The sequence below is a fragment of the Hippopotamus amphibius genome, chromosome 3, assembly GCF_030028045.1.
Source record: "Hippopotamus amphibius kiboko isolate mHipAmp2 chromosome 3, mHipAmp2.hap2, whole genome shotgun sequence".
Lineage (NCBI taxonomy): Eukaryota > Metazoa > Chordata > Mammalia > Artiodactyla > Hippopotamidae > Hippopotamus > Hippopotamus amphibius.
In genome coordinates, this window is record NC_080188.1 from 18,352,530 (window position 1) to 18,424,618 (window position 72,089).

A 72,089-nucleotide genomic window follows, 5' to 3' on the forward strand; every position below is an offset into this window, starting at 1 on the left:
CATTTTTTAATTCATTTCTGCATTTATATCAGAGGTACAACAGACACATTAGTAGGCCCAGAAACGATGTGCCTCTTTCAAAAGTTTAGGAAGTGATTACCATAATTTCCAGATGCTATACTGAATTAAACAGATAGAACTAACTGTCTCCAGGAGTTTATAATTAAAAAGAAAGAAATGATCCAAAATATAGATAGATGATAGATGTAGATAAATATATAGATAGATGAAAAAAGAGGTTTGTTTTATGTTAGCAGCATTTCTCTATTAAGGGATGAAATTCTAATTAGTTGGCCACACATACACACCAAAAAATCTCATTAATTTTCTTGTACTTGATTAGAAAAATTTCAGAAAAATGTGGAGAAACAATATATTTGTTGAAAATAAGATGTGAAGTGATAGTTTAGCCAAAGGGGATAGGAGTAACAGAAAGGACTAGGAAGGGCATAACATTAAAGATATAGGTCAAAAATAGGAGATCCAAGAATCAAATGAAGGAGCAGAAGGTTAAAACAGTCAAAGGAGAGAGAAGGAGAGGAGAGAGAATATGTAAAAGTAAAGGATTTGGGGCACAATAGTGCCAGGGACATGGTAGATATTCAATGAAGGTTGGGTGGATGGATGAATGAATGGATGATGGATGGGTGAATGGTGGATGGATGGATGGATGGACAGTCAGAAGAATATAATAGAAAAAGATAAATGTGATGGCTGAGGATGAGAATTCAATCTTACTAGAGACAAAGAAGGAATACTAAAGATAGAGGGAATTATAGTGTTGGGCTTTGTAGGATGGCAATTTGTAACTACTTCAAGTGCAGATAAGTTTTCCTCTAGCTAACTCATGTGTAAGATCTCAGATTAAAGGTCACTTTCTCGAAGAGGTCTTTTCTGACTATTAATCTAAATTCATTCACCCATTTTTTCCTCTCTTGGCACTATTTTTTTCCTTTATAACACTTATCACAGTTTGTAAACAATATTTTTGGCAATTAATTGTTTAATATCTGTTCCCCGCTAGACTGTAGGCTCCCTGAGGGAAAGAACTATGCCTTTTTCTTTCTTTTTTTTTTTTTTCTTTTTTTTTTTGCTAACTACCATGTCTTTAGGCCCAGCAGAAAGCCTAGCACATGTTAAGCTCCCAATAAATACTTGTTGAGTAAATGCACAAGTAAGTGCATGAATCCATGAATGCATGAGGTTGGAACATGGGGAAATGCAGAGCTGTGAGGTCTATCCATCCTTATGAGGACTGAGGCCTGTTCATTCAGGGAATGACTGTAGTGCAATGTAAAATGCTCTGGAAATAACCAAGACACAAAAGCAACCTAAATGTCCATTGACAGATGAATGGATAAAGAAGATGTGGTACATATATACAATGGAATATTACTCAGACATAAAAAAGGAAATAATGCCATTTGCAGCATCATGAATACACCTAGAGATTACCATACTAAGTGACGTCAGAGGAAGATAAATATCATATGATATCACTTATATGTGGAATCTAAAAAAAAAAAAATGACACAAGTGAACTTATTTACAAAACAGAAACAAACTCACAGACATAGAAGACCAACTTATGGTTACCAAAGGCGAAAGGGGGGGGTGATAAATTAGGAATTTGGGAAACAGATACATACTACTATATATGAAACAGATAATTAATAAGGACCTACTATAGAGCACAGGCAACTATATTCAATATCTTGTAATAACCTATAATGGAAGAGAATCTGAAAAAATATATGTATATGTATATATACATATATATATATATCTTAATCACTTTCCTGTACATCTGAAACTAACACAGCATTGTAAATCAACTATACTTTAATAAAAAAATAAAAATAAAAATTGTTTAAATGCCCTGGAGTTGGAGTCATAAAGTCTGAATTTAACACCTGCCTTTGCTGTTTACTTGTTGTCTTAATTAGGCAAGATAATTTATCCAAGCTTCTGTTTTCTGATCTCTTAAATGACGATAATACACCTCACATGGTTGTTATGAAGCTTAAATGAGGAAAGTGTTCAGAACTTCTCGAAGGTTTTCTTCCAAGAACCCCTCAGAAAAGGGGGCGGTGTGGTTCACGTCTCTGTTGAACTGAAGGCATACTCAAAACAAAAGCAACTTTTTTGAAATAGGTTTCATCTTGAAAGTTTATGAAAAGTTTGTATTTTATACCATAATATACCCCTATATTGTTTCAGTATTTAAATTATGTTTTAAATTGTTCACTAATTTACTTAAATTTTTTCCCATAAAATAATTGAACAAAATGGTTGCTCATAAAAAATGAACTATATTATCCTTTAGTTTTCCATATTTATGAGAAGCATAGGTTTATGTGAAGTGGCCTGCCACATGATGGTTGGTCCTCCATAATTTTGCTGAACCTAAATCTGTCCACCAGAGGAGCAGCAAGGTTAGATCAACAGGCAAAACAGGTAATATGAGGAGGATGCCCTCCATAGAGGCAGTGCCAAGGCAGGTTTGCTAGTCTAAACATAAATCAAGGGTACAGGTTAGAAAGGACCTATAACTGTATTTGAATCTAGATAATCAAAAGGAAAATGATCATTGCTATATAAAATGTTGCATTTATATACTAGATAATTATATATTTTTATAAATAATTACATTTATTTATAATAATATAGTATATATAATGTTATTACCTAATACAGCATATTGAACTACCTACAGAGAGAAAAATATATTTAATTATTAAAGATGACTCCTCTCTTTGGTTTTATTCTTAGAACCTAATGTAAAAAAAAACAAAAAAACCCTTCCACCCTCTATACTACCATCTAGAAATTGTAAGTTCTGAATCTGAATTAGCCACAAATATATGCTCTACACATTTAGCCATGGCTCACTTTCCATTTCCAAGGTTCCAACCCAGCGAAAACATTAAACACAGTATCACTAAAGCAAACCCCCATACGAACTAAATGTGGTCTGCCCTCAGCTTCCTCATTATAAAGTGGGGCTAGCAACACTTACTCCGCAGGCTAGTTATAGCCCTAAATGCAACGATGCCTGTGGTGTGCCAGGTACAGTGCCTGGCACGCTGTAACCAAGACCACCTGAATTCTAGGCTTCATTCACTGCTTTGTCATCAATGCCCACCTGTTATGAGCTGAACTGTGTCCCATGCCCAGCCCCGCTGGCCAAATCCACGATGCAATCCTGACCTCCAATACCTCATAATACGACCATATTTGGAGATAGGGTCTTTACTGAAGTAATTAAGTTAAGATGAGGATTAGGGTAGGCCCTAATCCAGTACGTCTGGTGTCCTTATAAGAAGAGGAAATTTGGACCCAGACAAGTACAGAGGGAAGACAATGTGAAGACACAGGGAGGCACCATCTTACAAGCCAAGGATCCAGGTCTGGAACAGATCCTGCCCTCACAGCCCTAACAAGGAACCAGTTCTACTGACCACTTGATCTCAGACTTCTAGCTTCCAGATATGTGAGAAAGTACATTTCCGTTGTTTAAGACACTTAGTCTGTGGCAGTCCTAGCAAACTAAAATACCACTGGAATAAAAGCTCCATGAGAGCAGAGATTTTTCTTTTCTTTTTGTTCAGTGACATACCCTGAGTGGTTAGAACAGAACCTGACATGTAGCAAGCACCTAATAAATAATCATTGAATTATTACATAAATGTCCAGTCCTGTAACTTGGCACAAGACATTTAGCAAATATTTGAAGACTGAATAAATTACTCTATTTCCCAAATACCAACTCAGGACATAGGCTGAAAAAAAAGTTATGTGAGTATATTTATATAAGCAGTGTAAAACTTTCAATATTAAATCACACGTAACAATCACCTCAATTGAAGAGGGCAAATGTCATGAAACTCAAGCTGGGCTAGGAAAATCCAGCTTTGGTAGAATAAGTTGCCAACTGTTTGATGTCTCTACCCCTTGAAATTGAAGCACTGTACATACAGCTCTCGTTTGCTTTTCCAACTTCTTTTCTCCAAGTCTTCCACACTTTGCTGGAACCACTGTGGTCTCTGCATCCCTTCCAGATATACCAGGCTCAGCTCAAATCCCTCCTCCTCCCGCATGAAGCCTTTTCTGACCCTCTGAAGCCAAGGTGATACCACTCTTTATTTGGACTACTTTTTAAAAAGCGTATCATCTACTTCCTCATACCATCAGTTATCTTTGCATGAAGATATCTTTCTGGTTTCCATTTTAGATTGAAAGGTCTCTGAGGACAGAGATGTTGTAAATTACTTAATTCTACCCCTACCTAAGTAGGGGTCTAGCAAATATTGTAGATTTTAAAACTAAATCATTGGAAAACAGCATAGTCGGCACTCGCCGAACTCCAACCCTGAGTTCAAAGAGCCAGGGAAAGCACTGGCAAATCCAAATCTCTTCAACAACTTGGGCACAAGTTCTACTAAAAGTGGGAAATGGAGAATTGCAATTACAGAGCGGTGCTGCTTTTAATGTCGCCATTAACATCACTCTAGCAAACATATGTCAGGCTCTACTTTTTAATAGTGTCTATTAATTAATGCTGGGAGCTTCCTTTCCAAGGATTCTTACTATTCTTTCCTCTGCCTGCTTTTTTTCTTTTTTTTTTTTTGATTGACTAGACACTTAGATAACCAAATCAGCAGCAGGATGCGGAAATACATTTGATCTCTGCCTCTATGGGCTTGGCAAACAGCTAAAGTGTGTTTTTGCAATCACAGGCAAAAGAAATACTGCATAGAATTAATTACTCTTTTTTTTTTTAACTATCAATCCTTTTTCTGATTTTCCTTGATAGTGTAAGGAAAAGTCTTTTCTCTTGCTTTAATGAAAAATCTTTAGGAAAAATGAGTGTGATATTGCTCAATTTTTTTTCTGACCACTTGATCTCATCTTCATATGACCTTTAAAAAATCCTGCTGTTATTGTTCTTTTCATTTAATTGGATACAAGCAATAATGATAAAGATAATTGAAGAAAGGAGGGTCCTAACCTCACAGGTAAGTGTGGATGTCACCATCTTTGACTATTTTATTTCTCTAGCTGTGGTGAGCAGGGGGGCTACTCTTCATTGCGGCACACGGGCTTCTCAGTGCAGTGGCTTGTCTTGTTGCAGAGCACGGGTTCTAGGTGCATGGGTTTCAGTAGTTGCAGCACATGGGCTCAGTAGTTGTGGCTCATGGGCTCTAGAGTGCAGGCTCAGTAGTTATGGCGCACGGGCTTAGTTGCTCCACAGCATGTGGGATCTTCCCTGCAAGGATCGAACCCGTGTCCCCTGCATTGGCAGGTGGATTCTTAACCACTGCACCACCAGGGAAGTCCCAGACTATTTTAATGTGTTCCTTATTTAATCCCCAGTCTAACTCTCTCTCAGTTTGGATGTGATGTAAGAAGACATGTTGAATGGAATTTTTACTGATAATAGTTTAAATACAATATTTAATTATATTTCTCTTGGGAATTGGGACTCTAATAACACTATTTTGAGTAAAGCTTATATTTTCAGGAGTATAACTCAGAGATACTAAAGCAAGCAATATGCAATAAGGTATAAAATATCAAAATACAAATCAATACTATATAAATCAGAGTATAGACATCCTTTTATAGATAAATAAATTCAAACAGAAAACAGTCATTTACATGGTCAAGGAAATTAGTTGTTGGAATAATACAGAATTGTCTATTAAGTATAAAGAGTTGAAACAGGAACTATAAAAAGATAAAGCCCTTACTCTAATCAGCTTACAAACAACTACTGGAGTTCCAGCTAATCAGAAATATAAACTGCATGGGGAGCTGAGAAGGGAGGTAACTCTACTGATAAAAGCAATTTTTTTTTTAATTTTTAGATTCAAAAAGAAAATTTGAATTAAACATTTTATTTTAAAAAATGATACAGGAAAGCTTTTCTTTAAAATAAGCTAAACAAACTTTGCCTTCCTTCCTCAGTTTCTAAAGACTATAGAATAGAAAGATCACTATCTAGAGCCGAAATAACATAATCAACAGTGTTATTGGGGAGGGCCTCAGGCAGAGCAATCACTGTGTCTGAGTTAGACAATGCATCTTTGTCGGGTCATCTGTACCAAACGGTCTAGATTAAATTAACTTTTTTGGTTTTTTTAGAACCTAAATGTACTTTTGCTTGAAGTACAGAAGAAAGTCAAGGGAAATACAATAAGAAATATGACAAATTTTGTCCAAATGGCACTATTCATTTGATAGCACTACCACCTAATCAAAACTGCAAAGTACCAAGGGTTGGACTTTGGAAAGGTACTTTCAAATGCAGCAGAATGAGGAACACCTCAAGATATTTGGTGAGGAAAAGCAAACAGTTTCTACCAACAGTATCTCTCCTGAAACATGGTAACTAAATCCTCATCAAGACCTTTCCTGTCTCCTCCTGAATCTTGGGAACTTCTCTAAGATGCCCTCATCTTCTCAGGACTAAGTGATATACAGCGAATTGTATTTGAAAATTTTGCCAAATAAACAAACATATGGGAAAGGAGAAAAACTTGTGTGAATTGGGAAAATCTTCATTTTTCTGACATCACAAAATATGAAGAGAAATGAGTTTAGGATTCCACCATTAATAATTTCAGCTTTTTTTAAAAAAATAAATTTATTTATTGGCTGCACTGGGTCTTTGTTGCTGCGTGCAGGCTTTCTCTAGTTGAGGGGCTACTCTTCATTGCGGTGCACAGGCTTCTCAGCGCGGTGGCTCTTCTTGCTGTTGAGCACGGGCTTCAGTAGTTGTGGCTCATGGGTTTAGTTTCTCCACGGCATGTGGGATCTTCCTGGCCCAGGGATCGAACCCATGGGCCCTGCATTGGCGGGCAGATTTTTAACCACTGCACCACCGGGGAAGTCCCAATTTCAGCTTCTTTTGAATCTTCATCTTTCTTATCCCCAGCACAGAAAAGGAAATTGATTAGATAAATTACTGTGTAGCAAAACTTGTATTCAATAAGTTGGGCTTTTTTAAAATATTTATTTATTTAGTTGCACTAGGTCTTAGTTGTGGCAGGCAGGCTCCTTAGTTGTGGCATGCAAACTCTCAGTTGCGGTATGCATGTGGGATCTAGTTCCCTGACCAGGGATTGAACCCAGGTCCCCTGCATTGGAAGCACGGAGTCTTAACCACTGCTCTACCAGGGAAGTCCCTCAATGAGTTTTGGAAGTGTTTCCCTCTCTTTTGTAGAAAGTGAATTTCCTCTTCTATGAAGATACCGTGACTACTAAGCAGAATTATATATTCAGTGGTACTTTCTTTATGATGGTACTCCAAAATTTTTAAAAATATTTCTCATAAATCTGCTAACCTTACAAGGTGCTAGAATCCATAGTGTTCAATAAGTAATAGGTCCATTTGCAACAACAATGAACAAAATTAAAATGGAAGTCTAAACAGTTCATGTAAAACTGTTGACTGGCTAAAATATTCTTTAAAATTTAATAAACTAAAGATTATACTGATACGAGCATAAACACAGTATATATTGCAGAGCTTTCTTGTTGCTATCGTAACTGAGTAACTTTAAATAGGCAAAGATCACCCAAAAAGTACTGTTCATAGTTCAAAGTTCCCCCATATTTCCTTTTATCCCCTCCTGGAAATACAGTGTCTTCAAGGAAAGGGGTAGGGGGAGACCGACACTGGAGTATACACCGAGACATAACTTCGAGGTATTCATGATCGAAGAAAGCACAAATGAGTGAATTAAAAATTGAATATATGCCGTGCCTCCTTGGGTATGAGGACACATAAAAATAGAAATTTAGAAGTAACTAACCGAGGGAAGAAAAACATGGCTAAAAAGGCTGGTAGCTGAGTGGGGGTGGGGATGGGGCGGGGGACAGAGTCAGGGAGACAAACAGGATGCCAGGAGGTGAGAAATAAGGGTGGGGAGTAGTGGGCAATCTCAAGAGGAACTGACAAGGTCTGTTGCTTATAGTTACCCAGAAAACCTTAAGAACAATAACAGACAAACAAATGTAGCTTAAAGAAACCTGAGAGCAGCTAGCCCCGGCTGGCTGGGACGACAAGCCCCCCTGTGTTAATGGTGCTCGGGAAGGCGAAGGTAATCCCCGCATATTCACGTTCAGCACAACTGCTGACACTTCTGTTTCCCGTTGAATCAACAGCTCCTGGCGAAAGAGCACGGGGAGAGGGTGAGTGGACCTTTTGCTCCAGGAAGCATATTTCTCTCTCTTGAGAAATAGGAACTTTGGCTTTATTCAGTCCTGTGTGCTGGGTTTTCTGGGTTTTTGGTTTTGTTTTGTTTTTTAACTTTTTCTCTTTGGAGTGGCTTTTAAAGTAAATACACATTATTCTGAGGAAGAATTTCAGTTCCAAGAACTCACACAGGTCCAGCTATTCAAGCAGCCAAAGCGTCAATAAAGGGAGATGGTGACCCTCTCCAGTGGCCTCATCTCCTAGAGCCCCTCCCTTTCCACCCCACCCTGCTCAAAACTCGCAGGTGCAGAAACACACCTCTGGGTCCAGGTGCCTTAAAGGGCCACCTTGTAAAACTGTGCTTCAGGCCCTACATTTAATTACACACAGCGTGCACATTACTTTTTCAGCTATTTAAAAAAGCACACTTCTTATTACAAAAGTAACATATCCCCACTAAGGAATAAAAAGCACATGAGAGCATTGAAAGGCAAACAAACAAACAAACAAAACCTTCACACTTACCACTTTGATATGACATTATTATGATTTTAATATCATCTGCTGTTAGCAAATCTTTTTGTATTACAAGGGCAAAGAAGAAGTCTCTACTGTTCATGTGATCCCACCATATGCTTATTATTCTTCTAGGCATATCAGCAAACTTCTAAAGCATTGGTGAGTGTGGACAGGCTTGCCAGGTTGGGAAGGCAAGGAATGAAAGTTGAAGCCTTCTTCCCCAGTAGGTACCAAGGAAACCAGTGCAACTGGGCTTTTACACAGAGTGAAACACTTCATGTCACAGTTCAGGGTCTGGGTGCAAGCATGCAACACACTTGGAATCAACAGAAAAAGGAAGGCAGCAAGGCCACTCCCCTAGAGTATAATTCGCACAACATCTCTCTGTTGGCTTACTTACTGAAGGAGGAAAGTGTGTGTGTGTGTGTGTGTGTGTGTGTGTGTGTGTGTATTTAGAGTGAGAGAGAAATAGATGGTGTACATATATACATATATATATACATATATATGTATTTCTCCCCACAGTACATGTACCATAGTTGCTGCCTCCTGCACTGCACAGTTGGAACTTTCCATTAGAGTTATCTTTAATGTCATTTTATATGCTGTCATGCAATTCGCTCGTTCAGAAACCTTCCATGGTCTCCCAAAATCTGCTGGAAAAAGTTGCGTCTCCTTGGTGTTGCATTTTCCCCCCTGCACGGCCTCACCTGACCTTTCCTAGCTTGCCTTGCACTACTTCTGAGTGGTTCATCCTCCACCCCACCCCACACTCCCCCCCAACCCCCCCGCCCCAAAATCCTGGGCCCCTCTCCAGACTCTGAAATGCAGTGTGGAGCCCTCTCTCCCTCCAGCAGTGAAGTTCTAGCACTGTTATCACCTCCAAGAGGATTTTTGGTGTTTTCCTGACCAGTGTGATGTCTTTTGCAAACCTATAAGCTCCTTGAAGACAAGGCCCAAACTGCACAAGAACAGTTGTAGTTTTTTAATGAATTAATTCACCTTTTTATCCTTTTAATGCCCGTGTCATGGCTCTTTTCTAAATTTTACTCATATTCTGTTTTGTGTAATAAATTAATTAAGCAAATATGTATATTCTCTCAAATCTCTTGAACACAGGGATCATATATACATATTTCTTGCACTCCTACACTCACCCCAGACCTATAGTAAATGTTCAACCGATACTTACCGAACTAACTTAAATCCGGGATTTAAATGCCAATAAATTTTCCATAATATAGAGGAGAGGGCTGGAAACATAAAGGGTCAGGCTCATTCCAAAACAAGCTGAAAAATGGAAGTAGTTTATCTTACTTTGTGGGTCTCCCATTCTCTACTCCCTGCCTCCCAGGATAGGAGAAATCTAGGTAGTACCCAACTTAGAAATAAGTTATATTGTACATCTTTATATGTGTAGGTCATTGACTTGGGAATTACAATTCGTTTCCCTTTAAAATAATGTTATAAATAATGTTTAAGATCCCTGATCAGTCCCCCAAAGCCAGTTTGAACTCTCAATGAAGCAGAAATAGTATATTTGCAATAAAAAGAAGAAAATAAAACTATTGATACATGTTACTAGTACAATAACCCATAAAAACAACCAAATACAAATGATTATTTTTAACTTGAATAATCATAATTCAAGGAAAGCAGATTTAACTATACAGAAAGGGGGATATGTCTAATCATTCTCTCCTGGCTGCTATCATTCACCAACCTCTTGGGAAATGAAGGTGTGGCCTGAGGACCTAGGTCTTACTCTTGATTCCCAAGTCAGGCCACCATGCTGAGTAATTTCAGGATCCACGTGGAACCATGTTTAATACCCAATTCGTTCTGTTCCTTCGTCTCCTCATTTTCAGGGATGTTCTCTACCCACTTGTCGTCTCCCACTCCCACAGGCACATGCTGAACCATGCTATCCCCAGGGACTGCATCACCTTTAAATGCTAAACTCACATATCCCTACTCTCTGACAACTCCCCTCCTAACCTTCCAGGTCATTCACTACATTATTCCCAACATGCCCACTCTTTGACTTATTTGAAACATCCAGTTCGCTGAAGCTTTGGCCAGATCTCTAGAGTCTCCTTCTGTTTTAGCTCTCCTGCTTAGATTCCAAGATCCAACACTTCAACTCTTTTTGTACTGTTGTCCTTCAATTGCATTGTTCTGTCAAACATAATGACAATTTCAATTATCCACCTGCATTAGAAATGCTGAGAGCTCCTGGGTTGGGGGTGCACGACACACATCCATTTTGATCTTTATTAAAAGTTGTGGTCACCTAACTCAACCTCAGTATTTCTGGCAATCCTAAATTGGATGGTTGGATGGATGGATGGATAATATAGGTGAAAATTTGTAGAGCTGCTAAAGAGAATCTTTACACTCTTTGTAATGCTTTCAAAATGAGTGACCCTTAGTCTAGCATTTCTAATTTTACTTCAAAACATATGACTTTGCAATTCTGAGAAAGAGTAAAGTTGGAGGCATCACAATTCCTGATTTCAAACTATATTACAAAGCTATAATAATCAAAAGTACAGTACTGGCATTAAAAACAGACACATAGAACAATGGAACAGAATTGGAGAGCCCAGAAATAAATCCACATGTATATAGTCAAGTACTATTTGATAAAGAAGTCAAGAATATTCAGTGGGGAAAGGACAGTCTCTTTAATAAAAATGGTATTAGGAAAACTGGATACTCACATGCAAAAGAATAGACTGGACCCCTATCTTACACTACTCACAAAAGTTAACTCTAAGTGGATTAAAGACTTAAAGGTAAGACATGAAAACATAAAACTACTAGAAGAAAACATAAGGAAAAAGCTCCTTGACATTGGTCTTGGCGACGATTTTTTGGCTATGACACCAAAAGCATAAGCAACAAAAGAAAAAATTAACAAGTGGGATTATATCAAACTAAAAAGCTTCCACACAGCAAAGGAAACAGTCAGCAAAATGAAAAAGCAACCTATGAAAAGGGCAGAAATATTTGCAAAGCATGTATTTGATAAGGGGTTAATAGCCAAACTATATAAAGAACTTCTATAACTCAATAGTTAAAAAAAAAGAAAAAAGAAAAAAATTTTTTAAATGGCCAAAGTACTTGAATAAACAGTTTTTTCCAAAGAGAACATACAAATGGCCAACAAGTGAATGAAAAGGTGCTCTATATCACTAATCATCAGGGAACTGCAGATCAAAATCACAATGAGCTATCACCTCACACCTGTTAGAATGGCTATTATCAAAAACAAAAGAAATAACAAGTGTTGGTGAGGAATGGGGAAAAATGAACCCTTGTGTACTGTTCCTGAGAATGTAAATTGATACAGCCAGCATGGAAATCCGTGTGGAGGTTCCTCAAAAAACTAAAGATAGAACTACCATATTATCCAGCAATCTCATTTCTGGGTATATATCCAAAGGAAATGAAATCACTATCTCAAAGAGATACTTGTACTCCCATGTCCATTGGCATTATTTATAATAGGCAAGATATGGAAACAACCCAAGTGTCCATCAACAGATGAATGGGTAAAGAAAATGTGATACACACACACACACACACACACACACACACACACACACACACTGGAATACCACCCAGGCATCAAAAAAGAAGGAAATCCTGCCTTTTGCAACAACATGGATGGACTTCAAGGGCGTTGTGCTAAGTGAAATGTCAGACAGAGAAAGACAAATACTATATGATCTCACTTACATGTGAAATCTGAAAAAGCCAAACTCATAGAAACAGTAGGATGGTGGTTGCCTGGAGCTGGGAGGTGAGGGAAATGGGGAGAAGCAGGTCAAAGGATACAAACTTCAAGCTATGAGATGAATAAGGTCTGGGAATCTAATGTATAGCATCATGTATATAATAAACAAATTGTATTCTATATTTGAAAGAAGTTGTTAAGAGTAGATCTTAAATGTCATCACCACCACCCAAAAAAAAAAAAAAAAGTAACTATGTGAGGGCATGGTGGTGTTAACTAACTTTATTGTGGTTACCATTTTGCAGTATATATGTGTGTCTAATCATCATATTGTACACCTTAAACTTACATATGTTATAGATCAATAACATCTCAATAAAGCTGGAAGAAAAAGAAAGGAGAAAAAAAACATGTTTTCCTTTAGGGTAGATGTGTCTGTGTTGCTCATAATTTCACAAGCACATGGCACTTTTCTGCCTTCATAACTCAGTCCATCATCATACAAGGAGGAGAAACTTTCCTCGGTAAAGAATGAAAAAGCTCTGAAAGAGAGTGGAGGAGGAAGAAAGACTCTCAAGAATATGTGTTTGTGTATCAGAAAGAGATTCCCTGAAATGAAACTAACTGTAATATTATAAGCCATGAAAGAGAAAGTGGAGGTTTATAGTGGCTTGTATCCACCAGGCTCTGAATCAATCTCAACATAGTGTTATTGTTTAGCTGTCAACCATTAATCAACAAATACTTTTGGAACAACTTATATTTGCTAGACACTGTTCCAGGAGCTTGGGAAACAGGAGTGAAAAAGACAGAGGGTGTGGAGAAAAGAGAACCCTCCTACACTATCGGTGAGAGTGTAAACTGGTACAGCCACTATGGAGAACAGTATGGAGGTTACTTTAGAAACTAAAAATAGAACGACCACATGACCCAGCAATTCCACTCCCGGGCATATATCCAGAGAAAATCATAATTCAAAAAGTAGTGAAAAAGACAATGTTCTTGCTCTCATGGAGCCCAGGTTCTAATAGGGAAAAGGGTTTTTGTTTTTTGTTTTTTAAAAAAAGCAAGGACAACTAGACATTGAATGAGAAAGGGAGGTGTGTTTTAGATTGTGTGGTCACTCCTAAAGAGGTAATATTTGAGCTGAAAATTAATGTTGAAAAAAGAGCTATCTGTATGGAAATCTGAAACCCTGCTTTCCCCTCATGACTACAAGATGGCTGCCATAGCTTCAAGCATCACACCCTCACATAACTTCCAAAGCAGGTCTGGGGGGTTATCCTTGCAAGCGTTTCCTTTCATCAGGAAGAAACATATTTCCCATAAGCCCCAGCACAGTTCCCTACAGGTCCCACTGGCCAGAACCAGGTCACATATCTACTCTCCAGTCACCAGCAAAAAAGACTGCAGTGATTGGTTGGGAGCAATGATGCTGGGTCCTGAGCACATGCTGCCCCAAACCTAAACCAGACTGGCTTGCTGTTTTCAAACAGCTGCAATGAAGCAGCTACTGCAAGGACCAAGCTTGAGATATTTCATTTACCCAGGATTTATGGATTTATCCAGTACCTAAGCTTGTGCCAGGCACTGTGCTAGCGTTAGGAATAAAAAGAAGACAGACACTACTTGTACCATCTCACTCTACTCCTTAAAAACAGTGAGGGGAACTCCCTCTTCCCTCCTCCTCACTATTTGGAAGGTACAGTTCATGGCCACTCGCCACCCTGAAGCCTCCTCTCATCTTTTTAGCCTGAATGACTTCTCAATTCATAGCTCACACTTACTCATTTTACAAATATTCACTGAAGATCTGAACCATAGGGATACAATTTTGCTAAAAAGACAAGGTCGTGCCCTCACAGAGTTTCTATTTCAGTGCTATAGAGAGTTAAAGAGCCAATTACAAGAAAGAATAAAAAGTGTTACAAGAGGTGAAGCCTGGGTGCTATCAGAGTACCAAGAAGGAGTACCTTCACTCATCCAAAGGTAGGGTGAGGGATGGTAGTAAGAAAAGATAAATTTTGTTGAAAATGTCATTGAAATAAACATTTAAAGGATGACTAGAATTTAGGGAAATGAGAGTGGAGGCCAGGAGTGGGGGAGAAGCCAAGGAGGCTAGTCCATCTAGAAAAGTGAGCATGTGCAAAGGGCCAGAGGTGGGGAGAGAGAGCTGGAGGAAAGCAAAGGAAAGAAGCTCAGTCTTGCTAGAGAAAAGAGTGGGAGGGGAGAACAGGGAGAGATGAGTTTATAATGATAGCTGGAGGCCAGGTCAACATGGGGACTAAACTGGACCTTATCTGGAGAGAAGCCATTGAAGGGTTTGACATGTTTAGTTCTGCATTTTAGCAAAAGGCATTGTTAATCCTTTGCTCCAATCCCTTACCCATGCTTCAGCCATGCTGCAAACAGGATGACCAACAAGACGCTGTGGCAATAGGCTGGGGCAGGGTGGTGGCCAAGGAGGTCCGGGATTCAGTGAACCACAGGGCTGTGACCAGCGGGGGAGGGGGAGGAGTTAAGGATGACCTCAGGCAATTCTGGTTTGAGTGCCTGGAGGGATGGTGGTGTCCTTCACTGGATGGATTCAGTTTTGGACAAGTTATGTTTAAGCTGCCTCCCACAGGGCACTGAACACAATGTGTTCACTAATTAACCTTTTTTATGACTTTTCTCCTCCCTCCCCCATCTTTCATATCAAAGCCACGCCCTACTTATCTTGAATAACACTTTTTTCAGGTAGACCTACTTCAGTCTTCTCTTCAGGTTTTTATCAGTGTCCCTTAAGTGAAGCCTGTATTTTTGGGGGCCCCTACAATAAGCCAGGCACAGAAATACAAAACAATTTCACCAGTTATCACTTATAGGGCTGTTTTTTTTTTCTCACCTAATAGAAACCTAAAGCATCTAATCAGACACTCAATGATGTCAGTGATCAGCGAGTTGCAGTTAGTAATTGACACGAATCCAACTTTTTCCCTTGCATTTATCTTTATTCACTAAAACAAACAAAAAACAGAAAACCCTCATCTCTTTACATTTTAAAGATTAATCTCATGGGACAGTATGATGGCACAAAAACCGGTGTCCATTCTGGGTGTTTCCCACGTGGTCTTTGATGTATATGCATTTTTTTTTTTTTTTTTACAACAACCAATTTCACTATTTGAGGTTTCCCGGTACTAATTTTATAATACTGTGTAGTTACATGCTGGGGCTCCGAATACACTCTGTCTCTACGTGGTAAGTAGCACCACGCCTGGATGAAGCATCAAAGTGAGAATGGTGAACTGAAAGGGACCTTAAAACATCTTGAAGCAATAACAAGCCACAGACTGCAGCAGGGGCATTTTTAAAGAGTACACAGGACTAAAACAATTGAACCAATTTGTCCTTTGTTCTTTTTATTGCATTCTTTATTACATGAATACTGTTTGAAAAGAAACTCAAACAGCATTAAACTCGGGTACCAAGCTCTCCACAGTCCTCCCAGGGGCCTGGCGGGGACAGAAAGCGAGTTTCCGCCGCCCGGCTCCCGCGAAGGCCCCCGAGGACGCTCGCGCTCGGTCCCAGGGAGGCGACAGGAAAGGGCAGGTCGCCGCTGCGGGCCCTCAGCTCGCCCCGAGTTCTCCCTCCGGGCGGGAGGGCCGGGCCCGAAGTTTGCCAAGTTTTCCGACAGGCCCGGCTGGGCAAATGCCGCTGCGCCCCGTCGCCGTCGCGCTCCAGCGGCAGGCCGGGCCGTGGGAAGTTTGGTCGGGGGTCTCCCGGCCGTCAACGAAAAGCCCCGGGGGGCGGGGGCGCCACCTGGCCGGGCCGCACCCCCGTGGAGCGGGCGACAGGGCGGCCCCGGCGCCCCCGGGCTCCAAGAAAGCGCGCTAGAGGATGGCGAATGACCTTGGAAAGCCGCGACCATTCTAGGGTCGCCGTCGCCCCGACTGCCCTCCCTTTCCTCGGCGCTCTTTCTCTCCCGAGTGCGCCCCGGTCCAGCCGCGGCTCCGCCAGCGGTGCCTTTTTCCGCTTTTTCTTTAAGAGAGGTGTCCGCGCCGGGCCCAGGAGGGGCCGCGCTGGCCGCGGGGCCCAGCCCTTCCCGCCGCGCCCCGGGGCCGCCCTTCCCGCCCGAGCCGGCTGATGGATGGCCCCGGCCGCCCCGGGTCCCCCGCCTCGGCTCGCCCGCGAGCCCGGCTGTGTGTTTTGGAAGCGGCGCGGCGGGCTGCAGCCCCGCGACGCCCCGAGCGGCCAGCGCCGCCCTTCCTTCCCCCCACCCCCGCTCCCCGCCCCGGGCTCGGGCGGCGGCGCGGCGGCTGGCCCGGGCCGGGCGGGGCCGCAGGCTCCGGGGCGGAGGGCGCCGGGAGCGGGCGGCGGGGCGGGGGCTCCGGGGCGGCGGCGCGGGGCCGGGCGCGGGGCGCGGGGCGGGGGACGGAGGGCGGGGGCCGCGCCGCGCACGCCCAGCCCCAAGGCCGCGCCGCGCCGCGCCTCGCGGGACAGGTCGGGCCGGCGGGGCGGCGCCCGGCTCCGGGGAATAATGAGTGTCTGTCGGGCCGTCCCCGGGTGACTGGGCGGGGCGGGGCGGAGGCGGCGCGGGAGGCGGGGGTGGCGGGGGAAGGGCGCAGGGCGGGGTGCGTGTTTGCGCGAGTGACTCGGCCGACCCCTCCGGCGGCTGCCTCCACCCAAGTGGGTGGGGACCCGCCCAGCCCGGGCGGCCGCGGCGGCTCCCTCTCCCCTCCCTGACCCTCCCACCCCGGGTCCCAGCCTCTACTTACCCCGCCAGCCCTGGGAGGCTCGCAGAGCGAGCGGCGCCGGCGTCATGTGACTGCCCGGAGTTGGTGCCAGGAGCCAGAGGGGAGCCAGGAGCGGAGCCGCGCGGAGCCGGAGCGCAGCGCGAGCGCCCGCCGAGCCGCACCGCGCCCGCCGCACGCGCGCCCGTCCCCGTCCCCGTCCCCGTCCCCTGCGGCCGCCGCCGCCAGCGCCGCCCGAACTGGAGCGCTGACACCGCTGCATCCGCGGGGGTTCCAGGCAGCCCGGATCCGGGCCTTTATTTCTCGCCTGCAGCGCTCAGCGCCGTGCCTCGAAAAGTAAGTCCCCTCTCCCTCACCTTTCCTTCTCGCCCCGACTCCCGCTGCCCCCCTTTTCGGCTCGTCCGGTTTCCTTTTTTTTTTTTCCTTTTTTTTTTTTTCGGGGGAGGGGGGCGCGCGGTGAAGGGGTTGGGGGTGCAGCGCGGAGGTGGGGGCGCCCCTGGGCTTGGGAAAGTGCAACCGCTCCTCGCAGCCGGGGGTGGGGGTGGAGGAGGAGGCGGCGAGGGGGAGGGGGCCCCGGGTTCCGCGGTGGAAAGTGTGGGATTGGGGAGAGCCACCGTGCGGCTCCGCGGGGGCAGGGAGCGAGGCCGGCAGCGCCTGCCGCGGCCCCGGATAGGGCGCGGGCGGGGGCTCACCTGTGTGGTCCCCCGACCGCCGCCCGCCCGCCCGCCCGCCCGCGCGCTCGGCTCGCGATTCCCTCCAAAGCCCCAGAAATCTCAGTGCTCTTCGCGTGTGGCAACGTTGTTTGGAGAAAGGTAGCACAGAGGCCGCGCGCTCCTGCTCCTCCCCCTCCCGGTCCCCCACCCCCCGCACCCTCCCCCTCCCCGCCCTCCGCCTGCGCCCCCCGCCGCCCCCCTCCTCGGACGGGGCGCTCTGCCGCTCACCCGCCGCCGGAGCAAACTTGGAGCAGCCTCGCGGGCCCTCAGGGAAGAAACTCGGGGCGATTGGGAGTGGAGGCAGCATCCCAGCCTCTGCCCTGGAGCCCGGGAGCTGCCAGGGTGTCTGGATTCCCGAGGGCAGGAGAAAGAGCTGGCCGGGTTTGGAAAGTCCTCCTCGGGTGCAAGGAGAGAACCTGCCGCAGTGTCTGGAGCAAGGATTGCAGCGTGGCTGGAGGCGAAGAACGCCTTAGGCAACTGCCTGCAGGGTTAGGGACCCGAGCCGGGTGGGGACCGAGGGACCGATCCCTGGACCCGGACCCTTGAGACCTACCTTTCCGAGTGGCTCTCTTGGAGATGGCAGACAATATCTGGAATTGTCATAGCTACTTCTTTGGCAGATAAAAGAACACTTTATGCTGCTTTAAATTTTACAACAATATACGGTAATACCAGATGAAGAACGTGTGAATGGGACTTTTTTTTTCTAAGTCAAGTTAAACGGAAATTGGTAATTGCTCACCTTCTTGTATTTCACTAAAATAAACATTTTACAGTGAATTTTTTTTTTTTTTTTTACTAACTCAGAATGTATTTTTCCATTAATGTCATCCAAGACACTTTAAATATATTGATTATATTCTCACAAGAATCTGGTATATGGAGAAAAGTATGAAGTGGTATTCTGACTTCATTTAGATTTAATATCTGTAATTATTAAGCAAAATCAAGTGAGAACAGGGCAGTTGTTCACTATAGGTTGTTCCACAGAACAATTCTCTGCTGCCCTTTTCTGAGTACTTTATGTATAAATTTGAGGAGCATTTTTAAAAGAGAAATCCATCTGGATGATAATCTGCCTAGCCAAAGAGAAGACTTGCTTCTAGGGAAAAAAACAGTTTGATAACACTAACATCTTCAAAATATTGTATTTTTAAAAGAGTGGATGAGTTTCTTCTGACTTGAAACATGGAGTAGAGGAGTTGACCTTATTCCCTTAACAGAAACCTGAAATGGGATGTTTGATTAATTTCATTCAGCTCCCTACAGAAGCCGATATCTAAATTTCTACATTCAGTGGGGTTTGCTGCAGAACTGTTAGAAGAAACCAGCCTAATGTACTATGGGTGTGAGGTCAATGAAGATAGACTGTAAGAAGCATTCTGCTTGCATGAAGGAGAATCCAAGTATGAAAATCCTAACGTGAGAATAACAAAGAAAAGTAAATGCTTAGACCACAGAACCTTGTCAGATGTAAAACATGGCAACATATCTTTGGAGAGAGCTATTGTTTTTTTTCACTGCAAAGTTTCTAAATTAAAACCCAATCTTCTGGTTGCTATGGACACAGTGATGCCTTTTTTTTTCACCTGTAGTTGTGTCTACAACACAGATTTTTAAATTTCTGCTTATGGATACCTGAGTTAAACAGTACTGGCTAGCGAAATAAATAGAAATAATGGGAAAAGGACTAGTGAGTGGATTTTGCTACCTTAAAAATACCTAAAGGAAAAATAGACATTTTAGGACATCTTATAAAAATTGGTACTCTGTGCTAAAGATTGTATAACAGTTTTGGATTAAATGAAATATCAGGAACAGATTCATATTCTCAAAAGGTGGATTTTTGGAGATGTGTACATGCAGAACAGATGTGCAGCAGTGTGAAAGTATCTTTGTAACTGTGCAGTTGAAAAAGAGTGAAAATTCGGGGTAGCTCTAGATGTCCCACACTCTTCGTCTTGGAATTTGGTTCTGTGGCTCAGGGACACTTACAATTGGTCCCACTTGGGTTATGTGCGATGACCCCAGTGTCAACTGAATTCTCAGCAGCAGTGCTCTCTCCTTTTCCTCCTGACGCTCTGAGGCTGAACAGTAATCATTACCCTAACCCAGAATTTGATCGTGGCTAGAGACCAGTCATTGGGATGGGGGAGAAAGAGACAAAAGAAATTGGTAGGGAGGCTGGTGTTAATTAAGAAGGTTTCTGCTGCTTGAATATGATAAAATCACATGTTCACTTATGATGTTTACTGTATGTGGAAGCTCCTATTTGTAAATAGGGCAGGTCCCCTGTATAAAGCTGGTGTTATTCTTCACACCCATAGAACAAACACCTCCACCCCCCTGTTGTTGTCTTAAAAAACTCCAGCTGCTCATGAATATAGGGTCAGGGAGGGCCGGTTAAATGTTTCTCTGTGCTTTCTCTCCAGCACAGCCAGCAGAGCTGTTTCCTGTTCTTTGTTTCAAGGCTGGGGTTTGCGTCATACATTCCAAGTGGCATATGTGTGCTCTTTCCTGTTTCAGGCTGTTTTCTGGTAGATCAGTAGCCTAGACCAGGCCATGGTCCCTGCCCCTAAACTCCCTATCCCCACCCAGGGAGTTATCATGTCTCTACACACTTATGATTGCTTAAGATGCCTGTGTTATGTCATAATGAGAAGTCAGTTAACCTTTTTACATACACCCCTTGCTCCGATGTGTTTATATGGGTGAATAAATACTTGTACCTTTTTTAGTTCATCGCCAACTTGTGATTTTAAGAAATGTGTGTGTGTGTTGGCTAGAAATCTAAAGGAGGTTGTTTTGTTTGTTTATTTTTCATTCTTGTTTTCGGTATTGGTTTTGAGATAGGCATTTTGCCCTGAAGCTGTCAGTTTTGGATGGGGCTTCCACCTTGCAGTTTAGAAGACACAGCACGATCTGAAGGATGTGGCTCACCCTTGCATTTAACAAGGGACACTGAAGGCATAGGAAGCTTTATGGGATGGAGAACTCAGGCACTCTTGGCAGCTTGGACTGCCTTGAAAGTCTTGCTGATGTTTTAAGGGAGAAATCTTGTATTGAGAGTACTACAGGATTATTTCTTCTTAAAGACAAAGATTTAAACACTAGGATAATTTTTTTTTTTAAGGACAAAGATTTTACTGTGTCCTACATCTGATTTCCAAACCATTTTAAGAATAAAAAGCACAAAGAAAAGGAGAACTGGCATAAGTTCATGTAATGGTAGTTTGGAAATTTTTAACCTTGTATTTTGAAAACAGAAGGAGAATGCTTTTGTTGTTATTGTTTTACAATAACAACTTTCTCATAATCTCCCCCACCCCCCGCTTTTTTTTTTTTTTTGGTATATTCTGTTAGTTATGAGTTGGCAAGTTTCTGTGTTAACCATTTAACCTACTTTAACAAACTATTTTTCTCTTGGTTCTCCAGAAATGAAGTTTTTAAAAAATGATTGAAAAGAAAATTTTTGGCAAGTGTCTCTCTTAAACTTCTTATTTGGGGATTTTCTCTAAAATCTAAAGGAATTGTCTTCAGTGTTCTCTAATGGAATTAATGGAAAGAGTTGCCGAGGAAGCACATTAGGCCCTATTCTTCCCCTAACATCTCGTCCCATCATGTTTTTCCTTGATGCATAAAAGGGAAATATAAAGTATGATACTAAGAAAGCAACTAGGGTCAAATAGTAGGATATTGATAACCTTCCATGAGAAAAGATGGGAGTCTGGAAAATTTCAACAAGATTTTTCCTTTCTTCTTTGGAGGAAGCAAACTTGAAATATTAAGGTGCTTGTAGAGCAAGAGGCCTTTAAACTAAATTCATATGTAACCCAAATTGAGGTAAGCTTTTTGCTTTAGTTCCAAAGTTGTGAACAATTCAATTAGACTTGGTAGACTGAGTCTTTATTTGGCTTACCCCCCAATCGTTCTTTCCTCCCTATTTGTGGGGAGAGGGAGGTGGTTAATAGAGTTGATTTCGGGTCTCATGCATTCCATCAAGAAAAATTCTGCAAGCTTTTAAATGTAAGCTAAACAATTGGGGAAAATTGTACCAGTCGGATAGTTATTATAATTACCGAAAGGGGGGGGGAGATAATAGTTCATCTCTACACCATGTAAATCATTTATCTCCATCCCCCCCCTTAGGTACTTCTTTCTTAATGTGTCCAAATCAACATTTTTGCTATAAAATGAACAGCTTTCTTAAGTCTGTTTTCACACCAAGTTGTGTTTAAGAAAAATAAATACAAGCAGCCTCATCCTTTAAGTATCAGGAATTACATTATTCTGGAAATTGGGTTTCTTTCTGAAGTGCTTCAGTTATTGGTTCTAGCCTTAAAAAAAAAAAAAAATCCGTAGAGACATAATAACAGTGGATATCTGGTTTGCTAATATGTGGTGTTCCAGCCAAAACTCATGATGGAGTGAGTTGGAAGGGAAGGATTATGATGGCTTTTAGCATTCTCATTTTCAGGGCTGATCTGTCCCTTTCTCAGACCCCGTTTCTCATCTGAAGCAGTAATGCCAGAGCTGGAGACAGGAAACCAGACAGCAGTCTGCCCTGATAAGGGAGGGCATTGTCTAAGGGAGGTAGCCCTGCTTTCCCCTCCTCAACTCTCCTTCTTGAAATTTAGTAGTAATAAAAGGGACACAATGCTTATAGACACAGTTTCTGAACCAGAACTAGGACTGTTTTTTCCAAAGCAAAAAAAAAATACGACATATGTATGTCTATGTATATGTGTGCCTTTTAACTAGCTCTGAACTTTTTCTGGAATGTCACCGTAGTTTAATGGCACATTAGAAAAACTGATCAGTATATTTTATATCTATTGGTCAGAGTATTTAATAGTAAGTTTCTCTAGCAAAGCAGGTTCCTAGAGCTATTGGAAACTCATTCCATTGTGTGGGCAGGCCGAATACATTATCATTTCCCCCATCTCATTATTAAGGGGAGCTGGAGACCGAATGTAGTAAGCTAAGTGGCCCTTCAGCCCCATGCATTCCGTGTAACCCTGGGTCTAACTCTTACCCTCTTCTGGGAAGGGGGTGCTGCATGAGATGGCCCCGTTGCAGGAGGACCCTGAAGAGCCCAGCTCAGTCTGGGACATGCCCAAGATGGTTGCCAATCTCTGGAAGGCCTGGGGCTCTCCAGGGATGGCCTGGAGCTAGTCTCAACCCAGATCAGTGGAGTTTGGTCAAATCCAGACAGAAGAGATCCGGCAACACTGAGGTCAGCGCATTCTACCCTGGAGAGCGACCTGTGATCCAGTGTGGGGTTTTTCTCCATTGGCCTATAGGCTCTTCGTTTCTCCTAACTGCTGTTCTCTGAGTCTAATCGGTGAAATCCACTGCTCTGTTTGTTCTTGCACTTTACACCCTGGTACCTTCCAAAGCTTTGTACCCCAAAACCGCTTACATTAGTAAGTTCAAGTTCCTGTTCCACTTAGTTCTCCAAACAAGGGTGTTTTGTCTCCCAAGCCTCCCCAGTAAAGTTTTCACATTTACTTTGTGTTTCAGGTTTTAGAAGATGACTTTCAGGCTAGCTCCACTGGCCCCTGGGCAGATTTTCCTTGTGTGACCCCTGTTGTACAGTCATTCTGAGGCCCCGACCTTCATTTTATCCCAGCATGTAAGAAGGATAGTTTGACATCCATTCATGAATTCATCTCGCAAGTATTTATTGAGCACCTGCTCATTAGAGCTAATCTAAGATTGCGTGCAGTCATTATTCTCAGTTATGCCACGGGATAGGTCCAGAGTGATCTCACCTGAAAAGCCATTTGGAAATCATAATTGTCCGCTGGAACCTCCCCATGGCATTACCTCCCATGGGCCAGTGTGGCAGCACTCTGGTCCCACACCCCCAGCCCTGGGGGGGGTAACTCAAGTATAAGATGATTTTACTTCATAGTGGGTCCCACAGCACAGAGTGGAGCAGAACAGAAAGAGCCCTGGGTCTGCAGCAGACACACTTCTGTCCTTGGCTGCAACTCCAGCCAGCTCTGAATTTGGGCAAGTCGTTTCACCTCTGTTCCTCCATTTCCTTATTTCTAAAATGGGGACTAGGATCTGACCCTTGCACCTTTGTGCAGTTATTATGAGGATTTCCGTATTTCCTTGGGTGTAGCTGCCAGTTTTTTCTGAGCAGTTTTATGGACCAGTTGCAGGTGCGTTGGCCAGGAAGAATAATCGCCTAATTTGGGGCCTTCAGAATGTGTCTTTTGATGTTGCATCCAAGTGTGCACTAAGACAGGGGAGACATCAGGGACCAGTGGGGAGGAGTTGAAGTCACCACTGCTGTAAATACACTGCCCCTGGGTCCAGATCCCCGAATGACAGACCTGTCTGCAGAACTCTCCATCCCACTCTTGCTGTATGTTGTCCCATGCTGGCGGGGGTGGGGGGCGAGGATGACAACAGAGTAGAGTGTCACGTCCACCACCAGAGGTCAGACTACTTTGGGTTCAAATCCCAGCTCTACAATTTTAACGGCTGTGTGATCTCGGACAGAGTAATTTACCTCTCTGTTTTGGTATTCTCATCAGTAAAATGGGAAGGTGGTACCTCCCCGCCTCATAAGAATGAAATGACACAGTGCATGGAAAGAACCGCACCTGGAGAGTGCCAGTAGGAAACCTGTGACATCACTGAGCCCCTGGCTTTCCTTGGTCAATAGAAGTAGCCTTAAAACAAACTTAGTGCTTGTTACACACAGACACACACACACACCCCTTGAAGTTGCCTCTTTTTTTTCTCTCTTGCTTTCTTTTTTTTCCCCCTATTTTAGGTTTTAAAACAGAATAGAGACCTTGACACTAGACTTGTTTAGAAGATCTCTCTGGGTGGGTAAGAAAAAAACTCTGAGGATGACACTAATAAGGTCTCTGGAGGACCCGGAACAGGCAAGGTTAAAGTTAGGAGCATACCTTTTTTTGAGGAAGTTTGGTTTAATAGGTTTCCTTTAGGTGAGCCCCCCTCACCCCTATTACTTATTTAAGGGAGATTACAAGTGCATTCGAAGGGAAAGGGAAGTGACCGTGGGACTCCTGCGGGCTCAGTGCTTTTATATTCACTCCTTTTGCCTGGCAGAAACCCGGCTTCGTGGACCTGCCTGATCTCCTTTGGGGAGCAGGGAGGGAGCCCCTCTAAGGAGGTGTAAAGCATGCCTGTCCTCAGGTGCTCCAGTCTGGGTGGTGGTCCTGGGCAGACCGTTTGTAATGTAGAGAGGCCCAGCCTATCTAGGTAAGGAGAGGCGGCCTCAGCTCGGCCAGGGAGCAATCAGCTGGCTGCCCGGAGTGGGGAGGGCCTTGAGCTGGTCTTTGAAGAATTAGGAGGATTTAGATAAGCCGGAAGGGGATGGGCATTCCACGCCGGTTGCCCAGCATCAGGGCCAAAAATGAACAAAGGCGTGGGGGGTGCAGGGGGAAACAGGGCAGCCAGCGTGGAGGGCGCCTGGCGGAGGAGGGGGCAGCTGGTAGGAAAAGGGGCGCCGAGCATGGCACTTGAACCCACTCTGCAAGCCCTGGGGGTCCCGTTGGAGGAAGGTTTGGGAGCTTGGGAAGAACTAGCTGAGAAGAGGACTTTGAGAAATGGAGGTGGGGGGGTGTCAGGATGGATTGGAGGGCCAAGGGGTAGACATGGGGAGACCAGTGGAGGGGAGACCCCCGTAACACAGTCTTGAGGCACGGAGGGCCTGGCCCCCTGGTGGCAGTAATAGAAACGGAGAGAAAAATTGGGGAGGAAGGCTTAAAAGATGACCTCTAGGTTTCCATGGTGAATGACCAGAGGTAACACAAATTGTGGAGGGCGGGGGAGGGGGGGCAGCCTTTTGGGGACGGGAGCGAGGCGGAGGATTTGGGTTTGGGACATGTTGGATTAATTCTCTTACATAGCAGTGGTGCAGAATGCTTTCTGTTTGTTTACTTTTGCAGGGAGAGGGCAGCATTAGCTCACAGCTCCCCCTCCAGAGGCTCTGTGGCTCTCAGATAAACTTTTAATGGAGCATCCTCAGGAGCCGGGGGAAATACCACCACTCCTTTTTGTTTATTTTCGAGGTCCCAGCCATCGCTGCTCAGGCCGGAATTTCCAGGAACTGGCAGCTGACCGGAGCCAGTGGGTCCCTCCCAGCCTCCCACTCCCTGCAGGGCGGGGCCGCATGGGTGGAGGCCCCTTCGGGTGGAGTGGGGTGGGGTGGGTCTCCAGTGATAGGGCACCCCGCAGAGAGGCAGCAGAGGAAGCGGCCTCACGCAGCCCTTCTGGGTCCGATTCTATAACACTTCACAGAAGGAGACTGAGGGCTGAGACACGTACACAGCCGGAGTACACATTAGGGGTGCTTTTCAATTGAGTTGGGGTGGCTGGCCCCTAAAACTAAAATACAAGATGGTCAGCGTGAAGGAGGAAACCGGGTCTGGCACCTTAGTAGGGAAAATGATTAGTGTTCGCTAAAATTTCTCTCAGAAAGAAGCGGTAGGCCACGGACTAGGTGGCATTGAACTTGAGAGTTTACTAAAGGGTATGGGTTTGGGTCTCCCCGCCCCCATCCCTGCTCTGCTGGGCCCCAGTCTGGAACTGTGTAGGGAGTTTGCTTGGTGGTTACCTTTGCACCTGTCCTTATTTACATGCAAAATCAATTGCTTCACTTGGTCTTTCCGAAGTACAGGGTGTGGGCAGAATCTTATCTGAAGCCATGTCCTGTTTGGACAAGTTGGACTGCCTTGGCCAGTCTCCATAGGGTGGAGCAGATGGGTGGAGGCAGGAAAGTAAAATTGGGTGGCTTGTTAGCTGAGAGAGGAGAGAGGGCGGATTGTTTGCTCACAGATCATTATATTTAATCTGAAACTAAATAATTAACTTCTTTCCCATTTACAAAACATTTCGATGCAAAATAACTACTTTATGAGGGGCAGAGATTTAGACGTGTTCCGTGGAGTTTTTTTCCTTTCAAACCAACAACAGAAGACGGAGGTAGGAGAAGATCACCGAGTGACATGAAAGCGAGCTGCCTTTCCAGGTAGGTGCCCGCATTTGGCTGTGCTGAAAAGAGGCTCCGGCTTAGAAGTGCCTGCTTACGTCTGTGGCCCAGCGCTTTGTATTTCTGGCCAGAGCAGCTGCCATTAAATATTCCACTCCTGGGAGCTCTTGGAAGAGTCTGGGTACAAAAGTAAAGAAAGAAACGTTTCTTTGGAAAGGAAGTTTAGCTACAAGGGATGTTGCCTGGCTGCCCAGGTCCTCCTCCTGACCACGGATTACACGCCCCCACACACACATTTTTTTTTTTTTTTAATTTGTTTTTTGTTTTCTTTTTTCCCCTGCAGTTCCTTTGGGGAGTACGATGTGAGGAAAGGCACCATGCTTCCTCCTTTAACATCCAAATGCTTGGGAGCGTTGAAAGGGATGCTCACAGGTGGTGTGTTGGTTTGATCATCCTGCTTTTCTCCTCACACCTGGCTGAGGTCAGCTAGGAAACAAAGATTAGCTTTGAGGGAGGCAGGTCATCCGGAGCCTTAATGTCAGGCTGGGTTGAGGGAGAAGAATGCAGGGACCCTTTGAGCGTATCAAACAGGAGATGAGAAGGGAGAATGTCAGAAGCAAATCCTGATATATCACCAAGAACTTTTCTTCAGATACACGCAGTCTCTCCACCACCCCACCCCCACCCCCCACCTCTCTCTCTCTCTCTCTCTCTCCCCCTCTCCCTCTCTCTGTCATGCTTCTAAGGAAGAAGTTATTTATAAGGTTGTTTCTGTAATAAAATGTGCTGTAGCTTCAAGACAAGCTACTTTCAAAGGAGGCTGGCAACATAACCTCCTCTTACATTAAGGCCTGTGTGTATTTCTAAGCTCTGCAGCTCATTTGTACCCTCATAAAACAATTGTCGAGTACGCCTCATGGAGTGCTGCAAAGGACCATGTGAGACAGAAGTTGCTCGTGAAACTTCATGTAAATGATTCACCAGAGCTTTTTAAGAGCTAAACATGTGGTCGTGCATTTGACATCTGAAAAGTCAGAAGTTTAAGTAGAGAGAGTGTGAAGGGAAACCTGTTTCTTCCTTTTGGAGGAAAATTTAGTTGTATTGGCCCTTCCATCAAAATAACACAGTTGGGGGAAGATGACATTTGTTCCAGTGATAGAAACTTATTTTGGCAATGGTGATGTTCCTCTATTTTTGCTTTTAGGTATCTTGATAACTTAGAAGTTTTTTTAAACCAGTTTAGCCCTTTTTTTCCTCTTGTAAATGCGGTTGTGTTATCCTGGGATTGCTAGTTTAGAATGTATGTCTCCTAAGCTAGTTAAACAGAACGAAGATGTAAATATGTTAATGTTTGGGAAATAGTTGTAAGAAAAAACACAACCACTTTTAGGGGTCTTCTCGTCTCTGCGGTGAGAATTCCTGAGCTTAGTTAAACCCACTAGGTTTAAAGACCCTGACGTTGACAAACTCAATTTATGCCTGTGTCCTAGTCTTTATACTTGTTTTAGTGCGCCACCTAATGGTTCTACTTGGGACTGCTGTCAGGGTTGTGTAGTAATAGATTTTCTACAGCATTTGTAGTTTACTTAGCATTCTTTTAACATGATGGTAATAGCCCCAGAGCACTGAGTCGCCCATACATAACAAAAGCCACTACGTTTAGGAACCCCAGTTCTTCCAGTGCCTGAGTTACTTTCCAGTTATATGGAAGGCCCTCGGGAGACTTTGTGGTCATTCTTTTCTGATTCTAGATCAGACCCCAAAGACAAGGTCAATGCTCATGACGAAAGTGGTCTATTCAGAGATAGGAATAGTCGGTACAGAGTCCAGACATTTTCTGCAAATAAATAAACAAAAGCCTAATTTGTTTTAATGTGTTTGATTCTCTTCCTAAGTTTGGTTTCTTTCTACCTGAGCTTCTGTCTTATTTTCATTAAAAGTTTTAATTATAGAATTAATAAATCTGAAAATGGGCACACAGGTGTGTATAAAGCTGCCCCACCCCTCCCGAGAAGCTCTTGTTAAAGGTTAGGGTGTGTCTTTTTCTTTTCTTCCACATGTCCTCCTCCTTGTTCCATATCCCAGGACTATCACTAAAAGTACAATCAGTCTTTTTAGAAGCTACCAAATTGAGAGCAAAGTGCTGTTAGCCATGTGAGTGGACAGTGGGTTTGGTTCTGTTCGTAGTGATATTTGAATTTTGCACAAACTTTTTATTGTCCAGTGATGCATTATTTAGGAGTTTCAAAATGAAATATTCTCAATTCTATCATTACGTCTTTGTTCATTAGCTGAAATACTTGTGTATGAGAAATGTCCCTCATCAGTGATTGAGTTACTATTTGAGGTACAGTTATGACCAAATAAACATACCTTTACAATTTTTTTAATAAAAATGAATCAGGTTTTATTAGAAAGGATGCTTTATGTTAGACGATTTTTTTCTTTTAAGATTGTCTTTCAAAGCGCTAATTTCCTTAAATTTAGATAAAACATAAAAATTAAAGAATGAAAGTAATTTAAATAATGTTTTAAAATGAAACAGCTACGGCAGGTTAATGTGTAATTCATTTCTAAGTGGATTCAGTACTTATTGCTATAGGTATTTGAAAAAGTTATGGATGGTTTTATGAGCTAAATGATGGGGTTAGAATTTGAACCAAAATGAGCTACAGTGTCCATCATCTTAATTCCACTGTGCTGCTCCTACTGGTAGTAAAGGATTCCAGGTAAGGCGAGGTGTGAAGATGCTAGGAAGCTATTGTGATGGTGCAGTTGTCAAGTGACAAGGCCCTATATGAGATTTCATGCAGGATGTAGGCAGCTATTACCGTTGAAACTGAGTTTAGTCTGAGTTTTTTAAGGATGGAGGGGAGTGACCTCTAGGGCTAGGTATATTAGCAAACAGGCAAATACCTGAGAGTGTTCCAGAAATCAGAACCAACAAATTTAGTGCTGTGTGTACAGTATGGAGATCCAGAAATTGTGTGCATATTCAGTGATATAAACGACTTAGAGGGCAAAAAGAGGTGCTTTTGTTTGTTTTTTGTTTTTGTTTTTTAAATCTCATTTGATTTTTCCAAAACCCTAAAAGTAAATGTTTTAGGAAGTAGGCAAAGGAGGTGTCCTCTGCATTTTACGTGTGTAAAAGGGTCTCCCCCGTCCTCTCCCCCATGGCAGGGGTCAGGTGCAGGTCTGCTTGAGTCTCAAGATCAGGACTCTTTCCTTACACTCCTGAGAATATGAGTGCTTTTATTTAGAAGGATTTGCAGCAAGATACCGTCTAGCAGAGTGGATGAATCTGTAACAGTAAATTAAATTTAAAAGGCTTGGGGGAGGATGACCAGCCGTGGGTCGAGGCTGCTGAATTATCTGACCTCATTGGTATAAGCAGGCAATCGCACCTCTTTTGTTTACGGTCTGCTGTGGGGCCCTGGGCAGCAATTCTTAGAACCATATCCATCTGTACAGCTGCTAGGCTGGGAACTGGTTAATAATAGATCCCGAGACACAAAAGGGGTTTTCATCCTTCATTATGAAATCATCCATTTTTCACTGGCTGTGGGGTTTGTTCTTGCTGGGATACAGAAGAGGGTGGTAGCACCATTGATTTGAGCAGCCTGATATCAGATTGTGTTCACAGATTATAATATGTCCTGTGATGTAGGAAAATATAATTTTGAAGTCAGGGCCTTATGTTGAGTTAATGATGATATTCACGTGTTGTCATGAGACCCAGGACAGTCTGTCTTCAGCGAAGCAGTGAAGCACAAGTACTACACAGTATTACTTTTATAATTGTGTAAAGAGATCTTAGTTTAACTCATAGAGCAGGGACACCACTGGCTACAGGATTGCTGTCACGGAGCAGGCGATGGGATGTGTAACAGTGAGATACAGGAAGTGATCTAAACCAGGGGTTTCTATACCTTTTTCAGGTAGGACTCAATCTGGAACTTGTTTACTTTCCCACCCAAACCAAAGCGATGTATACAGACCTCACTTCTAGCCAAAGTGCTGCACATTTAAACCACACTTGGATAGGAGGCGCCTGAAGCAAGTTGTTGATGGTCCGGGTGGTACATGGGCAGTGATTCTGTAACCTGTGAAATGCACTTAAATGTTCAGCAGACTGAATGTTTTGCAAGGAAGCAGTTGGTTTGATGTATTTTAGTGCTAGAAGTGGACGCGTTTGGAACACAGGAGAAAAGGGATAACACAAGCATAACAAAAGAAGAAGAGAAAGACCAGACAGGGTCAAGATGGACATTTGTTTGCATTAGGCTAAAGATTGGCTTATTTCCTTATGAGGAGAAATTGGAGTGGATACAAGCTAATAGTCTTCGTATGAAAAAAGTACTTAGAAAACAGTAAGAGGTGGGGCGGGGGGAGCTCAAGACCTGAATATAGGCATTTCTCAAAAGAAGAAACGTAGGGAATTCCCTCGTGTCCAGTGGTTAGGACTCTGCACTTCCATCCCTGGTCCGGTAACTAAGATCCCACAAGCCACAAAAAGCTAATTGGTTCACACAGTGGCACACTGAACTTGATGGTATGGAACCATACTTACTGAAAAAGAGACGTTTTCCCAATAAACTGTCAAATGAAATTATGGGTACTATATACTATGCATATTACAATCCATTTAAAAAGAGAGTGGGGCTTCCTAGGTGGCGCAGTGGTTAAGAATCCGCCTGACAATGCAGAGGTCACGGGTTCGATCCCAGCTCCAGGAAGATCCCACATGCCACGGAGCAACTAAGCCCGTGTGCCAAAAAGAAAAAAAAAAATAATAATAATAAAAAGAGAGTTCACAGGGATGCAAACAAAGATACTCACGGTGGTTGGTTCTGGGTTGTCTTTTTGCCTGCCTTGTTTTTTTCCTGATTTTTCTGTGATGGACGTAAGGGGGAAAGGAAAGGTATTTAACATTCATGTATAATGTGACCTTCTATTGTGCTGCACAGTAATCTTAAACAAGCTGGGCTGCTCAAAGGGGGCTGTACCTGTTGTTCCAGAAACATCAGGGTTTATGTATTTGAGTTAGAAATGCCAGTTGGCTCTCACCCAGTTAAGACCGTGGAGTCTGGTTTTAATTATATAAAATGGCATCTTTCGTAGGTAAGGGAAACCAATTCCAGCCGTTCCAGAGGCAGGGGAGAGGAAGGAGCAGGGCGGGGCGGGGGAGTGGGGTGGGGTGAGGAATGTTTTATATATAGATATAATTTTATGTAATATTTATATACAATTATATATATAATTTTTTTTTACTAGTGTATATTGAAAGTAGCCTCAATCTTTAGACAGACACCTTGCTTTGTTTTCCAGGCCAAACACCAGAGCACCCTAGAAAGCATAATTAAAAGAATGCTCATGTTTGACCCAGTCCCTGTCAAGCAAGAGGCCATGGACCCTGTCTCGGTGGTAAGTTGTGCAAAACTGAATACCTCTTCTTGTTTATTGCAAGTGATAATAACTTTACTGTGTGTTGTGTGATTCCTTAAAACTTCTCGTTAACCTGACAGGCATTTGATAGGCAGACTTTTCCGAAAGCTCCTGGTAGTAAGTGAAGTAAATTCCCTCCTAGCAACTGTGCCCCATTTAATAAATGGGCTCAATGTTTCCTTAAGCCCTGTGCCCCAACCCCCCACCTGCCCCCACGATGTCATCAGCACAGAATTTGGGCCACAGGCACATCTGCTCATAATAGAAGTAGTTTTACAAAACCCCCTCAGTTACCAGTTTTTTAGTTTGAGTTCTCAGGATTATTGGTTTTGGCAAAAATAAGTTTGGCTAGATTAATTTTTAAAAATTAATGTACATCGAGGGACATTTAAAAAAAACCTGTGCTCAATGTTTATCATGATTCGGAAGCACTTTCCAAATGTACCTACAAGAAATCTGCATCAAGAACAAGTTTACTTAGAGGTGTTTTTCACTTGAGATCACCACCCGGACTGTATAGAAGAGTTTCTTAACCATGTTTGTGAATGTCATTTTTTTTTAACACTGGAAGAAAAAAAATAGTTTTTTGTCTCATGTAGTGCTTAGGACAGCCTTCACAGAGCTGATTAAAAAGATGAAAACTGGGGGAAAAAAACTCCTTGGTCCTTTTGCATGCAAAAACATATTAAGGATAAAATGATTTACTTGAGTCTGTGTCTGGGAGGGAATTAGGTTCGTTGTTTTTTTCAACACCTTAGTGCTAAGCGAGCCCCTCCTGTGAGCCAGGCCCCTCTACTTGCTACTTGGCCCTCAGGGAACAAGTAATCAGTCCAGGTGTTTATAAAGTTGCAGCACCAGTGCTGTGGAGGGTGGGACAAGGGTGACAACAGAAAGGTGTCCAGCTGCAAAGCAGGGGATGGTTGAGGCTTGAGGAGATCTGGTTTAGTGAGTATGAAATAACAAGGCCATGCTCCCAACTCTGTCCTGCTCTTTTCTTCCATGGGCTTGGAAAATACTCACAAGGGGAAAAACTTGGCCTGAGTTGTGTATCTGAAGGTTGGTAATGACACGCTTGCAGAAATTAGATCATCCGTATGCACTGGCTGTGGAGGTTCCTGCCAAAACTGTTTACACAAGACACAGGGGTCACTCTGAGGCCCTTGGAACTGAGTTGCCATGGAGACCACGGCGCCAGTGAAGTGTTTACCACTGTGTACAGTGAAAAGTTACGTCAGAGTGGCTTTAAGGAAATAACATGTACGTTCCCGCACGATAACTGGATAACCACGTGTCTGAATATGACAGCAATAAGAATTTTATTAATCAAAAAGCTAAATTGACTTCTCATGTTACTCATTTTGTCATCAACCCCTTCCCCCAACTATTTCATGATCGTATTGAGGCTTATCAAGGTGCAAAAATTCCCCATTAATTACATCCTTGAAATATGAATAGGTTTTTAGTACTGGAGAGTATGATTAATTTGATAAATGATGCAGGACCATCCGTGAGGCATTTTACTATTGGGTATACTTCCAGTGCTCTTAACCAGGCATGAGAATGTGTCACAAGAGCCTAATTTAAAGCTAAAATGAAGTTGGCACGATACAGTTAAGTGCAAGGAAATGCACTTAGCTGAAAAAAATGGAAATAAGGTTAATTTGAAGTAACGGTTACACTTGTAATGCGGGAACTTATATTAATACACGGAGTTAAAACATGTAGAAGTATTTTTGCAATTAATGGTCTTTTTCTCTTTCATGCTCTGGTTTTCAACCTCCACTGATGCTTATAGGACTTAATTATATTGTTTCATCAAAAGATGGCTTCAGTCCTCACAGTAAACTTTCTTTTTCTTAATTCAGCAAAACCTCAGTTATCTAAAACATTTGGGGAATAGGGCATTATGATTATTTTACATAACAAAATTAAAAGCTTTTGTTTCCACTCTTAAATCTTCAAATTTTATCTTTCTTGCCTTCATAGGTGAAGTGTATGAAACCTGATTTATTGTTCCTTTACTCCTTTTTCTCCTTAATTCTGCCTTTGACCTGAAGGTTGATGTCTTTGTTTATTCAGGTCAATACTCTAAACATTAAGCAGTAGGCATATGTAAGAAGATTTTTTTGTTTTAATTCCACATATGAATAAAAATATTTCACAGTGACTTTTTCCCCTCCTCCACTCCTTTTTCCTTAAAAGTGAGACGAGCAGAAGCAGTCTGCCTGTTGGGTATTTTGCTGTAGTTTAGAGAAAGTGAGGAAATGTCATTTTTCTCTTACTGAAGTATAAGCCTTCATACTTCCCACTAAACCTTGTGCCTTGAGGCAAATTAGACTTTGGATTGTTAATCCTGTTAAGATTTGCAAGAATGGAGAGCAGAGTACAGCCCTCTCTGTGCCTGGATCTCTACTAAACCATCAGCAGTTTCCTGAGCCTCCAATTTTTTCTTATTCCTAACCTTGGAGATTATCATGTGTAAAATATGAAATGGCAGGTGTCTATAAAATGAGCACGTAAAGGAGTTGTTTTTAAATACTGCCAAAGAAGGTTGAAAATTAGGATTTAATTCAGGAAGTGAGAAAGTAAAATTTTTAAGGAAGTATTCCCTCATATTCTTTTTCCTACCAGAAAATTACTTTTGAAGAAAGTGTGGGTTTTTTTTGTGTTTAATGAAAATTTATCATCTAACAGACTTCTTACAGATTGAGAAGTACTTAAAAATCAGTAGTCCCTCTGCCGCGTTCTAACAGGAAATTTTCATGACTTTTCTGAGCCTGGTAGAAAGAGAGCCTTCTACTTTTGTTTGTGTAGAGGGGCATGACATGTGCTGTTTCCAGAGAGTTTGTTTGTAAACGCACCGCCCCTTCCCGCACTTGGAACCTCACCCTTGGTAGGAAGAATCCTTTGACTTGCCATCGCCCTGTCACGGACAGTCACATTTTTTTCGTATTAATGAACAGCAGAACAGAGACTCTTCCACGTTTCATGCAGTCCCTCCAGCCACTTAAACCATCTTGTAATGGAAAACTCACCAAAACTGTTTTCAATAAAATGAGAGAAACTATTAATTCTCCATTTCGTATAAAGTGAGAGCATTGGGAAATTACCCAAACCCTGTGCCTTTTTCCTCACCACACTTAAAAAATTGTGTGTTTGAGAATCAAAGGATTGGTATTATCCTGAGCCTTGGCAGCGGTAGAAACTTGCTCCGAGAGCATGTTGGTTCGCATCATCCACTGGTCCAGTGTTGTGTGAGCACCTAGGCTGGACCCCCATCTCCCACTCCAGTGACAGGAAGCCGCCGGCAAAGAAATAGCTCACAGCGTGGAGGTGGCAACACTTGCATGCATGTTACAACAGAGGGAAAGAACTTTTCTTAGTAACAGATCTTCTGGAAAAGTAACCCCCTAGTGGGGATCGGGAGTTGGGGAGACCCTTGCTTGAGTCTTGTCTGCAGGCTGCTCTGTTCCAGGAGATAGGGCTCCTCGGGTACGCAGTAGGCATGCGAGGCAGTGCGTGCCCGGCCGTGGCCCGAGGCCCTCTTTCTGCTTCATCAGTACTTGCCTTTGATTTGGATTTCGCCGGTGCAGCCACACTTATTTGCATTGCTTTGTTAGAAGACAGGAATGGCTGAAACAGAGAGGAAGCAACTATTCCCAGGGTGTAGCCACCCAAGGCACACACCCCAAGCAAGCCCTGTATCCATCCGTACACTGTGGAGAACCAAATTGTTGCAGGCTGATTGCAGTGGCTTATGTGCTCCACCCAAATAATTAAACACGTCTCACTGAAGATTCTGGTAAACATTGCTGTGAAAATTGCTAGTGAGACAGCTTGAAGAACCACATTTCTTCACACTTAGGGGAGGCAGTCGGACTGGGAATAGTTAATGGTGTACTCAGTTGTGTGCCTGGGTCCCAACGGTCCCCCCCGCTTTTAGCCCTAGAGCCTTACAAAAACCGCATGTCCAGCATAGGTGGCAGGGGGTATTCGCGGGAGGGCAAACTCTCTGTAAAACTGTGCACAGTATTTATAAAACTGAGCTCTATGTGTGGCTGTTCCTTTCTTTATGGCTTGAGAAACCAGAGAATGTAATTAAATTTGCAAATCTCCCAGGTTCTAAAGTTCTGCTTTCCTTACACTCACCCCATGAATAGAAAAATCCAACAATGACAGCGATAAAAGTATGTCCTCATTTTGCTTCCTGTGTAGCTGCCAATAAGTTGGCATTAAAATCTAGATCTGAGGGACGTCTTTGAAGACTAAGGCTGAAAATAAGGGAGAAGCCCCATTTCCATGAGTGGAAACAGTGAATACCTGCCCCCCATTTCCTGGAGCTTTTGTTTCTCATACCAGAACTTTTGCCCTTTAGAAAATTATATCAAGCTAGTTAAACTTGAGAACTAGGAGAAATCTTTTTTCCTCCTGTAGTTAATTACTTCCTTAAACCCTCATTGTACGTAATTTGTAATTTTGTGTAAGCAAACCTTGTGCCTCTTTTGCTTTTGCCTGTTTCGATATTTAAATTTAAATCTATTTCATATCAATATTACTGTATATTTTGGGCCTCTCACCTTGTGTTGCACCTGTGTGTGTCTAGTTCTAAAGAAAGGTAGAAAGTCTTTTCCTCATTTGATCCTTGATACATAATTCAAAGCTATTTTTAAAAACAACGATTTGTATGTTTTGTGTTTCCTGATTTTATATCCTCATGTCCTTGTTTTTAAGCAGTAATATTAGTGAAAATTCTACCCCCCCCACCTTTGAATTGCATTTAAACAAGTTACCAAATTTTAGTAATGAAAATTAGTATTTTTATTCTGTATCTCTGTCATTTAGAGATAGGTGGTCTGTGGTACCTTGGGTCTCGCCCCGGTAATTCAGAACCTGCGTTTTAACAAGATTCCCAGGTGAATTTGTGTGCTCGGTAAAGTTTGAGAAGCTCTGATAGGCAGAATCAAAGCCCATTGCAGTGCACACCTCTTGTGTAAGGAAGGAAGAGAAGGGACTCCTAGGACCATGATGTGTGTTAAGTTCATCACATCGGTATTTCATTGAGTCCAGTTGACCTCACAACCTCCTGGAAGGTGGGTATCCTGTGCCGTCTTGACAGATTTTTCCATATCCTCTTGGCTGCTGCACTCCTAATATTTATTTAGTCGTTTTTCTTGCCCTCAAGGTAGAACTGCTTTTTAACATAATAAAGTTATTTCAAAAGGGAACTTTGTATCATTACTGTGAAACAACTGCATGGTTTTTTCTTATGCATTTAAATAAACACATAACTATTCTAAAGCACTGTATCTATCAGAGAGGTGTGTACACCAAACTGCAGGAATCACTGTTCTATTTGGTCATGTAGAATATGAATGAGGATACAGATAAAGAAAGGACAAAAGAACAAAATACATCTTAACGGTCCCTCTACAAGTTTTTTTTATTTTTTATTTTTAGTTAAGGAAAAGAAGTAATTTTAGTGGATTCCATGGCCAAGGACAGTACCCGTAGCGTGCAATTACAGTTGATTTATGTTTAAAGCTGATAAATGAGAGTTAGGTTATCTTGTTTTTTATTTTCTATTTTTAATTAAGGAATAGAAGTAATTTTAGTGGATTCCATGGCCAAGGACAATACCTGTAGTGTGCAATTACAATTGATTTATGTTTAAAGCTGGTAAGTGAGGGTTAAGTTATCTTGATATTATGAGAGAAATGTACTTGAAGATAAATTAGGTCAGTTGTGGAACAGATCTTAGATTTGGGAGGAAAACCACTTGTGTCTCCTGCAGTATCTTGTTAAGTTGTCCTGCAGCCTTTTTTGATGAGGGGTTATTAGCAAGGTGGAAGGGAGAGAAGGCAGGGCCTCGCCTTGTGTGCAAGTCCCTTCCAGCATCACGTGTCTTTATTTGAGTCATATATTGGCTCGTTCTTATAGATCTGTGTCATCCACAAATTTGGAGATTAAGTCATCTTCTACAGTTTCATTCAAACTGTGAATAAGTCCATTGAACAAGTTGGAGCCAAGGACATAATTACCCTCATGTGGGTGGCCTTCCGTATATAGGTGTGTAGGGTGACTGGCCATCCTGGTTTGCCTGAGACTGAGGCATTTCCTAGGATATAGGACTTTTAGTGCTAAAGCCAGGACTCTTGGTTACCTTAGCATGGATTGGTCAGTGGCTGAAGACCATCCTAAGGCACTACCGTGCAGCTCTGTTTGTCCCTGTTGTACGTGAGCGTATGAGAAACGTTCAGTGTCTTTCTGCTGAGGTGGAGGACACTAAAGCCAGGGAGAGTGTTTCCTGCCAATTAAGAAACCCTGTCAGAAAAGCAGCAAGGTTAGCTGGCTTGGCTGGTTCTTGGTGAACCCCAGCACCAACTCCTAATGATAAAGGCCCAGAAGCCTTCTGTTTTATAACCTATTTTAGAATTTTTCCAGGTATCATCCTCATCCTTAATATTGGATATGGCCATAACCATAGAATTAAATTTGAGATTTTTCGTGTGACACAGTTATGACATTAACTTTAGTACTTAAATTTATTAGACCAGCTCTCTCATAGCATCTTTATGGGGTCAAGCATGTACCTAAATCCAGACCACTCATTAAAGTCCATGTAATTGAAGGTTCCTTGTTTATATTTTCATCTCGTGTTTCAAGCAAATGAACTTACTTAGCTGCTGACACGTTGCTGTCTTTCTTTTCCAACAGTCATACCCATCAAATTACATGGAGTCAATGAAGCCCAACAAGTACGGCGTCATCTACTCCACACCGTTATCTGATAAGTTCTTCCAGACCCCGGAAGGCCTGTCACACGGGATGCAGATGGAGCCGGTGGACCTCACCGTGAACAAGCGGAGCTCGCCGCCCTCTGCCGGGAACTCCCCCTCCTCCCTGAAGTTCCAGCCCTCGCACCGGAGGGCTTCGCCGGGGCTGAGCCTGCCCTCGTCCAGCCCGCCTGGGAAGAAGTACTCCCCGCCTCCTCCACCAGGCGTGCAGCCCTTCAGCGTGCCGCTCTCCATGCCGCCCGTGATGGCCGCGGCCCTCTCCCGCCACGGCATCCGGAGCCCGGGCATCCTGCCCGTCATCCAGCCCGTCGTCGTGCAGCCCGTCCCCTTCATGTACACCAGCCACCTCCAGCAGCCGCTCATGGTCTCCTTGTCGGATGAGATGGAAAATTCCAGCAGTAGCATGCAAGGTAAATTCCGCCACCCACGCACACTGCTGCCCCCTCTTAGTCTGGACTTAAGGGGTCTTCACCATTCAGTCGGGTGAGGGAGCAAAGGAAGCAAGGGGCCAAGAGCTTTTGAACTCTGGAAAGGAAATATTCGACTTCGAGGCTGCCTAAGGCATTTCCTTTTTTTTTTTTTTTTTTTTTTTTAAGTGTTGATACTGGAAGAGCTCCCAAGAATCAGGCTGTCTGTTTCATGCCATAAAACAATTAGTTTCACTATGTAATTGTCAACTTTGGGGGTAATAAGAATCTTGACTTTATATTTTGCTTTATTGAATGTTAACATAGGCCTAGGTGCAAGAAGGCATTTAAGAAATACCTTTAGAGCGTGTGATAACTAATTGCTATTAAAAGCCACCATGTTTACTGACTGATCAGAGACAGAAGGCTTGGGTAACAAGGAGATAACCAAAAATCATAAGGAAGAAATCCTTTGGGGGCTGATGTCTTAAAAGTCCAGCTTTCTACCTAGGATGCTTGCTGGCAAAGTGATCATTACGAGAAAATATCCCCCACAGATTCATTTCTGCTGGCATTTTGCCAAAGAGAAATAAATACACATTAGTAGCTAGAAGCTGTGCAATAAGCTTTTAAAGGCTGAAATTGGTAAATTGTGCATAGAATAATTTTTCTCTTTTTATTTTTTAGTACCTGTAATTGAATCATATGAGAAGCCTATATTACAGAAGAAAATTAAAATAGAACCTGGGATTGAACCACAGAGGACAGATTATTATCCTGAAGAAATGTCGCCCCCTTTAATGAACTCAGTGTCCCCCCCGCAAGCATTGTTGCAAGAGTAAGTATATTGAGGTCTGCCTGGCATTTGTGTAACAGCATGCATTTTGGAACTGGAATGAAAGCCCGAACTTCCTGCTCGGGATGTGCTTTGGGTTGTCAGGACCGCCCTGTTGTTTGGGGCAGCCCCTGGGCCAGGTGGGAGAATCTCTCCAAAAACTATGTGCTCTGTTACACACATTATGTCACGTTTTTGAATTGGTCACCTGTGATTTTGCCACTTTACCCCATAAATCATTTTTATCTTGTTTTCTTCCATCCTTCCAGACTATATGTATATAATTCTTCCATCATCTTTATCCCAACGTGGATTGAATTTGGTGTTCTGGATATTCCACTTAAGATTGGATCCTGAAAAACTCTTCATGGGATCACACATGGTCGTTCCCGTTGTCAGTTCTCATAAAGTATAGTGTTTCTGTGATGGGGAATGGCTTTAATCAGAATATTTCAGGTCAACCACAAGCCCAAGAAAGATACTCCATGTATCTTTCCAAAGTGCTCCGTGTATCTATCCAAGAAAGATACCCATAGCAACAGAAAGTTGACCATGTTGCTCAGAGAAGCTCGGTGTTGAAAGAACTCTTTATTCTTTGGTCTTTTTCATCGTGTCTGCCCTGGAATGTTCAGTCTGCTTTAGAACCGCCGTCCAGTAGGAAGTTTACACTGCACTGGTCAGCATCCAGGCACCTGAACAGTGGTTTAACTTGCTGTCATGTGATGGTGTCACACACAGGCTAAATAACACCGTTACTGGGATTCGTCACTCTAGATATCCTTGACTTCTACCGTTGACTCCACTGGAGGCTGTGTTCATAGTAGGTGCAGACGTGGCCTTTGCATCCAACATCTTGGATCCCAGCTCTGCTCTCCACCACATGTATGACCTTGGCCTAGTCACTTAATCCTGTTGCCCCTGCTTCCTCTTTATTTTCATCATTGGTTGTAATTATTTTTCTTGTGCTGTGGTCCTTACAACATTGGATGTAATGGCCGGCTTCCTAGTACAACAGTTACTGTCTCCTCAGGCTCCCTTCTGTCACCTTCCTCCCCGTGTCACCTTTTCTCCAGCATTTCTGCCCACCTTTCTACTTTATCGTCCGCACTCTTCTCCCCTACATAATGAATTCTGCAACAGAATATGAATTCTCTGGTTTTAGAACAGCTATTTTCTGGAAAATTAAAATACATTCTGGTTGTATCCATATTCAACCCAAGAAGGTGCCTTCATAATAGCTCATATATGAATTGTCATTTGCATCAAATCAGTCAGTTTTGGGGGGTTTTTTTGGGGGGGGTGTCATCCACTCCCTGATAGATGAAGAAGAGGATGAATCTTCTCCCCAGCCACATCAGCAGGGAGACTGTCTGATGGTCTTGTACATTATTTGCCCTTCACAATTGCATAGTGCCCCTTCTCCCCACAAAAGGAACTTTTCCAAGTGTTTTCAAAGGAGTTATTTCATCCTCCCAAAACAAGCACATGGGAGTCAGAGCAAACAGAGAACTGATGAGCTGAGACATAAATAACTCTCCTGTGACCACACCATTAACAGTGGAGGGGGCCTGGGCTGGCCTCCTGCTTCCCGATGAGTGATCTTCCTGCCATTTTTAAGTCATATCTAGCTGATTGCGTCTGCTGCTGCTCTGAAGTGAAAGGAAAAAACAGATTAACCAAAATGGACGCATCGTGTAGGCTGAATTACCTCTTTTTTTTTTTTTAGGATGACAGGTGTCTCTGGCAAGGTAACTGGCAACATGGCTTCTACCTGTAATTGTTCCTGCACAGATGATAAAAAAAGATGCTATAGAGCCAACTGCCCACATAGGGAAGGATCCATTGACTGAAAGGGGGTTATTCCAAAATCTAGGTTATCATGAATTACAATGTAACATGTTACAGAAGAAGAATATTCAAAGGCAGTGTTCTGTGCTCCCAACGCTGCTGGAAAGAAAACATCTCTTCTCTCTTCTTGCTTATTTTAAGTAATGTTCTTTTGATGATCTCAAGCTCAATGGCTTTTAATGATTAATGAGTAATGTGCTTATTCTGATGCTGACCTAAGAAGGCATTTTACCTCCCAGAAAATTGAGCTGATTAGCCACAACTGGGACATGTACTCTTCGAGTAATTCTCTCACAGATGTGATTAAGTAATGTCTTGGAGTGTGCCCAGTAGCAGCTCACATAGGAAACCAGCTAGCCAGGAAAGAATCTCTGGAAACCAAGCGCCTGGTACCATTTCAGTAAGGCAGCCCCAATAATATTTGCCTTAGGAAACTCTTCCTTTACAGGGGAGGACTTTAAAATACAGCTTTGAAATTCATTTGATCATAAAGTTACAGCTTTAGGATTATTTTTAAAGGCACGCAAATGTATATCAGATTCCTTTTGTTATTTACTTACATGTGTGAAAATGTATTCAGAACAAAAAGCTTGAGGATCAGATTTCCCCATTAATGAGTTATGTACATGAAACTGTAGCAAACTTAAGATGGGTCAGCTTAACACAAAACCATGACCAGGTCTCTGATATTTACTAGGTATTCTAACTTCTTGGTTATAATGATCCCAAACAACCTCCTTAAAAATGAGCAGTGAGGGGACCAAGAAGGGTGAGTGAGATCCCAAGACCCTGAACCTCAGCCGGTACCAACATCCGTCTCTTTAGAGGTAGACTGCCGACCCTCCTCAGAGAGATGCTGCCTTCCAAGGGAGATGTTGGCAGGAGTAGTGATTTTCTAATCTGGTGTTAGGACATCCCTCAAAAAATCTCCTCATGAAGTTAAACAACTGTGGGGGCAAAGTTTGCGAATGGGTTTCCGAACCTTGAAATATTAACAGCTACCACTGAGCAGATCTGCGCCTGGAACAGATATTGTCCTTAGGTGCTTTGTGTGCACAACTCACAACAGCTTTCTGAGATCGTGTTATTTTCATCCCCATTTTACAGAGAGGAATCTGAGGCACGGAGAGCAGGTAACCCTGCCGAGGGTTACAGGGACTGTCAGTGGCAGAGCTGGGATTTAGAGCTGGAGCGCACAGCCTTTTAGGGTACCTTTTTTTAGGGTAACATTTTCACAAAATGAGCAACTGAAACAGCAGTCATAACTACTGCACAGAAGCTATTAGATTCCCAACACGTAAAATCCAATAACTGGGAGAGACTTCTAAAGCCATCTGGGATTCTCGCCCCGCATCCCAGAGGCACATGAGATGTATTTAACCAGTCATTCTTTTTTCCCCTCAGCATTTTAATTCCTGAAGTTCTCTTAATGAAGATGAAAATTTTCAGTCAATGGCATGAAACTTGGAAGTTTAAAATAAACTGATAAACTGTTTTCTTTTCATTAAAGGATCTTAATGAAGCTTTAGAAAAACTCTGTTCATAAACCTCTCACTTCTCTATTTTCTCTGCTATTTGTTTGTAAATTTATGTAACTGAAGTTCTTGTTCTTTCCCCACCGCACTCGTTCATGTGCACGTTTCCGTGTAGCTAATCTTGGCTATTTTATCCTTTCGTGTCGTCCCTCTAAGCATCAGGATAGGAAAGTAAAGTGATACTCAAAACTGACAGTTTTCTTTGCTCATAATAAGTGAGAAATAAGTAGTCACTCAAGACAAAATGCACCTTTTTATTCTCTTCCTGAAAAAGTTGTTAATAAGGGACGTGCATTTACATTTTTACCAAGATAAACAAGTTTCATTTCGGCAACTCTCTTGATTTTTATGTCTAAATTTTATTATCCTTTATCTCTCAAGATTGTTTACCCTCATCAAATTCTTTTCCTTTTACACCAGTCTTTCCCCACCCCCATACACTCTTGTATGAAACATGCATATGTTATTTGGAATATTTGAAGAACTTTAGAAGAACTTTCAAATTTAAAAGACAGAGAAGTCTTTCATTACAGTTAGAGGCTAACTATTGATACATAAGCTTGTAAGGTATCAAGTAATTAGTTATTAGGAAAGCGAATGGATGGATTAGAACTTGTTAATTACATCAGCCAGCAGGGGAAGCCTGAGAAAACTACAGATTTTTTCCCGGCTTTTCCCCATCTGCCATTTCTCTCCACCAACTTCTTTTCTGAAAAAGAGAAGGTTCATAGTAATGATGTGTAACCTGATTTGATTTAACACCCCCTGCCCCTCTGCCCCCTCCCCCCCCCCCCGGAAAGGTGTGCAGGTGCAGAAAGGGGAGTCTGGGTGAGGAGTCAGGAAGGTAGGGAGGATGGCAGGCAGGCAGCCGGTGAGGGAGCCGGCACTGCGCCTGGAGCCTGGGTCCTGAGTGAGGGGCTTCCTTGCCTAACCACTAGCACTGCCTGAAATTCTCTCTCAAGGAGGAATAACAGTAACAGTAAAGGTTTGAGTCTGTGAAGACAACAGTGCCAACTTTTTTTTTGGAAGATCAAAATCAAAGGTGAATCAAGCCTCTTTAAGAGACTCAAACTAAATGCCGATTATGTAAAGGATAAAATGTAGATACATTCTACAGCATGGTTGCCTGAGACTTAGGAGTTTGATCTCTTACATTTTCCCCTAAAGAACAGTAAATGGAAGCCAGAGCAACCTGTGAGAAAACATAGTGCAGTGTTGAGCCTAGTACCGCGAAATTCCATAGGAAGGCAGATTTCTACTGAGGGAGACGCTCCTTGCGCTTTGCACCTCCCTCTAGCGTAACACCTAACCCTTCTTACTGTCGTTACTTATCTACATGTCTGTCTCCCCCTAGAGTGTGAGCTCCTCCAGGGCAGGAACCCTGTTTTTACCCATCTTTGTGTCCCGGTGCCAAGCACAGTGCCTGGCTCATGGTAGGTGCTCACTCCATGTTTGTCGAATGAATATAGCAGTGCTTCTTGGGTTGATCAGCTAATTTCTTTTTGTTTATTTTGTTGGGTTTTTTGTTTGTTTGTTTTCGCCCAGTGTTGTTAATGCTTTTGGTAGCCTGAAGGAAAGGAAGAGCCTTTCACTCACCATTTTGCATTTGACATTGGCTTTCCTAGGAATCACCCTTCAGTCATCGTGCAGCCTGGGAAGAGACCTTTACCTGTGGAATCTCCAGACACCCAGAGGAAGCGGAGGATACACAGATGTGATTATGACGGATGCAACAAAGTATACACTAAAAGCTCTCACTTGAAAGCACACAGAAGAACACATACAGGTATTGGAAATTCAAATACTCATTTCATCTTTCTTCTTAAGAAGTGCTAGAATGGAATGTTAAGACAAATGTTCTAGCTTTCAAGATTATTATAATGTAATTTTTTCAGGCATCTCTGAAGTTACCACAGTCAGCTACAGATGTCTCTTGTCAGTTGTGAAAAATCAAGTTTTTGATAAATGATTTGTTTTTGTAATAGGATAGATTCAGGGTTATCTGTATAACAAGGCCCCTCGCAACCACTTGTAATACTGTGGCCTCTAGTAAGAGAGAGAGAAGGGCATGAAGCCTCCACTGGGAATAGAGGGGAAAGTGCCCTTAACCGTGGCCTGTTTCATCAAAGATATGGCCTTCGTATAGGCTGTGGTCACTTAATAAATGTGCATGATCAAATTCATGATAGAAAAAATAAAAAACAGAACAAAAAGAACAGTTCTTTATGCAGAACAAGTAAATGCAGCAGTTTATAGAAATGGAATTCAAATGGAAGACCGTCATTGAAGGAAAGAAAAGTAGAGAAGTTTGAGTAATTATCGTCTTCTAAAACTGAGGGAACTTGCATACAATTGCCTGCCCCATTCGTTCTAGGGTCTTTTCCAGTTTGCCAGGTGTTGAATATAGAGTGTGCAGCCAGATCTCGTAAAAATTGTTAAATAGGTGAGGAAAACATAAAATTGTCCCCTGGGCTCATGAACGTCTTGTAGCAAAACATCTTAAGGAATTCGTACAAAAATGTTTCAAAGAAACCTGATTAATTGCAGTTGGTATTGGTGATTAATGTTTATGGGAAGCCTCATCCGACCTGACCTCAGACTCTTGGATGTGAAATGCTAGTGTGACAGCAGTTTGCCTCTGTGCATTTCCTTAACTCGGAATGTAGAGTATTTGGAGTCTTGTGAGTTAGGAATATTTACAAAGAAAAGAATCTAGGATTTGAAGGGGAAAGGAAGTAGTGTCTGGTAGAGTGGAAGTGGAGTTTTTCAGTGCATCCTGGGGAGGAGGCAGAGGAAGCCGAGGGGAGTCCAGCCTGCAGACAGTTGTTCTCTGGCTCCCTCACAGTGTTCTCACGGAGAGAGCTGAGGGTGCCAGCCTTGCGGTTAGAGGACCACCCCATGGGCAACGTCAGATAGACTCATGAAAACCTCCTCAGGGCATGAATGGGACCTGAGAGGTGGATGTTACCAAAGGCCAGCCTGAGATTAAAAAGACATTGGATATTTGGATAACAATTCAGTTGTAGGAAAAATAACTCTTAGCATGTGTATTCTGTGCAACAAAGCACATAGTATAAATTCTGAATATGTCATTGAAAGGCCAAGGAATTACAATCCTTTACGGTTTCTAGGAAACAAGGGATAGTACATGGGACTCAATCTGTGCTGCCCATTACCCAATATTACAAATTTAAACGTAAAATTGCCATTAACTGCCTTTTTATTTGTAAAGGCCTTCGTACTGCCGTCCCCGTGACTTCCCCACAGAGGTCTTCTTTTCCTCATCTGTAAATTATCATCACACAGGAGAGGGTTATAGAAACCTGACTTCTGACAGGGTGGGGAGGAATTACTCTATTTTCCGTATATCCGAATTAAAGCGTTATACTTAGGTGGTGTTTTATTGACGAAACAAAAAATAAAACGCTGAAATCCCTGACAAATATTTCAGTTGCTAGGGACTTAGGGACTTCATATTTTTAGAAAACTGTTGAAAAGAATAAGAAAATCCCACAAACTTTCAGTTTGGACTTCTCATTGAATGGATAGCACTGCATGTGGCTAAGCTCCTAAGTAGGTTTACGACTTGGAGATCAACGAATACAGATCACCAGGTATTAGAACTTATTCATCGCTACTGTCGAGGGCAGAACCAAAATTCTTTGGTAGCCCCTCGGAGTGGATTTCAATGCCGTAGATATGCTTGAAGAACTCTTAACCCCTCCCCGCCTTTTTTGGGCAGAAAGCCAATTGTGTATTAGGACAATTTATGTTTCTTGTTTGTCCCCATTGCAGTGGTCCCCAACCTTTTTGGCACCAGGGACCGATTTCATGGAAGGCAATTTTTCGACAGACCACGGGGGTGGAGGGAGGGTGGTTCAGGCAGTAATGCGAACGATAGGGAGTGATGGGGAGCAGCAGATAAAGCTTCACTCCCTTCCCGGCAGCTCACCTCCTGCTGTGCGGCCCAGTCCCTAAGAGGCTGCGAACCAGTACCAGTCTGTGGACCAGGGACTGGGGACCCTTGCCCTCGTGGTTCATAAGGCACTGCGTTATCAAGGGACAAATCTATGATCGTATCTTGGAAATAATGTTTGTCAAGAGCTTTAGCTCAGAAATAGTTCCTGTCTTAAATTATGAATATTCTTTTGCTCTTAGGAAAAATAAGCTCTTTTTCCCCCACCTTTCTGCAGGAGAAAAACCCTACAAATGTACATGGGAAGGATGCACATGGAAATTTGCTCGGTCTGATGAACTCACAAGACATTTCCGAAAACATACTGGAATCAAACCTTTCCAGTGTCCAGACTGTGACCGCAGCTTCTCCCGCTCCGACCACCTTGCCCTCCATAGGAAACGCCACATGCTCGTTTGAATGCCTCCATCTCCCCGCCTCAGCGTGGCTCCCACTCTCCCAGCTCTCTCTCTGTCCTCCCTCCCATTATCTAACTCATTTTTTTACATGTACATTTTAATTTTGATTCAGCTGGTCTGAATCTCTGAATTTATATCATTCAAACTTCCATATGGTCAGTAGTAAATAATCTCTAATCCTCCCTCTCCTTACCACGGGTCAGACCTAAAGAATGTGAACACTTTTTTTTTTTTTTTTTTTTTTCCGGGGATGCTAAGCAAACCCTTCTTAGAGATATGTTTAATGTAATGAGAACAAGGGAACATGTAAACTAACATAACCAATTGTCGGTTTCTCCATGTAATCCTCAAAAGAATGTCAAAGTAAATGTATTAGAAATACAGCATCCAGCCTGCTAGTCCTTGCCAGAGACATCCAGACCTCCGTGCTCTGTGATCACGTTTGGTGCTCCACAGCAAAAAGAAGGGTGGATCCTTTCACAGATCAGCTAGACTGTGCGGCAGGCTTTCAGGCTAGTACAGTCAACTCTTCCATTGACCTTCACAGATCTGGCCTGTCAACTTGGATTTATCATTGCATCTACATGTACGTCCTTTACCCTCCCTTGTGCCTGCAGCTACTAAGGAGGTCTCTGCCACCAATGGGAGGTGAACCAGAGCTGCTGATTTAGGTGGGTGATGTCTGTCAGTTGAGGGGATGGATGCTGTACTTGCCTAGCGTGGAGTCAGAGCAGAGCGGTGTGGAGCAGGGGCGGAGCAGGATGGGCACAGGAGGAAGCCAGCCATTCCTGCTGGGCTAGGGCTTTTCTGTGCGAATTCACCATTTGGTTAGTTGGGCAGTACGTTGCCAGAGCTTCAGCCTCTGCACATTCAGCTGTGCGGCCCCCTACTGCAAAGCCAGATACCCGTGGGGCTCTCCATGCACCTGTCTCCATCTCTACAGTGACCTTAATGTGGATCACCAAGCGTTGATCGTAGGGACGCCACAAAAATATTTGCGCAGTAATGGGAAAAAAAATCTTTTAGGTAAGGGTATGAATGGCCTTCTTTCATGGCCTTCTTTTACCCCACCTACTTAACAGCTTTTTTTCAAACAGGGAAACATTAAGTGGTAATTGTATTCCCCTGTCAAATTAATCATGGAGCCTTCCTACGGAAGCTCTTCTGTGTGAGCCGTAAGGTGCCAAATTGGCTGTCATCTGTGTTCATGACACGTATCATCAATAAGCATCTGCTAATGCTTTAGTTGATTCCTTCAATTTAAGACCTGAATGACACTATTTGTAAATGTAAATAGTTGTGAAGCACACATACTTTTCTTTGGGGGACAGATTTCTGAAAAATCTAGAAAACCACAGTTCAGGGATTCATAAATGTAGCTCAAATTCCCAAATGTTTACTGTTGGAGCTGGCAATCTCCTATCACTATCAAGTATCCTGTCAGGGGAACAAACTGAAAATGACTCGTGTTTATGTTGAAGATTAATAGCACCATTATTTAGGGGAAGTTTTTCGAAAGCAGGCTTTTGAGCACCATAGTGTAAATGCCAATGAAAGTAATTCATGCGTAGAAATGCCCTTGGTCCTAAATTTGAAGAACGTGGGCAACGGTGGTCTAGTGCGGGTGCATACAAGCAAATGCACCTTCATCCCTCAAGAAAGGATGGAGGAGCAGAGAGAAGGATGGAATCCTGAAGATTCATCCCAGCCACAACTCAGGATCCAACACAACCTTAACTGGGAGGAATACACTGTTCAATCGTTTTTAAGTCATCAGTCCATGAGTGATTCTGGAGGCCTGCGAATTGTGTGGGGAGCTTACTTGATGGCGCCGTGTTAATAAACGTTAGTTGTAGAGACTGCACACCTAAGAGATCCCACTCACAAGCCCTCGGATCCAACTGAAAGGAGATGTCGTTGACAGATGGAAAGGAATTTGTTATTGTGGCACTTGGTTTTTTTTCTTTTTTAAGCACTGCAAAAATTGTTTAGAATATTAAAACGTCCTTAGGAGGCTTTTTTTTTTTTTTTCAACTATGACATAAATTGAAAGATTCAAAAAATGGCTCTTGGAAAAGCAGGTGTTTTTTGTCTGAATTGTAGATGCTTAGTCACATTCATGCCAAAGTGTTTATTGCTTGAAATGATTCTTCCACAACATACAGAACAATTAAGTTGGAGTGCAAAGAATCTTTTTGTTGTAATGGAGGTAACTGGTTTGTGTGTGTTCTAACCCATCTTGAAGGTGGGAAAAGGGGCAAGAAAGGGTAGACTTGATCTTTGACTAATTAGCTTTGAGTCTAAGTCCAGCTGATAGAAAGCTTCATGGGTTCTCATGAAATTGGATGTGTCTGCTATGGCATATTTAAATTTTTTTTCAAAAAAGCATGCAAGACCCTGCAGAGACTATTACATTACTATTCAGCTTGCTTAGATTATGCTAACAGTTCATTAACAAAGATACATTTCAACTCTGAAAGAAAAGCAACCCAGGAAGCTATTCTCTGTTCCCATGCTGGTCTATATACTTTAGTTACCAATTGGCTTTCAACCAAATTCTCCTGTTTTATATATATGTGTATTTTACTATGATAGTTGAGAAATTTAGTCCCTTAGTAATTTTTAGCTATTATTGTGGAAGACCTCCAGTACAAGTTAAGGTACCCTTGAACGTGTGGTGTTAAGATATGCCATGTTACTATCAATGGTGATTTTAATTGCAATATTTTAAACTGATGAGAATGATTTGTAAACGTGAAGTTAGTGTTGTGTAAATTCTGTTTGTTATAGAATTTCTTTGATTATTATCCAAGTGTCATCTTGGGGGAGAAGTCGGAAAAATTAAATCTGCAGCCATCATATTTTAGAATTCTAAAATGTGAATCTACATCACAAATGGGCATTAACTTTCTAAATCACCTGGTTTGGAGAATGTGTTAGCAGAATAGCTATGTTCAACTAAGGAAATGCTAACTATCAGAAGTTTCAAGAGCCTTAGAACAGATTTACAGGGGAACTATATATGTATGTGTATATTTTATTAAACACCCATCTGCACTATCAGTGTTGCACTAATGTGGAATTTGAAAAACTATATTGCTGATACTGTATATCTGCACATCATTCCTGATTAGATTGTTTTAAAGACAATCTCAAAGGTCTAAGATTTTAAAATAATTTGATTGGTTTGAAAATATACAGTCATCTTGAAGGAATTACTCTCATACATGAAGTTGCTCAGAGTGGTCTTCATTCTCTTCTTGGTCAAGGTTAACAATTTCTGAATGATTGCAAATTCACTTAAATAATACATTTACAAAGCCATTTTACATGCATTAAACGAGGGCTACAACAATGTTATGTTTTACAAATACTAGCACTTTTTTTTGTTTTTTGTTTTTTGGGGGTTTTTTTGTTTTCTTGTTTTTTTTTTTTTTTTTGCTGTTTTATGTACTTAGTGTTAGAGGGTCAAAGTAATCTTTCTGCTTAGCATCTCTTAAACCATACCTGCAAGTGTAGCAGGATTATTACATTTACAGTACTTTAATACTTGTGTAAACTATGCAGAAATTTTTAATAAAGTGTAATATATTTTATAAGCTAATAAGACTGAATGGGTAAAGGTTTTTAGCATGCATTAGTATACTTGCAAATACTGAAACATTTTGGTAATCTTTCTTACTAAAGATGTGAATGTTTAATGTTCTTTCTCTGTTTCTACTCGGTAGTCCAATGGGAATTCAGTAATGACATTTTGTCATGTCAAACTGTGAACATAAATTTGTACTGTACAGTCCTCATATACTATATACAGTATGCAATATATGTATTATATACTTGTTAATAAAACCATCAGAATATTACATGTGATCATGTGATTACTATATATGCAGTGATCACTAGGAGCAAAACTTATTAGTAAAGTAACGTGTAAGAGGCCCTTACTCAGAAATTTCAAAATAAATCACCCTTTGGTAGGCAATCATTAGTGGAAGGAAAGAAAAACAGATCTAACTGGAAAATGCACTATATGAGTTAACTCAGCCCTAAAGCTATGTCCCTGGTTTCCTGATAAGTTTTCTAAGTACAAACCATAAACTTGTAGACAACCCAGCATAAACCTACAAACTCACCTAGTGCATTCTTGAGATAGTTCATTGTTTATGACCCTACCTGCTTCCAAAAAGAATTTTCAGTTTCTTGTGTGTAGTGCTTTAAATCTTTAAATAAAAGATCAGGAGTCATAGCTTGGGCAGTGGGGAATCAGGAATTAAGTAAATTCTGGATAAACATGATTTTTCAAGCCTTCAGTAAGCCATGTCCATGGACACTGCTGTGTCCTTTGCATCAAAGGAACAAGTAGTTTCTGGTGGGTGTTTAGAGTTCTTGTTGAGAACAGAATGTCTACTCCCTTGCTCCCTCTAAATGTAATTGAAGCTACGATACTGGCTTTTTAGGCCTCTCAGAAGCTTCCTCCAGCCAGACTTCATCTTAGCATAACATGAAATAATGTCTGACTGGCACTTGTCACATGACTCAGCTTCACAGATTGGATGGGGAGGAGGCTGAATTCAGCCTTCGGAGCACTCTCCATCAGCCTTCTCCAGGGAACCTCTCTGCTCTTATACTGTGATAGTTGACTGCAAGCTCAAAATGTATAATATGTGACTATGACATCCTAATGGAATGTCACCTTGGATTAGTCCAAACGATTGGCAGTAATCCTCTGACTGTATTTCATATACACGTGAGACAATACTTGCTGAGTTCAAAATGAGACCCAGCCTTCTAAGGAAATACTTTCTTAAAACTGGATTCTGCCTGAGTGAGTGATCAGAATGGTGACAAACACAGATTTTATGAGAAACTAAATTCTTTGAGGAATGGTTGAACAAATTAGGATGTTCAGCACACACACACACACACAATATATAATCATTGCCCAATACGTTAAATGCTGTCAGATGGAAGAAGGGATTAGGAGCCTTGCTGGGGGCAAGTTACCTAGTCTAGTATACCTTCAAGGAAAGAAGTGGCTTTCAGGGAATGATGGGTTGAGATGGCAGTGAAAACACATACCTAGAGGTGTCTAAGTTGAACTGTTACAGACCAGAGTGACCTGTGTGTATGTACAAAACAACAATGAATTGCCCTTCAAGGGTACATTTACTTTAAGATGTGTAAACTGATCCTGTTGCTATTTCCTATAATCTGAGCCAATCACAGTCATGGTGGTTGGAATGAGACTGTATATATAGAGAGTGACCCCCAAGTAAAAATGATACATGTTGTAATTAGAATTCTTTTTAAACTTATTACTTTGGTGGCCAGGGGGCGGGGGCGATTCTCACCAAATCTAGGCATATTTATTGCTTTGAGTGCTTCTGCTTGTTCTGTTTCTGGTCTTGCATTCCCCGTGGGTGTCCTGAGTGGCCTGGGTTAAGGATAGAAGACAGAAACTGGATCTGCAGGTTCCTAGACCACATCTCTCTTTTACACTGAACACATTCAATGTTTTTTTCCTTCTCAAGACTCAGTGTATTAGTCAGGGTTCTCCAGAAAAACAGAACCAATAGGATATATAGATGTAGATATAGATATAGATATAAAGAGATTTTTATTGTGGAATCAGCTCACATGACTGTGGAGGCTGAGAAGTCCCATGATCTGCTGTTTACAAGCTGGGAGACCCAGGAAAATTTTAATTTTAGTCCAAAAGCCAGATAACCAGGGGAGCCAATGATGTAAAGCTCAGTCCAAGGGCAGGAGAAGACCAATGTACCAACTCATGAAGACAGGAAGCAAAAGGGGCATATTCTCCTTGCTACACCTCTTTGTTTGATGCAGGCCCTCAGTGGATTGCATGATGCCCACCCACACTGGGGAGACAATCTACTGAGTGTGCAGATTCAAATGCTAACCTCATCAGAAACACCCTCGCAGACACACCCCCAAATACTGTTTAATCTAGGCACTCTTCAGCCAAGTTGACATAAAATTAACCATCACACTCAGGAACTCCATCAGCCCAAGGACTTGGCTTCTAACGAATTCTGTGTGGCAGAGGAGCCCTTTGAGGACCTTCAAGGCTTGCAGATCTGCTCCAGATCTCATCTCCTGCTACAAAGGCCAACTGCTTCCCTGTTAGTTGCACACCTTCACAGCTATACTCAATGCAATCCCTCAACAAAACTAAAATCCCACCGCACATTCAAACGAGCATCCTCAGCCCCTACATCTTGCTCTACACGCTTGACACTGCCTCCTTGAGATCACTCATTACACTCAATTATTTGTCCAAGATGCTCTTCCCCACCAGAATCAGCAATTCCATAAGCTGGGATGGGACTTGTTCACATCTGTGGCCTCAGCACCACACACACAGTGAAGACATCATTAGATCGTGGTTGAAAGAACACGTGAATCTGAGCTCTAGTCTTAACTTGGGCACTAACATCTTTCTCACCCCTTCACATCCAATGGGCCACCTCTGAAACTTTTCCTGAATTTGTCCTCTCATGTCCATTGCCATCTGCTGCTTAGGCCTCTGTGACTATCATAGAAGTCCCTTCATTCTCTCACTTCAATCATCCTCCTCCAAACCAGCCATCAGTATCATCCTTCCAAAACAAAATCTGATCGTGTTATTGTCCAGCTGTTTAAAATCTTTCCATGGCCCTCAATGCACCTGAATTTGTTCTTCCTGATTCAGCCCTATTCCCTTTAAAGCCTCATCTGTTATCATGAAGTTTTTCCTCTTTCTTTTTTCCCTAAGAACCTTCAAGCTCTCTCCAGACTCTGTGACTTTGATGGTTGCGCAAGGTATTCAGGGAGATATTCAACAAACTCCTACTCATCTTTCAAAACCCAACTCAAAAGCAGCCTTGTCTTTGGGATTTCCTTGGGTGGACTCTGTTCACCCTCTCTGTAGAGATATTCTCTCCCTATTTATTTCTGTGTCTCCATAACCCTTGTGTGTCCCTCAATTATTAGCACTTATCACTCTGCATATTCGCTTTGCCCGTTTGTCTCCTTCCCTCACTAGATCTCAGATCATCCAAAGATAATTCTCTTCCATATGTCCAATGGCCAATCCCCAGAGCCAGGCACAAAGCGGTACTGAGGGAAGGTATGTTGAAGGAGCAAATGGGTAATAACAACTAACATTAATTGAGCATTTACTGCATGTACAGTATTATTCTAAGTACTTTGTGAGTATAAATGAGTTTACCTCTCAAGACTGTAAGGCATGTAATTATTGTCATTACCATTTTACAGAGGAAAATTGAGCACAGTCAGGTTAAGTCATTTACCCAAGGTCACAAAGATTGGCAGTGGAAGAGCCAGGTTCAAATTCAAGCTAACTCCAAAGCCTGCTCTCTTAACTATTACATGAGTTGGTTTCTGGTCTAGGTGACCTGCACGCAGTGATGGTGCCTCCACTCAGAATGCGACCCCCACGTGCTTGCCTTTGCTCACATGGAGCCCTCTTCTGGGATGCCCTCCCCCCACCATCCCCGGCTCACTCATTCATTTCTTCACTAAAAAAATACTACTAATTCTTCAATGATTGCACAGCCAGAATTTTCCAAGGGGTGAAGAGGGAGGATTTTGCTGATTTTCATAAATGAGGCTTGATATCTTTTCTTTTTTTTTTTTTAATTTATTTTATTTATTTATTGGCTGCATTGGGTCTTCGTTGCTGCACACGGGCTTTCTCTTGTTGCTGCGAGCGGGGGCTACTCTTCATTGCGGTGTGCAGACTCCTCATCGTAGTGGCTTCTCTTGTTGTGGAGCATAGGCCCTAGGTGCGTGGACTTCAATAGTTGTGGCACATGGGCTCAGTAGTTGTGACTCACAGGATCTAGAGCACAGACTCAATAGTTGTGGCGCATGGGCTTAGTTGCTCCATGGCATGTGGAAACTTCCCAGGGCAGGGCTCGAACCCATGTCTCCTGCATTGGCAGGTGGATTCTTTACCACTGCGCCACCTAGGAAGTCCTTGATATCTTTTCTTAAGTGCCATGTATATTGAAGTATAATTTACATAGTTACTCTTTTTTAGTGTACATTCCAATGAGTTTTGACAAGCACATACAGTCATGTAGTCACTATAATCAAGACATAGAAAATTCCATCCTCCCTAAAACTCCCTCATGCCCCTTTAGTCAACCTCCTTCTCTAGGCCTATTTTGTTTCCCTACACGTTTGCCTTTTTCAAAACGGATATAGCTTTTTGAGTGATAGAAGGCCGGCTTCTACCACTCAGCATTATGTACCTGAGATCCACCCATGTTGTTATACATATCATTAGTTTATTCCTTTTAATTATTTAATATGGATGTTCCACAATATGCTTATATATTCATCAGGTGAAGGGTATTTGAATTGTTTCCAACTTGAGGCAATTATGAATAAAGCTGCTACAAATATTCACCTACAGTTTTTTGTGTTAGTGTAAATTTTCATTTCTCTTGGACAAATGCTTAAGATTGCTAGATTGTGTGGTCAGTAAATGTTTAGTTCTCTAACAAACTGCCATACTGTTTTCAGAGTCACTGTACCATTTTTGCATTTCCACCAGCAATGTGTGTGTGTTCCACAACCTTGTCAGCGCTTGGTATTGTCAAGTGTTTTATCCACCCTAATAGGTTGAATGGTATCTCATTGTGCTTTTAATTTGTATTTCCCTCATGACTTATGATGAGCCTCTTTTCATGTGCCATCCATATGTCTTCTCTGGTAGAGTAAGACTTTCTGTTCAAGTCTTTTGCCCACTTTTTATTTGGTTGTTTGATTTCTTACTATTGAGTTTTAAGAAGTCACTATATATTTTGGATGTAAGTCCTGCTTTGCTAATGTTTTCTCCCAGTTTGTGGCTTGTCTTTTCATTCTCTCAATAGTATCTTTTGAATAGCTGATGTGTTTAATTTTGATGAAGTTTAATTTATCAATTTTTTTCTTTTATGGATCATACATTGTGTATCCTAAGAAATCTCTGCCTAACCCAAGGTCACAAAGATTTTTTCCTATTTTTTCTTCTAGAGGTTTTATAGTTTCAGGTTTTACATTTAGGTCTATGCTCCATTTGGGGTTAATTTTTGTATATAAATGTATGAGTCAAGATCAGTTTTTTAATATACATGTCCAATTGTTCTAGCATCATTTTTTCAGACTATTTTTTCTCCATTAAATTGCTTTTGCACCTTTGTCAAAAAAAACCAACTAATCTTATATACGTGGGTCAATTTCTGGACTTTGTGTTTCATTAATCTATGAGTCCATCCTTTCACCAATATCACACAATTTTGATTACAACAGCTGAAACTGAAACCTTTTACATAAGCCCCTGGACATGAGAAAACATAACACTTCTAGAAGAACACACTCTTAACCCATGACACAGAGAAAGCCCTACTTCAATTTAAGTTCACAAGCCAAACTAACAAACACTGCAAGTAAGAGTCAGCAGTTACTGCAAAAGACACAACAGAAGAAAGTCATATGGTGGAACTGTCAGAAAGAAACTATAAAATAAGTACATTTACAGACATAATGGGATTAATCAAAGCCCTAAGAAGAGGGCCACTGGTTCCAGTCATGATATGAATAAGTGCATTCCACTCTATTCCTTCTACTGATTACAATTGAAAACTGTAGAGTAAGACATAAAAGCAACTACAAGTAGACTTTAAAATGTGATGAAAAGATGGTAGACCAGCTGGATAACTTAGAGCTTGAGGGACAACCCAGGAGTAAGTTTCTTGAGGTAGTGTTTTGTTTATTTGATTTCCTGTCATATATCCTGGGAGTTAGAGCAGCCCACCACCTGGAACAACTACCAGGTACAAACAAAAAGCAACAGTCTCTCAACAAAGTACCAAGAGGCTGACTCTACGGGATAGAACCTTTTTGACTATAACTGTCCTAGTCCAGACAAATACCTTAAAAGATGCAACATCCCCCCTTGCCTGCTGCCCACCATGCTGCAGAGTCTATGGGATAGAGGCCAATCACCATCCCCACTCTGCACAAAGTGAGTGTCAAGCAAAGAAGTGGCTCCCCTTCCCTTTCCACTGTGGTGAGGAGTCCTGACCACTATCCCTATGCTGCATTAAATAAACACATGCAGAAGCAGCACTTCTCCTCCTGCCACCAAGAACGTGGTATGAGACTGTGGGGTGGAGCCCTGCTGACAATGCCTACCCAGCACTAAGCAGCAAAGAGACAGCATCCCCTTCCCCTTCCAACTAGAGAGTTGGGAGAGGATTATGGAGAGGAGGGAGCAGGAGAAAGAGACCTTTTAATCTAAGTATGAAGTCCCAGGCTCCCCTCTGAGTGGTTCAAGCTTTAAACTGACCAGAATCAACACATGAAAAGCTTTGAGAATTACAGACCTCCCTGGTGGTCCAGTGGTGGAGAGTTCACCTTCCGGTGCAGGGGATGCAGGTTCGATCCCTGGTGGGGGAACGAAGATCCCACATGCTGCAGGACAACTGAGCCCACGTGCCATAACTATTGAGCCCGCGCACCTCAACTAGAGAACCCACGTGCCGTAAACTACAGAGCACCACAACTACAGAGCCCATGTGCTCTGAAGCCCATGAGCCACAGCTAGAGAGAAGCCCATGTGCAGCAATGAAAAATCCCACACGGCACAACGAAGATCCTGCATACCACAACTAAGACCCGACTCAGCCAAAAATAAAAATAAAAATTAATTAGTTAATTAAATATTAAAAAAAAAAAAAGCCTTGAGAATTGAACCACAATGTGGAGTACCACCCAGGTTTCAGACTGGCCTCTCAGTAGTACACAGTGGGGCAGACCAGAATAGTACTGCAAAAGTTTAAAAGTTAAATTAACATTTAAACCACAGCTCACAAAAGTGGGCCAGGATGTGTGTTCTAAATCTATATGGGTTGACTGCTTGCTAAAATAGAGATTTAAAGAGGAACCAGAGTCTTATAACATAATATAGAGAATTTCTAAAATACAGTCCAAAATTACTTGGTATAGCAAGAGCCAGGACACTCTCATCTTCCATGAGAAAAGAAATCAACAGATACTAACACCCAAAGACAGAAGTGTTAGAATAGTCTGACAAAAAGATTTTTATGGAAGTTTCATAAAAATTATCTTAAAAGCAATTATGAACATTCTGGAAACAGAGAACTAGAAAATCTCAGAAAAGAAATAGAAGATAAAAAAAAGAATTGAATGGAAATTTAGAACTGAAAAATAAAATATGCAAAATAAAAATACTCACTGGATGAGCTCAATAACGGAGATCACAGAGGGAAGAGTCAATAAACTTCAAGACAGATCAACACAAATTATCCAGTATGAACAACATAGAGAAAATCAATTGAAAGAAATGAACACAGCGTTGGAGACCTGTGAGAGAATAACAAAAGATCTAACATTCATGTCATTGGAGTCCCAAAAGAGAAGATAGTACAGGGCTGAAGAAATACTTGATGAAATAATGTAAGAACTCCCCCAATTTATTGAAAGACAAAAAAAACAAAAACAGAAAACAAAAAACCTCTCCAGATTCAAGTAGCTGATTAAATCCCCAAAACAATAAACCCAAAGAAATCCCCACCCAGACACTTCATAATCAAACTGCTGAAGTGAAAGACAGAAAACAAACAAACAAAAAAAACAAAACAAAACAAAAAACCCAGGGTTAGACGTAACATGGATGAAACATGATATTGAATTTTTACATTGACAACTAAGTAGATAATAAAGACTAGAATTGTAAATGGTTTTTTAATGGAAACATTTAACAGTATTTCATGAAGTTTCTAAAAATTAAATAAAACTTTTCCACTTGCCCCTCTGCCCAATTCTGTCTCTCACACTCTTATGCAAGGCTCATTCTCTATTACAGGTGCTGTTCCCCCATTAAACCACCTGCATGCAAATCTCTGTCTTGGAGTGTACTTGCAGGGAGCCTGACCTAGACATGTGCCATTGGCCTGATGGCAGAAAGAAACATTGGTTCCCCTGTCTCTTCTTTCAGACGGTGATGTGGTGAGACAAGCAAATGATGACCTTGCTGATAGATACTGTTAAATGTACTCCTGTTTTATAGCTTAATTTAAGTAGCTTTGATTTTTAATTTTAGATATTTAAATATTTTATGTGCCTTCATTTTGTATTCTTATGCCAGGTGCCACAAATGTTTGGAGTAAGCCTGCTCCTCCCTCTTTATTTCTGTTATATTTTCTAGTTTCTGTCCTAGAGGAACACTTTTGGTTTTATAAAATGATTTTGTATCTGGCAAAGAAGCTGAGCTATCTTATGAGTTCTATTCCTTTCCTGATAATACGATTGAATTGTTTTTTTAATAAAGATAATTGTAATAACTGCAGTAATAACTATCAGTTTTCTCCTTCAGTCCTTCAATGCTTTTCTCCCGTCTCACAGTGTTGGCTAAATTCTGCAATATCGTGATAGGCATTAGTGGCACCCTTGTGGCATCCTTGTCTCATTGTGACCTTCAAGTAATTGTATCCAAAATTTCTCCAATAAGTGTGATTTCTGTTATAGGATTTTTAGTATACTTGACTTTAGGCAAAGAGGCTCCTTTCTTCTTCTGGTTTTCTGAGCGTTTTTATTGTAGATAGGTGTTAAACTGTAACAAATATTCTTTCTTCATCTATTTAGGTACCGTCATGGATTTTCTTCTTTAAACCATAAATATGGTAAATTACAGCGGTAGATTTCTTCGATGTGAAACCATTCTTGCATTTCTCGTGTAATCCCTGCTTATGCACAGAATACATAAATATGCATATTTTAATAAAATGTAAAGCGTATTTAGCTGGGGTTTAATTTAGGATTTTGTATCTGTGACAATTCGTGAAATGAGTTTAAAATTGCTTGATTAAGGTCTCACTTGCTTCCTAACCTGCGTAGAAATAAATGAAGACCAACCAAAGGAGAACAGGCAAGGCTGTTATTGAGAGCTTGCTGTAACAAGAGAGTCAGCCACCACCACCTGCATCTGGGCAAGACTCAAAGGCAGGCAGAAGAGGGGAGAAGGCTTATAGTGGTAAAAAGGAAAGGCTTCAAGTTTGCCCTGCTTGGAGGCTGTTGACATAGGGAACCTGTAGGAAGGCTAACCTAGAAGTGGGGCATTCAGTGTGATTGGTTAGGGATACACATTTGGCTTTCTCCTGGTTGGTCCTAAATTGGAAATGGGGACGAAAATTAGGGAAGCTGTCAGTTATTCATCGAGTCCTGGCTATTCAGGGCTGACTGTTGCAAGAGCTGTTATTTGGCTTCCTGGACTATTTGTTAGAGATACTGGTCTGACTTTCTACAAGTCTGACTTGGAGAGAGTAAGTTGGCTTCCTAGGCTGGTTACCATAAATAGTGGATTAGTTTTCGAGGCCAGTTATTGCATATGGTGGATCAGAGTCCTATTTTTATATATGATCTGGTCATTATCTGTTTGTATTTTTAGACCCCTGACTGACTTTGGCAACTTTCCCTTTTTTTCAATTTTCTGGAACAACTTATAAAAGATAGAAATTCTTGAAAGTTTGGTAAAATTCCTCTGAAAAACTGCTCAGGCCAAACCCTGGAGAGTGGAGGTCCAAATTTTCAACAATCATTAAATAATCAGGTTTTTAAATAATCATTACACTATTTAAATTTTCTATTCTTCTTCCACCAATTTTTGCCTTTCATACTTTTCCAGAAATATATCTGATTCATCTGTTATCATGTTTATTTGAAAACAGTCATAATAGCATTTCATAATCTTTTTCCTCTCTGTCTGTATCTACTTTTTGTGTATTTCTGTCTTCTTTTTTCTTTTCTTCATCATTCTTGCCAGAAGTCTATCACCCCAATTTTTCAAACAGCCAAATATGTTTAGTTAATTACTCTTCTGGAGTGCTCTGTGTTAGTTTTGTTAGTATCTGATTCCATTAGCTTCTTTACTATTTCTTTCCTTCTTGTTGGGTTTGCACTGTTGCTATTTTTTAACCTCTTGAGAAAATTGCCTAACATCTGTTTTTGACCTCCCTTGTTTATTTTTTTAATGTTTTGTTAAAGTTAAGAATTTCTTTCTAAGTTCTGCTGTAATTGGGTCCCCTAAATTTTGGCAGGAAGACAAAGTAGCCACACAGTGTAGCACACGCACCATCAGGCCTGAGGGGTGAGTGGAGGCTCTCTGGATGACGATTGTACCTTCCTTTTAAACATGTAGAAAATATGGAAGCACAGTGGGGTATTAGTAGGTATAAACACAAAAACTTCGGGAGATCTGTGTTTACAGTTCTTGATGCTGGCTTGTATTTTCCATGGTGGAAAGTCTCCTTTAAAGAGAAGGACAAACCTAACATTGCTGAAGGATTCCTGGAGCCATTTTATAGATATGTATATATATAAAATTAATGTGTTATTAATACACAGTGTATATACAAGGGTGAGTCAAAAATTATTCACACCCTGGCTGTAGAATTTATTTTAATTAACTTTTAGAAAAGACAAACACATCATTTTTTGACATGATCTCCTTGCTTTTCAATACACTTTGTCCATCTGTCAACAAGCTTTCACATTCCCTCATTAAAAAAATGTTTTAGGCTGAGCTGCGAGCCACGAATGCACCGCTGTCTTCACTTCTTCATCAGAAGTAACTCTGTCCTCGTAGGGCTGCTTTCAGGGCACCAAACAGATGAAAGTCCGATGGACCAACTGCTCTATCCATTCATACACACTTCTTTGCAACAAAACACTTTCTCCATACTGCGCACAAAGTCTTTGATAAATAACGGCACCAGGTACACCCTCAGACCACAAAAAAACGAATCACTGCACGCTGCTCTTCTTTCGTGCAAATCACAAGTGGGGCATCCATTTTTGTTCACACCACAGTTACAGATGAATTGACATAACATGTTCACACCTACACAGCAGTGACTGGGGATACAGCAGCCTTGACTGGAAAGCACTGATAAGACAGTGTGGCCAACAGAAGTTTTAATATAAGTGGAGTGTGGATAATTTTTGACTCACCCTCGTGTATTATGAACATATAATAAAGGCTGCTTTTGGTACCCATTAGAGTTCACCATTGGACCCATGCACCTGCACATGCTGAAAGTTCACAGAACTTTAATTTTTTAACCCAAGGTTTACTTAGTGGTATTTTTTTCAGTTTCCAGATATCTGTGATACACTAGAGTAGGAAGGAACAGATAGACCAATGTACTCAGGCAAGTCAGAAATACATCCTTGTATATATGGGCTCTTGACATGTAAGAAAGGTAATACCACACATTAAGAAGTTTGTTTTTTTGTTTTTGTTTATTTGTTTGTTTTGGCCATGCCACGTGGCTTGCAGGATCTCAGTTCCCTGAGCAGGGATTGAACCCAGGACACAGCTGTGAAAGCCTGGAATCCTAATCACTAGGCCACTAGGGAACTCTCCAGAGGTGAAAAGCTATTTAGGAAATGATTGGAAAGAGATGGATCGTTATTCAGAGAAAAATAAGCTAGATTTTCTATTTATACACAAAAACAGATGTCTGATGTAAAAGAAAAAAAAACTAAATGCTAACTGAAGAACACATTGGAGACCATCACAGTGAGCTCCAAGTAGAGAGAGATTTCTTGAACAAGAGTGAGAATGTACAAACCATACGGCAAAATTTTGGTGGACTTGACTGCACCAGTATTCATTTCTTCCAACAAAGTTAGCAATAGGTAACAGAATGGAAGCCGATATTTCCAATATCTATACAGGAACTGTACAAAGAACATACAAACCATTATTGGTAGAATTCAACATCAGTTGAGAAAACCAGGAAACAATATTAATATCACACAGCATCCATATAAATGAGATGCAGATATGCATACACAACAAAACTATATGTTTTATAGGAATACCAGCATATTTAAAGTCACAACTTGAAGCGTGTATAATGGACGGAGAAAAATGACAGTAGAAACTACGGAAGAAGGGGGTAAAAAGAAAGAAAGACAACTTACGCCTCAATTCAGAGCATTCGTCTAAACATGAGTGACTCAGTTCTATGCAGGAAAAGAATTAGACGAGAAAACGTTTGTCAAATGTCTAATCAAGTAAGTCATGGACCAGCTATAATTAGCTCCCTCCCCCAGCACCACCTCAAAAACTCATGTAAGATTGTGCAACCGACTAGGTTTATTGTACACATTTTTTTCAATAAGCAGAATCTTTCAACCTTCCTAATCAGAACTTTTTTGTGAAAAATAAAACAGTGAGCAAACAGCTGAACTGAATATTTGAAATAAGAAGCGTCATCTGGCTCATTTCTTTTAAAGGCCTCTCTTCTCTAATAAAGAATGAAGTGAAACAATTGGTTGCACTTGAGCTTTTAATTAGACCAACTGTACTATGCCTACAAGTATTTTGCCCGCCAGGCACTGCAAAGATCTCTGCTGCTGATTTTACAAGAATTTAATACATGGGAAGACACGTTGGCTGGGATTAAATAAGAGATTATCTTGGCAAGTGAGAATGACAAGAAAGTCAGGGAGAAATACAACCTTATTGGAAGGGGTGGGAGGGAGAGAGGGATGGGCTGGCAGCCATAACGGAAATAAGTCTCAGAAACGCAGCGTAATTTACTCAAGAGTAGATATAGTTTTGTGTGATCTGAAGCTTCTCCATTTGAGAGGGGAGAGGCTTTTACGAAAAAGAATAAAAAGCTATGAACACAAATACAAAATATAAAAATATGAAATCAGTTATGACTGTGAATGTTTATTTCAAATGAGAAAAGAAATCCCAATAAACTGTAAATTTTAAAATAGATATTTAAACATTACAGAATCTCTAACAATATCACGCTATCTCCTCACAAACCACCTTGACCATTTCAACAATACCTGTTTTCTACATTTTTTGGCTGCATAGCCTCTTTCTGTGACAATAATTTCATTTTTTTTTTTTTTTAGAGTACGAATAGAAAGACAAGTCAGTTTTTCCTCTGGTAGGGTTGATTAAATTTTTTTTCATTATTAATCATTGGATGTATAAAACATGCGATTTCATACACAGATGTACTCACTTTTGTAGGAATGCTACAGGTTTGTGCCCTATAAATACAGAAATTCTGAGAAAGTCTATTTCATGTGATTCCATCAAAAAGAAAAGACTTGTTATGCTTCATTGAGAATGATATTCATTGCACTATTGAGTAGAATTTTGACAGGAAGGAGCTTTTGTTTGGACCAGGTGTTGAAGAGGAGAACTGAGTCCCATGCCTGAGGTCTGGGAGCAATTCCTCTGGGTTAGCTTCCGACCCTGTACATTTCAAGGGTCAGAAGCTAACCCAGAGGCTAGCTTCAGTGGCTTCTCTTCCACTGGCATAACTGGGCCAGATGCCACAGGATCTTCTCTTATTGCTATACAGCCTCTGGCCCTGCAGCTTCATGTTGCCACCAGGTTGAGCCAGCCCAGTAGGTAATAAAAATATTCCTGGATGTTATTCCCACGCTGACAATAACACAGCACAGGTGTAACACGAAAACTTGAATACGTCCTGCTAAGCCCAAGCAGAATGAAATTCCCCAGTTAGTGGTCCTTTAAAGGAGTCCACAAAGTGTCCACAGCTGCTCTCGTCCCAGTAACCTAAGCGGAAATCACAAAGGAAGCAGACAAGTGTCTTGACCAGTTGCAGTCGAAACATCATACTTCTGCAAATATCTCAAAAACAGATGGCGAGGGAGCCGGACACCCGCGCCCTCGCAGGTCTTGGACGGGCCCGTGCACATGAGGTCCTGGAGGCTTCATCGGCTTCACAGCAAACCCACCAGGGACCCTACTGGGCTGCACACCTGGTTGACAACCCCGCTCATCTGCAGACCCAGTTAGAGAATACAGCCTCTGGGCCTCGCCTCTGCAGCTTCTGACCCAAGAGTGGAAAGGGAAGTGGTGTCTTTAGAAGCTAAGTGGGGTGGGGTGAAGTGGGCGTGGAGATGGGAGCGGGGCAAGGACAGAGTACCCACAGAGCCCTCGTTATCTTATCTTAAAGAAATGAAAAAAATCACTCTGGGGCTGGTCCCAGCAGCCTGCAAACTGCTCAGCATCTTTTAAAGTCTCCTGGTTTACCAAGAAATGGCGACCAGGGCCAGCTTCTCCAAACTGCTATCAGTGACCTTCTGACACAAACCCACATACCCTACTTCTCCTTTTACTCTCCCATTTAGACTCTTTGTATTTATTCATTTTTTAAACATGTATTTTATTGAAGTATAGTTGAGTTACAATGTTGTGTCAGTTTCTTCTGTACATCAGTGATTCAGTTATACATATACATACTTTTCCATGTTCTTTTTCATTGTGGTTTATTACATGATATTGAATATAGGTCCCTGTGCTGTACAGTAGAACCTTGTTGTTTATCCGTTCTCTATACAGTAGTTTGTATCTGTTAATCCCAAACTCCCAGTCCATCCCTCTCCCGCCCTCTCCCCACCTTGACAACCACAAGTCTGTTCTCTATACATTTAGACCCTTTTAAAATAAGGCACAGCACACACACACACACACACACACACACACACACACACACACACACTCCTTGCATTTTCCTCTAAGTTCTCACTACCAGGGCAAACATTAAGTCAGGAGCTGAATCTGTTGATTGGAATTTTGGACTGGCAACTTAGAAACTGAAAAACTTTGGTCTCCTCCCCATTATAAAACCTCCACTTAGCTCCCAGACAGTTGAGGTGAGTGAGCACATCAATGCAAACCACCTAGGGTGCATAGGAAGGAAGCTCCTTAAATCCTAAGGATGATTTTCCTTCTAAAAAAGAGAAGCCTTTATTTCTGCACTACTGGAGGGTAAGACACTTGATTTTCATAACCATGACCTTGAACTACCATTTGAATCATCAAAAACCAAATAAATACTATTTTTTAAAACAGTAGTAACCTTGTCATTAAATCTCTCTCTCTTTTTTAATTTTTATTTATTTATTTATTGGCTGCGTTAGGTGTTCGTTGCTGCACGTGGGCTTTCTCTAGTTGCAGAAGGGGGGGCTACTCTGTTGCAGTGTGCGGGCTTCTCATTGTAGGGGCTTCTCTTATTGCAGAGCACAGGCTCTAGGCGCACAGGCTTCAGTAGTTGTGGCACGTGGGCTCAGTAGTTGTGGCACACAGGCTTAGTTGCTCCACGGCTTGTGGGATCTTCCCGGACCAGGGCTCGAACCCATATCCTGTGCATTGGCAGGCGGATTCTTAACCAGTGCACCACCAGAGAAGTCCTCTGTTTCTCTTTTTTTTGTTTTTTTGTTTTTTGTTTTTTTGATGCTTCTGCTGCTTCTAAGTGCACAGGCTTTAGAACAGGTCACCTTCGTTCATGTTCCCGCTTTGTTCCTTAGCATTCTGAACATCTGCAAAGCTTTTAAATCTCTCGGAGCTTCTGTTGCCCGGTCTGTAAAACAGAGGCAGCTCATATCTATCTGATAGGGTTTCAGAATTACATGAAGTCGTGTTTGTAAAATGTTTAGTGCAACGTAGTACTTTGCTCAACAGCCCACAAGTACTATATTTGCTACATTACTATTTGTGCTTTCAGAATAAATAAGGAGGACATGCAAATGAAATGAAGAAAGAGACCCCAGAGTTGTTGAGATTACAGGAAAAGGACGTTCTCCACCACTGCTAATAGGAGAATGGATAAAGATCTTTTAGAAAGTAACCTGCGAGTATTTATCAAAATTTAATATGTACATATCTAATTTCCAGGAACCTGTTGCAAACTGATCTGAACTAATTTGACTAGGCAGCAACTGTCAGGTTCTGTTGGTAAAATTCCTTTCACTCCAGTGAGTAGAGGTAGATAACACAACTTTAGTACTGAGCCACATACCTCAACCATGGGTTTCTGATTAGGAGACCAGATACTAACTGCCCTGGGGTGTAGACGGGAGACAAGCTATCACACACACTACTGACACTCAAGGTGGACACGGGGAACTGGCCTTCTGCATTTCATGCCACATTTTCCTAACCCACCTTCCTGTACTACAGAGCCCGGAAAACTAAAAATTACATTTCCCATGCTCTCTTGCAGCTGAGATTTGGGATGAAAATTAGGTCTCAACAAAGGCATGTCAGATGTGGTTGCAAATACTCCCTTTCTTCCTGATAAAGGTTAAGCCAGAGAGCGTGCTTGGTGTGTGGTCCAGATGGGCTAAGCCCAGGATCGGACTAACTCACCTGTTGCCATCAGGGTCGCCGAGGACTGGAATGGCCTTCCCACACCGGGGGAGGGGGAGAGGTGGGCATGGCCTGCCAATACTTAGGGCAGAGGAGAATTCTCTTGCAGACAGCTCATCGCAGGAGGAAGAGAGGGGGAAACCTGAGCTTAGCATGCTCAGTAGTGTTCCCAAATCCACCAACTAGGCTAAGCCACCTGCTTCCTCTCCTAGCCATAGAGAGAAAGTGAGAGGAAGAGAGAGGGCAGAAGTGTCATAGGCCACGTGGAGGAGAGATCTCAGGGAGGGTAGGAAGGATTCACCCATAATAGTCAGCTGTTGGCAGAAAGTCATGAAAAGGGGCCAAGACAACCATCACAGTTACTCCATCTACCCCCATTGTTTTTTGCGGGCTTCTCATTGTGGTGGCTTCTCCTGTTGCGGAGCATGGGCTCTAGGGCACATGGGCTTCCGTAGCTGCAGCACATGGGCTCAATAGTTGTGGCTCACGGGCTCTAAAGCGCAGCTCAATAGTTGTGGCACACGGGCTTAGTTGCTCCGCAACATGTGGGATCTTCCTGGAGCAGGGATCCAACCCGTGTCCCCTGCATTGGCAGGCGGATTCTCAACCACTGCGCCACCTAGGAAGCTCAGAGGCCCTATTCTTATGAGACTTTGTCAATAGGGTCAGATCCAGGCTCCTTTGCAGCCAGAACTGCATCCTCTGGGCCCTGCTCTAATACCTCGAGGGCTTGGAAACGGGTGGGGTTGGGAGCTTTGCCGTCAACCTTCTAAAAATCCCAGGCCACTTCCACACCCACACCCCTAGGGCCCTAGGCCCTTCTCTGCCTAACCACACACCGTCCTAAGGCTCTAATAGGAAAAGTTTAAGAACTTCCCTGGGGGCCTATCTGGCATTTTCTGTTTAACCCATTTCAAAATCTCTCCGAAGTGCTGTGGGTTCCTCAAGCCTACCTTCTGCACTCAGCACTTACCTGGAGATTCTCAACGCGTCTTCTCTGCCTTTGGTCCCATTCTCCCTCCCCCATCACCCCCGCCCCTTCCTTCTCACTGGGCTCTGGGCTTCCATCCCCTCTACAGGGGCCTCAAGGTCCCAACCCTGAGGAAGCCCATGCCCCATGAGTGAGAATGTTGATAGGAAAAAAACGCCACGATACCTATGTAAGTCCTCAATCATGGGATACTTTAAAAGTATGTTTCCAAGTTGGCTTAGACATTCTCAGAACTTGATTCCTGTGCATTTTAAGTTCTTTCTTTTCCTTTCCAAGTATAAAGAACCATGACTGAATCCAAGGCAACTGGGTCCTACCCCTGGTTCTGCTGCTGTGTGTCTTTGTATTATCTGTTTTCTGATGGGACCCTGATCCACTTGCCTTTGGGTTTCGTCCTTTGTAGGGAATTTTAGTTTCTTGGAGCACCGTGAGGCTGGCAGTCTCATGTAAATGCACGGGGCCCACATTTACATGAGACTAGGGTATAAATCCAATGCCACATAATTAAATCACAATGAGAGGCTTGCACGCTTTGTGTGCCACCCACCCAGGATCAAGTGACCGAGGAACCCAAACCACTCATGAGAAGGCTATTTTGGTGCCTGTAGAAGAACCGCGAGTGCTGTGGGTAAGAGCAGGGGCCCCCCACACCAGAAGGCCCTTCTCTGCCACTTAACAAGCTGTCTGAGATAGTCACCTTCCCAAAGTTACTTAACCTCTCAAGGCATCAAATTTCGGAGCTGCTGTGGGGACAGGACATCTACTCCACAGGTTGATCGTGAGGATTAAATAGACCATCACAAGTCAAGTGCTGAGAACAGCCTGGGAACAGAGGAAGCCTCTGTAAGTACTAATGTGACAAATGTAGCCAGGTATGGAGAGTCCTAAAAAGCTCTCTCTAGCCCAGGCATCTCACAGCTCTCCTGATGGACACCAGGGCCCTCCAGGGGGCTGGATAAACTCTAAGGGAGTGGCCTTGAATGCTTCCTTTCTAAGGACACTATGCTGGCCACGTGCTTTTATTTTTTAATTAATTAATTAATTAAATTTATTGGCTGCATTGGGTCTTTGTTGCTGCACGCGGGCTTTCTGTAGTTGCTGAGATCGGGGGCTACACTTTTTTGCGGTGCACGGGCTTCTCATTGCAGTGACTTCTCTTGTGAAGCACAGGGTCTAGGCTTGTGGGCTTCAGTAGTTGTGGCACGCAGGCTCAGTAGTTGTGTCTTGTGGGCTTTAGAGAGCAGGCTCAGTAGTTGTGGCCCAGGGACTTAGTTGCTCTGTGGCATGTAGGATCTTCCTGGACCAGGGATCGAACCAGTGTCCCCTGCATTGGCAGGTGGATTCCTAACCACTGCACCGCCAGGGAAGCCCTGGCCACTTGCTTCAATTGTCACATCAAGGCTTTAGACACAGATTAATTCAGCTGCTTAGGTTACATCTTTCTTTGTTTACATTTAGTTCCAGGTTCTGAGGCCCCTGGGGGGCAGCGGCCAGGGTTTGCTTCATCTTTAAATCCCCACTGTTTCACATAGTGCCTGTAGAGTATTCCGTAAATATCTGTTTCATAAAGGCATAGATTTGACCTTGGTGTTTCAAGTCTCCCTGGGCAGCACATCTTGGAGGCAGGGAACACCTACAGATAGCCCATCTCATCAATGACTTTCTTCCTAATTTCTCAGTGGGTGACATTTTTTTTCTGACCTCTTTTCCAGAATCTGGAAGCAATTTCCCAAAGCCCACTACTTAGAGGAGACGCATGTCCAGGGGGGTGTGTACCCTACAGAGGTCTTTGCTTTCCTCAAGCCCTTATCAAATCATCTAGTCTTTCTAGGATAAACTGATGACTGAGGAATAGATGACCAATGTCTCTCCCAGTTTCTTTCTCTCTCTTTATTTAACAGTCCACTCTAAACATCAACCTAGAAATGGGAATTTCGAGCAAAGTGGGGGTTGATGGTTTAGTTAAGCCCCTCAAAAGAGGTAAGGGAGCTCAAGAAATTGTCGAAACGGAGTTGCAAGCAGAGTCATTAGACTTGTAAAAGTGCCAGCTCAGGGGCTCTTCTTGGTTTGCAGTTTGGCCTGTGAGCGTCCGTGGGCAAGACCAACATGCTGCTCATGGAGATGGAGCCAGGACCCAGCTCAGTCCCCAGTCAGAAGAGCTCTATGTGTGCTTATGAAGTGAGTTATTGGAACTTTCAATGAATTTTAAAAGGTCAGCACAGCTTGGCTCATGGTAAGGTGCTCAACCAGTGTTTCTTCACATGGAGCTGGTAAACGAAAGGCAGTAAGGCACAGTGATTTTGGACCCGGAGTTTGGGGTTCGGAATGAAATAATCGTGGGATCAAATCTCAGCTTTGCTTGCTTCTGCCAGCGTGCCCTGAGCCTCTCCTCGGTAGAGGCCCTACTTCACAAGATCATTAGGAGAGGGCATGAAATCACACCTGTGAAGTCTGCCTTAGTGATTGCTAACACTGGGCTTTCCACTTGATCCTCATACAACCGGAAAAGGAAGGTGCTTTTTTTTTTTTCCCCACATACTTTATTTGCTTGATTGAAAGCTTTCTACAGTCCATAAAACGTTTTATGTAGTTGATCTCAGCTTTGTTCACACTGATTTCAGTGAGTCAGGTTTTGGTTTTCTATGCTCAGGGCTCTGCTCGGTGTCTGCTGTTGCCAGTCGATATATTTTATTTCGGGATCAAAGTTGCTACTTTCATGTCA

General features: G+C 42.3%; 1 protein-coding gene and 1 pseudogene across 2 annotated transcripts; one reads left to right on the plus strand and one right to left on the minus strand.

Moving 5' to 3' along the window:
• Positions 1–6,531: 6,531 nt before the first annotated feature.
• LOC130848409 (uncharacterized) lies at positions 6,532–18,516 on the minus strand (annotated as a pseudogene).
• Positions 17,100–48,513, plus strand: KLF3 (KLF transcription factor 3). Of its 2 annotated transcripts, none has more exons than XM_057726219.1 (6): positions 17,100–17,536; positions 32,222–32,317; positions 39,053–39,542; positions 40,227–40,377; positions 45,383–45,543; positions 47,951–48,513. In XM_057726219.1, exons 2-6 carry the CDS (start codon positions 32,261–32,263, stop codon positions 48,130–48,132), a joined length of 1,041 nt encoding a protein of 346 aa, XP_057582202.1. In that variant the 5' UTR covers positions 17,100–17,536; positions 32,222–32,260; the 3' UTR covers positions 48,133–48,513. The 2 variants fall into 2 exon arrangements, with proteins under 2 accessions (XP_057582202.1, XP_057582205.1); XM_057726222.1 differs by lacking the exon at positions 17,100–17,536 and adding an exon at positions 21,862–26,932.
• The last annotated feature ends 23,576 nt before the right edge of the window (positions 48,514–72,089 follow it).

Coding starts and splice junctions, on each gene's coding strand:
- KLF3 (XM_057726219.1), top strand. CDS start 32,261: ATGCTCATGTTTGACCCAGTCCCTGTCAAGCAAGAGGCCATGGACCCT. Junction 39,543..40,226: donor TTCCAGCAGTAGCATGCAAG/GTAAATTCCGCC, acceptor TTTATTTTTTAG/TACCTGTAATTGAATCATAT. Junction 45,544..47,950: donor ACACAGAAGAACACATACAG/GTATTGGAAATT, acceptor ACCTTTCTGCAG/GAGAAAAACCCTACAAATGT.